Genomic DNA, 71,519 nt, shown 5'->3' with positions numbered 1-71,519 from the left:
TTTCATTGAATGGCCCAGCAAGAAGCACTAGACTGGAGCATAGCACTGCAAACCTGCCTCTGAGAAATCTTCACATTTGACTCCATGTCCCAATTAGCCACATGTGACCCAAGCCTGGATCTAGCCCCAGGATCATTTCAGAGGAGTTGTGATTGCACAGAATAGGAGATTCTGTACCACAGTGATTAATTTCCACTAACTCACAGTAGGATGACAGGTAAGACCCACAGCCATTCTGTGCCAACTACTCTTTAGCAACAGTGGCATGAACCACCTGTTCCACATCCCTCGATGTTCCTCTTGATCTAAAGAAAAGAGAATAAGCTGGCCTCTAAGGAAGAAGGCTTGGGAAAGATAGGGACTATTCAGTTAATGGAAAGTGCTGGAATGTCAAGTCCTGAGACCCAAATTGGGTCCCATCAAAGGAGTAGCCATGTTGGTGGGTGCTGGATAGGAGGAGCTTTGGGGTTGGTGTAGGCACTCACTCTCACTTGAATGCCTCTGGTCTCAGGTAATGGAGAGAAGTGAGCAAAAAGGGAGCCTAGAGGAAACACCCTCTTCCAGCCACATCGTATCCTCTCACTCTCTTGTGGCCTTGGGCTTGCTGGACTCCTTGGGACTCATTATCCTCATGATAAATAGACAGTAATCTAAACCTTACAGAGAGATTGAGGATCATGGGGTGGCAGTGCTCCAAGGCTAAGGAGAGCAAAGCAGTTCTTGGGGGCCTCCCACTCTTTTACCCCCCAGGTTCTAACCACCACCCACCTCATGCTTAATGGGTCCTTCTGACTCCAGGGTGAGAAATATTCTCCTTAGTATTGGGAGATACTACACATGAGCAGTTTCTACCCCTGTGGGTACTGGTTCAGTGACCAAAGCAGCAAGGGCTGAGCCTCCTGAGGGCTGGCAGGGATGCATGGGTAGAGAAGCATAACCAGGGGGAGAAATTGAAGACCAGGACACAAGAAGAGAAGGGCATTTGTGGGGGCTACAGTGGGCTCTCAATGATCACCCGTAGTGGCAGTAAAAGAGGCAGGATCCCTGGGCGTTTGTTCTGGTTTATTTGACAGGGACAAGGAGTTCAAACAGTGGGGAGGGTGGTATTCCTATTGACATTCTTGTGCTGGTGACTTGAGGTCCTTGTGCTTCGGGCGTGGGCACAGTCTTGGATAGAGGAGTTGGTAAGCAGGATGCACATCTTCCTGCCCACTCTCCCACTCACAGGATGTTCATGCAAACATTCCCACAGTAGGTAGAACAGCATATGTTATTTGCTTGACAGTTTCGGTGAGATTCACAGATATGTTGGCATAGATATGGTTCAGGCCGTTGCTGACAGACTTTGATTTCTGGGGATAGCTGTGTTTCTGAAAAGGAGAAAAAGAAGGGTAAATAAATGCAGGTTCCTAGAGGACACTTTTCTCAAGCTAAAGCTTCCTCCAAGACCCTTGAATCCAGGTCTCATTCATGACACTCCTGGACTCCTTCTTCATAGAACTACCTTCCTGTTCATCACTACATCCTAGTGATTGGTTGTATTTTAAATCCTGCCTCTCCATTGTACACCTTACCCCAGTAGACCACAATGCCTGGGCTTCCTAGACCTACATCATACATCAGCAATCAGAACTCCATCTCCCTTACTAGTCATGGCCTTGGTAAAGTCACCCCCATAGAATTTACAGTCTGACCCTGAGAGCTCAAAGAAGCACGAGACATCTTTCAAACTCTCCCCTACTCTCTGAGTAGCAGAATTCAGAGATGATGATGAACTTGCCTCTTGTCTCTCCTTCTCTTCTGTTCACTATCACTGTCTCCTAGCCCTTATTTAGTTCCCTTTCCACCACCACTCTCTCTGTTCCTTTGATGATAACCTTAACTTGGCCCTGTATAGGCCAACTTTTGCTTGTTTTATGTACTATTTCCCTACGTGTATACCCATTCTACACCTACACTTACCTTCATAACCACTTCTAGATGTTTACTCATCACAAAGAATAATTGTCCTGCTTTCCCTTTGGATTCTCAGCCCTGGGTGCACCTTTCACTATGGGATCTACCATTTGTCTCTAAGTATTAGGAATGAACAACAAAAGATGTAGGTTCCCTCTTCATTCCCATTACTATTCCCAGGGCCAGCTAAGGGGCTGTAGGGCCATGGTTTGTGACAGCCCAGAGTCTGCACAGCATTGTGGTCAGAACTGGATATGCAGAGAGATTCCAACTCCTAGGTCCTACTCAGACTGGACACAGCTCCTCCGTTCCCCCTACCCAACTGCCCCTCACCCATCCAGCAGCCCATTACCTACTCTGCATCCTCTTCTTGTCACGGTATCCTCCCTGGGCCTGCAGCAGCAACACACAGAGAACCAGGACAGGCAGCAGTGGCATGACTCTGACCAGAGCATGAGCCCTAAGTCTGACCAGGCGGTCACACGCTTCCCTGAAGAGTTGCCTGTGGAGAGGGAAGGAAATTAAAAAGAAATGATCCTCACCTTCTCACTGCCTCCACTGGCCAAGTCAGCGCAGAGCAAGAGTCCTTGCTTCCTGCCTTTGCCTTCTCCCGGCTCTGTCCTTCTTCATGTGGGATAGGGCTTCTGCAGGAAGGACGCCTCCTCCTCTCACATAACCAGTCCTGTGTTCTTGCTAATAGAATGAAAGATGTCATTTATTTTTGCTTTCTAATTACAAAATGTTTTATGGAATAAAGAAAAGAAAAAATATTTTTTAAAAAAGATGTGCTTAGAATTAACCGATGTTTCATTGCATTATCTTTTAGTTTCTTTCCATATTTAACATAAACAGCCCTTTTAATATAAATATCTTTTATTACCTATTTTTGCCACCCTTATTTAAGCATGTAATTGTTTCTCAAAATGTGGTTTTTCATAATTGCACAGCTCTCACTTAAATACTAATAATAAGTATTTGTATTGTACTAATTACTAATAATCTAGACAATGTCATATTGAGCATTTTTATTTATAAACCTTTGATTTCTTTAGACTAAAAGAGCTGGAATTCCTGGATGAAAGAGTAAGTAGCTGTTTCATATATAAACATATATAAACACATACACACATATACATATACAAATTTAAACACATATACACACAGAAAGAGAGACTACTGTAGGGAATGAGACAGAAGGGCTAATGGGGAAACATAGTAAATATCTTAGAGCTCAGACAGAGGAAGGGACCTATCAGTTAAAGGCTTGGCAAGCTGTCCAGGAGGAGGTGGTCACTGACCTTGAATATCCTGAAGGAAATGAACTCTCAGAAGTGAAGATGTTTCTTCTTCCCTAAGAGGAGAAAGAGGAGACATCCAAGGGTCACTGGACTCCCAATAGGCATGGAAGCTGGGAAGAAGATCACCCTCTTCCTCTGATGATGGTAATCTTCTAAAGATTTGAACCCCATTCTGACACTCTGAACTCTGAATGCAGTCTCCTACAGTCTGCAGTTGTAATTTACATTCAAAAGATCTGATATTCATACCTATAGTTTACAGAGTGGTGTTTGACCTTTCTCAAAGGCTCTCTCTTTTCCAGTTTTTGTTTTTATCCACTCATAAATGAACAATTTAGAGACTGGACACTGTCATAATTATCCTAGCAAAGAGGGGTTATATAGAGAAGAATCATCATCTCAAATAGAAGCTGCATTTTTCTTACCTGACCACCTTGCAGCCTGTGCCACAATGTAAATATTTTGGCTAACAGACTTGTCACTACTAGGTCAAGACCCTAAAAAGATGGGAAGTCTCTTTCATACTCTTTTTGTTTTTCACCAGCTCAGTATAAATGACAACAAGGTTCTAGAACCTAGTGAAGCCAAATGATGGAAGGAGCCTGGGTCCTTGACTCCTTTTATCACATGAAAGAAGGGATACCCATTGTTTTAGAATACTCATCTTGAATTGTTGTTTGAGCAAGAAATAAAAATTATATTGTATTTCAGCCATTATGTGATGGAGGCTTTCTGTTAAAGCAGTCTAGTCAACGTTGTGGTAGGCTCAAGTATTGACAATTTTATAAGGGGAAAGATTTATGAGTATATAGAAGGTCTTTATATTTTAAAATTATTGATAGAGTAGTAAATTTAGTAAAGAGATGAGTAATTTGAACATTATGATTAATAAGCTTTACTTAATTAAAATATACAGAAGCCTACATAGAAAAACTAGAGAAATACACTTTTCTCAAGCACAAAATAAAACATGTACAAAAAGTGACTATATATTATGTTATAAAGAAAATCTGAACAAAATTTTAAAGAATTATATCACAAAGGACATAGTTTCAGACTATAATACAAATAATTAGAAATTATTTGTCTAAAAAAAGAAAGTTACTCAAAACTAAACAGAAATTTCAAATTAAAATTGATAAGTCAGAGCTTCTAGATGGCTACCACTGAACACATAGAGGTTGATGGGGAGCAGCATGCTCATGGAGGACATGGAAGCTCCCTAGCCTTTCCCCCATATCTCACCTTATGAACCTCTTCCTCTGTATCCTTTATAATTCAAAAACCTAGAGGAAATGGATAAATTCTTGGACACATACAACCTACCAACACTGAACCAAAAAGAAATAGAAAAACCTGAACAGACCAATAACAAGTTAGGAGTAATAGAAAGTATCCCCAAAAATAAAAGTCCAGAACCATATGGCTTCACCACGAAATTCTATGAACCTTTAAATATAAATTAATACCAGTTCTTCTCAAACTATTCCAAAAAATTGATGCAGATGGTATTCTTCTTAGCTCACTTTTACGAGGCCAGCAAAGCCTTAATACCAAAACAAGACACCACCACCAAAGCATAAAGAAACCCACAGGCCAATATTCCTGATGAAAATAGGTGCAAAAATCTTCAATAAAATACTAGCAAACCCAATTCGACAACACATCAGAAAGACAGTGTAGCATGATCAAGTGGGATTTATCACAGGAATGCAAGAATGGCTCAATGTACACAAATCAATAAATGTGATACTTCACATCAACAGAATCAGGGACAAAAACAATATGGTCATCTCAGTAGATGCAGAAAAAGCATTTAATAAAATCCAACACCACTTTATGATAAAAAGTTTCCATAAATTATGTATGAAAGGAAAGCACCTCCACATAATAAAGATCATATATGACAAGCCCACAGCTAACAATATACTTAATGGGGAAAAGCTGAAAACTTTTCCTCTAAGAACTGAAACAAGACAAGGTTGCTCACTTTACCCACTCTTATTCAGCATAGTACTAGAAGTCCTAGCTAGATCAATCGTGAAAGAGAAAACAATAAAGGACATCAACATTGGAAAAGAGGAAGTCACATTTTCCCTGTTTTCAGACAAGCTCTTATATAGAGAAAAACTTAAAGACTCTATCAAGAAACTTGTAGAACTAATAAACAAATTCAGTAAAGTTACAGAATACAAAATAAACATACAAGTCGCTGCAAATGAGATGGAAATAGCAACAGAATGAGAATTAGAGTGCAGCCTGAAGATGTCACTGAATTGCTACAATCTCGTGAGAAAACTTGAATGGATGAGGAGTTGCTTCTTATAGATGAAAAAAGAAAGTGGTTTCTTGAATGGAATCTACTCCTGGTGAAGATGCTATGGTATTGTTGGAATGACAACAAAGGTTTCAGAATATTACATAAACTTAGATAAAGCAGCAGCATAGTTTGAGAGGATTGATTGCAATTTTGAAAAAAGTTATAGTGTGGGTAAAATGCTGTCAAACAGCATTGCCTGCTACAGAAAAATCCTTCTTGAAAGGAAGAATCAGTCTATGTGGCAAGCATCATTGTTGCCTTATTTTAATAAATTGCCACAGCCACCCCAACCCTCAGTAGCCACCACCCTGATCAGTCAACAACCATCAACATTGAGGGAAGACCCTCCACCAGCAAAAAGATGATGAATTATTGAAGGCTCAGATAATCATTAGCAATTTTTAATAATAAAGTATTTTAAAATTATGGTATGCACATTATTTTTTATACATAATGCTATTGAACACTTGACAAATGAGCATATTGTAAACATACCTTTTTAATATTTTAATACATGATAATGAAATTAATGATAGGAAAACTATTAGAAACTGTTTAGAATATGAAAGAGGTACAGTAGTATACTAAAACATACAGATATTGTATCAGAAGTTTGCAAATTTTACTAGGTTTTTCAGAGAAACAACTTTCAACTATTAAATATTTCATTTTCTAGTTTAAATAAACATATAAATAAAAGACTTCAGGAAAACATACTTTTCATATGTACTGGGAAACCAAAAAGTGCACGTGACTCACTTTATTGCAATATTATCTTTATTATAGATAAAATTGAACCTGCAATATCTCTGAGGTATGCCTGTATCCTGGGAAGAATTATATATTGACATCTCCTGTCACTGTATATAATATTCCTGCAGACAGGCTTTGAGAGAAGGTTTACTCCTTGGAAGCCTCTGCCTCTTGCCCACTTGACTGTTCTCTTTCCTAATGAGCTAGTGATCTCCAAATCATGTGTATTCTGTGCCCAATATAATGCCCTTCCCTGACATTTGGTGAACAAATCCCTCTGCACCTCAACCGACAAGCTCATGCCAAGAACTTGGTACTGGATTTGGTCACATCACTTCCTTCATTTGCTAGGTGGTCATCTACTTTTTCTGAAATTCTTCCTATTCAGTCTCTTTTTAGCTACATAAAAGTCAGAGGGCATTTGGTGGGAGATCACGTTATGATTTTACTGGTAAAATAGTATCAATACTGAGGAAGATGGAATGTTAAATAGGATAAACAAGAAGTCAAAGGTCAATGTAGACTGTTCTCAACTACCCACGTGTGAATGGGCTGAGATGTATTCAAGAAAGACTTTGGGGACATGTACTTTGGGTCTGCTGGGGGTGGCCTGAGCTGCAATCCAGCTACACAATGTTCTTCCAAGCTTATCAGAAGATCCCGCCTGCATCTATTGAGTACTTCTGGATGGGTGAATTTCAAAGGAAAGAATCTGTGATACCGCCAACATGTAGTTTCTGGGTAGTAATTAAAAATCAGTCACAACCAAAATCACCATTAAGTTCTTGGCCTTTGAACATTATTTTTCTGCTCTTCTGCCCCCAGTTCTAGCCCCGCTTCAAACAACTTCATAATAAGAGGCCAGACAAAAGAGCTGTCAGCCGGTTACGACAGGCACTCAACTCAGACGCCTTCAGAGGTAGGTGGGGATAAAGGTCTTCAGACATGAACTTGTATCTGTGGCTTGTTTGGATTAGTTCCTAGTCCAGATGGTGTCACTATTTCTATGAGGTAGGGATTATTGTCTCTTGTTCAAATAAGAAAATTGAGAGGGGGTGACATGAGCTGTCTGAGGTTCCACAGGTAAAAGGGACAGAAATGAGACAAGATCTCAGCATTCCTGACACTAAATCCACCACACTGTCCTCTTTAACATTATCTGGAAAGCCCAGGATTCCATATTTGGTGGAACGCAGTAGTTCTGTGTCTTTCTGATCCTGGGGTCCCTTTGAATTGTCCTGCAGTTTGTCTCAAAACGACCAAAGAATTCACAAGACTCTGTATGTGAGAAGTACCCAGCCTGGGCATAATGATGTTTCTCTTGTCTAGGATCATTTAGTACACTTGGGGGTGTGCAAAAGTATAAAAAAAAAAAAGAAAAAAATTTTAATTCAAAATAGTTTTCAAATATCTGGAGGAGAAGAGATATTCTGAGCTTAATGCTAACAGTTAACATTTATGAAGTATATACTATATTCCAGGTCATATGTTTAATGTTTCATACATATTAGATTATTTAATCTTCCCAGTGACCCTATGAGATGAGTACTGATATTTTTCCTATAATACGGATGGGGAAAACCAGGCTCTGGGGATTATGTGACTAGCTCAGGCTCCATGGCTAGAAGTTGCTGGGGCTGGGATTCTAGCTCAAGCCTTCTGACTCTGGGGCCCACGTTCTTTCCTTTATAAAATACCCAACAGCAAATAGTGTGGTGATGAAAATTACTTGTATAGCCTCGAGTAGAACGAGGAGTGGAGAAACACACATTTGATGTCCAGTAGGTGGAAATGTAACCTAACCCTTAATGAGGAAAATGTAATTATCGAAAGTCTGGGAAAGACAATGTCTTTTGCCTAGAAATCTTTCTTCATAAACTCATGCTATGAAAATGACAATATATGTACTAAAGCCTTAACTATAAGTAGATTCATCAGGACATTTTTATAACAAGAAGAAATTTACACTATTCAGATATGGGGAAATGATCATAATATTTATAACTGGATTGTTGTCATGACTTGTATGATGTGAACATATTTTTGTCTCCTGCTATCTGTATGTTTTATTCGAATGGTTAGTTTATTTCCTTGCTTCTTCAGGAAAATTTAGGGAAGTCTCCAAATATTTTATGTGATTCTCCAGTCATTAAACATTTTCTCAATATAATAAGTAAAATGTGCAGGCCCAAGAAATTAGTCACAACTCCATACATCGTTCAGAACTATGGATTCCTCCCTCCCTCAGAAGCTCCAGTTATGAACCAGGAAGTGGTGAATCTCTCTCTTCCTCCCTCTTCCCTACACTCTGGCTCTTTGTAATTCTGTTCTTCCACCCACACTGGACTAAAAGCAAGTCTCCGTCTCCTAGGGAGTAGAGGGAGGATGGACCAATAAGAGGAGTTGGAAAGTGCTTATGTAATAGACACTATCATGAGCTAGTTTTGTGCTTCTGGTCTTGACTCTTTCATGGGAGATTTCAAGGGTTCATTGGAGACATGAAATGTCATCTGGCCATTTATAGTTCAGATACTTCCCAAATTAGAGCCCTCTTCTCTGCTACTACAGGCCACTTTGGCCATATTTAAAGTCCCCCTTTAAAGTCTTTGGTAATGATTCAAACACGAATCTACTGTGTCCCCACAGACTTCTGGGATCACACAGCAAGCTCAATGAGTAGTATTCATAAAGCCTTTTCTCTCAGCTTGGAATTCGAAGGCAGCATTCCAGCTTCCATGAGCAAAGTTTTTTACCAATAAAATCTCCTTCAAAATCTACAATTCCTCCAACTCCGGACCATCTTCGTGGATTAAAGTTCTGAGTCCCCTAGCAGTTCTTGGCTATCATCTTTTCCTCAAGTCCTGTTATCTATCTGTAACTCCCTCTTGAATTGCTTTAGTGACTTTTGTCTTAGGATCTTCACTAAAACTGCTTGATATCATCTTGTTACATATGTTTTAAAATAAAATATCAGGACACTTGATGTGTCCAATTTTGCAAAATAATGACTACAACATAAAACTACAGACATATATTGATTATCTCTAGATGGTGGAGTTACTGATGCTTATTCATTTACTCTTTGTATTTTTTATTTTACAAATTGTATAATCTGAGGATTTATTGTTTTTAGTCAGAAAGGAACAATTCATTTTGAAAAGAAATAGTTTTGCAAAGGAAGGGGTATGTAATATGAGATAAGAATGAACCTGGGGAAGTTACTGGCTAGCTTGGGAATTGGTTGGTGTGCTACTGGGTACTAGAAAGGGAAGGAATGATATGATAGTCACAGGCACTTTCCCCCTGTTGCCTACCTTATCCTCTTCAATCCGTTTTCTACCTCTAGCAGCATTGGGAAAAGACTTGTCTTCTGCCAGAACTTAACCCAAACACACACAGAGACCACCATGAAGTCCTGTATTCTTCTACTCACCATGTTCATCTCCGGAGTTCTGATGCTTCTGCCTGTGCTGGGAGGCCTCAGGATTGATGATCCCCGTAGGTGGTGTGAGAAGGGAGGGGGTTCTGTGGTCCTGGGGTGTCTTTCATAGCTGACTCAGGGTCTGCATTTCAAGAATCAGCCTTTAAAGGATCAGAGCTCTCCTTAAGCAGAGATATTCAAGCAATATTAGGTTGGATGTTCCCAATTCCTTTAAGTTCTCTCAGCTCTGAAAGCAACACTAGGTATGTGAAAAGGGAACATATCTTTTGTCTATATTCCGTCAGCTAGCAGGAAATAATATTTTCCAATATCAGATCAATAGAGGAAATACCAACACAGAGCTTCCCTCCGAGCCCATATTTTCAGAACCTTTGTGCCTCAGTTGGGTGAGCCTTTGATGAATGCCAAAAGGGTAATATTTAACACATTAATTTAGTCAGCGGGGAAGAATCTTTCAGAACATGAAAAATGGAAAAGACAAATAAAGGGTCCTTATTGGGTTAAAGTTTGGGTTCATATGATAAGAAAATGTGGACAACACGGGCACTGAGCAGGAGGGTTGTGGGCCAGTGAAAGAAATGAAATTTATGGAGGGACTGACTGCTTAGGTGGTATCATCAGGGAAGCAAATAGAAGGGGAGAAAAATAAGTTTCTATTCTTCCTTGGCTCAGTTTCCCATTCTGTAAATTGGCTATGGAACTTGGAGTGAGAGGATATTGCAGGCCCTGAAATCTAACGTTACATGAGACCAAATTTGATGGTTGGTGTCATATATGGCCAGGGTGTCCCAGGTCCTAACTTTAGAGTCTGAAATGCTGTAGGGACATGTAGACGGAGTAACACAGGCCATGCAAGGATGGTCTTGTGATGAGACACTGGTTAGAATGTGAGAAGCAATTCTCTTGGAAGGCAGATAAATACTTTGTGGCTTGGAGCTCAAGTTTCAGAAGGGATTGTTAAGCTTAAAAAGGGTTTCTTGCTGAGTTGTGAATAGACAGACCCTGCTAACTTCTTCCATCTCAGTTCCAGAAGAAATAAGAGAAACTTATCAGTGCTGGGTACAGCCTTCATTAAAGTACTGTGAGAAAAAGTGTACTAAAATAAACACCTGTGTACGTCCGAATCATACATGCTGCTGGACCTACTGTGGAGACATCTGCTTAGACAATGAGTGAGTTGGTTGGGGTGGGAAGGCTAGGGCCTGGGCTTGCTTCATCAATGGTCCTTACCTACTATTCAGAAGACTGCAGTCACCTAAATCCTGGTTAAAGAAACAGGCAGGAAAAAGAAGAAAAAGAAAAAGATATAGGCAGCAAAAGACAATGGCCTCCTATCTCCAAACCTAGGCTGTTCCTCACTGCAAAATAAACTAAGACACTGACATGAGGTCCTCTGCTTTTTTCTTCACTCTTATTCAGTTCCCTTTGCTTCCCTCAAAACATCACCTATTCCAATTATTGACCCCTTAGTTGGGCCTCTCCATAGGCCCCCTACTCTCAGCCAGGCCCAAGGAGACTTGGTCTTTATCTGTCTGTTCAGTTGGCAGACTTTTTGGGGGAAATTGCTTAAAAGTGGGTAACTTCTGATTTAACAGAAGAATTGCTATCCTTTTTATCTGGGGCCTAGAGTGCTATTAATTTTTTTTTTTTTTCAATTCAGCTGTTGAAACTTGTGCATGGGTGCTATTAATTTTAGAAATGGATTTCTCCCACAATTCCTGACTTTTGACTAACTTTTCTCTTCTAGAGAGCCATTTAAAACAATGCTAAAATCCAAGATTCTATTGGCCCATCACTAATGTGGACTGGAGGACGACCATCTGGTCTAAGAAGAATTACCTACTTCCTTGTTGGGACACCCACCAGCTCTAGCTGGTAACCTTTCTGCAATTTCCTTGACATCTCTACCCTGAAGCTTTTGCCAGATAAACTGCTGCATCAACTTGAGGGTTCCGCATATTTTTTTTTTTTTTTACTTCCTCCCTATAACTTAATTTCTCTCATTGCAATCCTTAGCAGTTCCAACAGTTGTTCCCATTCAAGCATGGGCAGAGGTGGCCAATTCTGCCTTCCCAGTTAGACTCATGTATGAACCAGTGTGGCGTTGATCATGTCAGGGTCATCACCTGAGACGTTGATCACCACCTGTGAGGGTCTGTCCTGCAAACCCTGACTCTGTGACGGATGAATAAAATACACTCACACACTGAGTCCAGTGAATTGAGTGGGCTAGGGAGGTCATCAGCTGCTCTGAGGTTGATTGCCGTTACACGACCCTTACTCCCTGTTCCTCCTCACGTTTATTCAGTATAGATTTAATAACAGAGGTTCTAAGTCAACACACTTGTGGTTAATTAACATGGTTAAAAGAGTGGTTTTATGAATGATAAAAGGTTTAGGTTTCTGGGCCCAGAACAAACACCATTAACAGGTAATGCCCCTTCGACCTCCCCCGAGAGCCATGTAAAGTTTACATGAATAAACAGTTAGAGTAGAGACCAAGGAATGTGGGGTAAGCAGACTTAACTGGGGAAGCTACTATTATTCCTAATCTTCGCCCTATGACCTAAGGCTCTAAGGTAAGGACTGGCTGCCTTCGGCCTGTTGCGTAAGTTAATAAAAACGTTTCGGTTTTCCAAAAGGTTTGAGACTATAATCTTACAACTTTCCCTACTATCTTCCTTAATATTTTGCCAACCACCCTGAGTGAATCTCAACAAACCAGGTTTGCTAATTACTGGAACAAATATTCAAACAGATTTATACAAACCTCATGGGGTTAATACAGTTAACCCATGAGAGGTTATCTTCACTCACAATGCATTTCACTGCGGGTGGTCAGTAGGCAGTCATCCCCACCATAATTCAAGGAATGTAGCTCCTTAAATCTGTAGCTCTGTTATCTCCCAGGGGTTTCTCTACTGGTTCCTCTACATCCAACCGGCAATGGGAGAAGAAAGTAGCATGGGGGCTCATACAGAAGCTTTTAAAGGGCTAGGCCTAGAAGTGAAGTTTGTTATTTTAATCCACATTCCATTGACCATAATAGAGTCGTATGGTCCCACTTATTTGCAAAGGAGATTGGGAAATATAATCTAGAAATATCATCTGGAGTTGGGAAGCCTTTGGCATGGTAAGCACCGCCACTCAACTGTTGTGTTAAGAGTTTGAGAATCACGAGTGGGTGGATCACTTGAGATCAGGAGTTCAAGACCAGCTTGGCCAACATGGTGAAATGCCATCTCTATGAAAAGTACAAAAATTAGCCAGGCCTGGTGGCACACACCTGTAATCCCAGCTATTTGGGAGGCTGAGACAGGAGAATTGCTTGAACCTGGGAGGTGGAGGTTATAGTGAGCCAATATTGAGCCATTGTACTTCAGCCTGGGTGAGAAGAGCAAGACTCTAAAAAAAAAATAGAGTTTAAGAAGCAGTTGTGTGTAGCTTTGATCATTCCAAGGGAAAAAAAAATCTACTTATTTCCTAATGCATTCACTTTGCGTTGAAGAGAAGGGAGAAGAAAGTAGAGTGAAGTCTGGCTACTTACGAGCTTATGACACTAGTAATAGCGGCAAGGTCAAGAGGTTGAAAAGAAGGTTAAAGAAGGACTCTAGAAAGACTACTGAGTGAGTGATAGACGGTGGGGAGAGAACAAGAGTCAGGGAGAGATAAGATGTGGGCGAGAGTCTAGAGGAACTCTCAGGCTCTTTTGGGGTCTCGAGTTCTATGAGTATGGATTTCACTGGATGACTTAGATGACTTCATTAGAGTTTGGGATGATAAAAGGAGATTTCATTTTGGCCAAGGGGAAATAGGGAAGCTCCAGAGGCCAGTACGCTGTGGAACCTGTGGGAGCCTGTGGGAGCCTGCAGGACCAGGTCAGGCAAAGGGAGTAAGTTTAAGCAAACACAAGACTTGGAGAGGACAAAGAGGATGTTTTTTTTTTTTTTTGAGATGGAGTCTCACTGTGTCGCCAGGCTGGAGTACAGCGGCGCAGTCTTGGTTCACTGCAACCTCCACCTCCCAGTTTCAAGCGATTCTCCTGCCTCAGCCACCCGAGTAGCTGGGATTACAGGCGCATGCCACCTCGCCCAGCTAATTTTTGTATTTTTAGTAGAGATGGGGTTTCACTGTGTTGGTCAGGCTGGTCTCAAACACCTGACCTCGTGATCCACCCACCTTGGCCTCCCAAAGTGCTGGGATTACAGGTGTGAGCCACCACACCTGGCTGAGGATGCTTTCTTTCTTTCTTTTTTTTTTTTTTTGAGACGGAGTTTCACTCTCGTTACCCAGGCTGGAGTGCAATGACGTGACCTTGGCTCACCGCAACCTCCGCCTCCTGGGTTCAGGCACTTCTCCTGCCTCAGCCTCCTGAGTAGCTGGGATTACAGGTGCGCACCACCATGCCCAGCTAATTTTTTTGTATTTTTAGTAGAGACGGGGTTTCACCACGTTGACCAGGATGGTCTCGATCTCTTGACCTCGTGATCCACCCACCTTGGCCTCCCAAAGTGCTGGGATTACAGGCGTGAGCCACCGCGCCTGGCCCGAGGATGCTTTCTTAAGAAGCAGTTACAATCAGGAGAAGGGCAAGGAAAAAAAAATTTTTAAAGAAGCAGTTAAATTCATGGAGTCTGGAGTATAGAAGGGTTGTTAAGTTTGAAAAGGGTAGACGCTCGAGGTTCCTCAGCCTGTTGTACATACCTACCTGCCCTGCCACAATCCCACAATCCCAATAGGTAGACTATTATTCAGACACTTCCAAATGGATTCATACATGGATTTCTACATCGACCAGAAAGAGATGTACCTGGACTGAAAAGCAAATGGCTAAGGTTTCCTGGTCTTCTGATCCATCAGTGGGAGATGGGGAAGGAAGAGAGGGAGACAGAGAGTTATCTCCTTGATTCACCTGGACCCACTTCCATGGGAGAAAACATCCCAGCCTTGAATTCCAATCAAGCAGCCCTAGGATATCTGCTTCTACTACTCCAACTCCAGCACCCTGAGCTTTCCTCATTAAAGCTATGTACCTGACTCTTCTTTCTGTCCAGGAGCTCTGACTTCTTCACTGACTTCCCATCCCTGCCACTCCTCACATAGCCACTTTTTCTCAGCCATGTCCCCAAAGACGTCTCCCTTCTAAACGTACCCAATATCTGCAGGAAGCAACTACCCGTCTGTAGGCATATCCGCATAACTCATCCACAGATGCCCTCCGCTTGCTCCTCCATTTATCCTTTCCCTCTTTTTCCCTTTCTTAAGACCCTTAAGACTCTTCCTCTGTTTCCTCTAGTTGTCTTTAATGGAAGGATGGCCTTCGAAAGGTAGCCTTCAAAGGTAGCAGTACTCAAAGGTACCATAGTCTATTCCTCGGGGTTTAAGAAAGATTAGATTTGCCCTTTTTGCCTAGTTGATTTCATTTCCACCAGTGGTCATTTACTCTTTCACGACCCACATAACCTCTAATAGGCTCATTTTAAAATTTAATAACTTCCAGGAGTAAGTAATCAACAGGAGGTTATAAGATTACTACTATGTGCCCGGGTTGATACCTCTCTATAGGAAAAGGGACTAGGTATTCATGCACAGATGGATAAGGTAGCTACATGCCTTTCAGCATTATAAGCTAAGTTTTATAATATAGACAAGACGAGCCTGGAGCAGAGCATGATAACAAAGTATAATGAGGCGCACAGTCAGTACCTCTGAGTTAAAGAGTGAGTTGATGGTGAGAGGTTCAGAGTAGGGTCCCTGGGGCATGCTAGATGTAAACATGGCCTTGAGAAACAGGAAAGGATTGGGGCCAGGTGCGGTGGCTCATGCCTGTAATCCCAGCACTTTGAGAGGCTGAGGTGGACAGATCACCTGAGGCCAAGAGTTCGAGATCAGCCTGATCAACATGGTGAAACCCCATCTCTACCAAAAATACAAAAATTAGCCAGGTGTAGTGGCACATGCCTGTAATCCTAGCTACTTGGGAGGCTGAGGCAGGAGAATCACTTGAACCTGGGAAGCAGGGATTGCAGTAAGCTGAGATCATGACACAACATTCCAGCCTGGGGGACAAAGTGAGACTTCATCTCAAAAAAAAAAAAAAGGAGGAATTGAGACATCTTCGAGTGAGTATATATTTTTATTCAGGAGAAAATAGACACAGCCCAGGCTCTCTCTGGACCCTGACAGAGAAAGGAGAAGAGAAGGAATGAAATCCTGTTTTCCTACTCTGACATTGTGTGCCCTCCCCTGCCCCGAGTTCTGACAACATCAGCACTGGGCTGTGAACTTGGTGGTCAATTCAGAATCCCTGTATTTTCGTATTTTCTTTGTCTCCCTCTTATAATGCATGTAAAAGGTCTGGATTCTTTACTGGAGTCTATAATTTCCCCATAGGTTCTTGGTCTGCCTCAACTCAGAGGGTCTCTTCTATTTTCACATAGTGCCTTCAAGAGTCTTTTTATGTCTAGGAGCCCTCCATCTGCAATCAGTACTGTGGATTTTATTAGGAGCAGTCCCTGGGTGGGGGCAGGGGGAAACATGGGCATTTTTTGTAATGGACAGATGAAGATGGGGTGGGGTGTATCCCACAAGTATAGTAGGGGCAAGTAATACATTTGTTAGTTACAACTGACACTAATAGTTGTTCCAAGTAACAACTATTATTAATAGTTGTTCAGAGAAACGTTCATCTAGGCTGGTGTGTTTCAGTCCGAATAAGCAGCAGCATGGTACCTGTTTCCTGGAACTGTTTTGTGCCTTGTCAGTCAGCTCCAGACACTCCTCCTATGTGTTAAGTGCAGAGGCCGAAAATCCAGGGCATCACTCCATTCTGTATTCCTACCTTCACTCTGATCAACCTCTGCCTAACTTATTGCTTTTGCTGCGTCGGACACTGCACCATTGGAACGTCACTAATGTCCCATCTGCATGGTTTGTGCTCAAACTAAGATGAGAGCAGATCAGCAGTATCTCAGATACGAGACATCCAGTGGTGCTGTTGCACCAACAGAATAGTTAGGGAGCTGAGCTCTGGGCCCAGACCCTGCTGCTGGGGTTCATGCCAAGCAAAGGCAAGCTTGCTTGTGTCAACAGGGACAAAATGAGAAGGACTTTCAGAACTCCTCCCTAACTGAGGGCAATTTTCCGTGATTTGAATGCCCTACAATTAAAGCTTTATTCATTAAGGTTAAACTTTTTTTTTTTGAGATGGAGTCTCGCGCTATCATCCAGGCTAGAGTGCAGTGGTGAGATCTTGACTCACTGCAACCTCCACCTCCCAGGTTCAAGCAATTCTCAAGTTTCAGCTTCTCAAGTAGCTGGGATTACAGCTGCATGCCACTGTGCCTAATTTTTGTATTTCTAGTAGAGATGGGGTTTCACCATGTTGGCCAGGCTGGTCTCCAAGTCCTGACCTCAGGTGATCTGCCTGCTTTGGCCTCCCAAAGTGCTAGGATTCTAGGTGTGAGCCATCGTGCCTGGCCTAATCTACTACTCTTTTAGCAAATTTCTAGGATACAATACAGTATTAACTATAGTTATTATGCTGTACATTATATCTCTAGACTTATTCATTCCAGATATTATAACTCCCACAGGTTGCTGTAGTTCTGTTAAGGTTTTTTCACAGTCTGTTTTCTCTCTGTTGTTCAGATTGAACACTTTCCATTGTTCTATCTTCAAATTCACAGATTATTCCTCTGTATGCTCTGTTTGGCTGTTAAGCTCATCGAGTTTTTATTTCAGTTATACTTTTCTAAAATTTTCTAAAATGTCAATTTGTTTCTTCTTTGTATCTTCTATTTCTTTGCTGAGACATTCTGTTTTAACATCTTTATGTTTGTTTAAAATTGCTCCTTCGAGCTTCTTTCTGACTACCTCTTTACAATCTTTGTCATATTATAACATCTTTGTCATGTCAGTGTTGGCACCTATTAATTACCTTCTGTCATTTTGTTTGAGATCTTTCTGGTTTTTGGCATAACAAATAATTTTTTTAAATTGAAAGTTGGACACTTTGGGTTTTATATTATGAGATTCTATATCTCATTTAAACCTTGATTTCTTCTGTTATCCTTCCAGCAGAAAAGAGTGGAGCACCACCTCATTACTGCTAGGTAGGGGTAGAAATCAGGTTCCCCATTCAGTCTCTGTTGATAATTGAGTTAGGGGAGTGTTTTCTTCTCATTACTTCTGGGCTGGGGTGGGACGTCTAGCTCCCCAATAAACTCCACTGGTACCTCTCTAGCTGAGAGGGATAGAAGTCTCTTTCTGCTCCCTACATGGCCTCCACTGACCACACACACGTTGGGTGAAGGCAGCATCGTTACTGTCTGGTGGTGACCAAAGTCTGGGGCTTTTGCAAAGAGACTAGGGCTCCTCATTTCAGCTTGGTAAAGGCAGAAGTCGAATCTCCTCTATCAGCTCTGATGGGGGTGAGACTGCGTGTTTGGCTATACTAGTAGTTATTGTTCAATGTTTTCTGTCTTATTAGGCTGCCTCTTTCCTGGTCTTTTTGCACAGGTTGAGTAGGCTGTTTTTTGGTTGTTCTTGTTGTGTTGTTTTGAAGGCTTTTATTGTCTCTGCTTCTGTGTTTCTGGGTTTCCAGCTTCTGTAGCATCCAATCTCAAATATGTGAGGCAAAAAGAAAACTCAGTAATCCCACTGCTGTGCTGTTCTTCGGATCCTAGGGTCCCTAGCTTGTCTGCCTTGCCCTTGCCAGCTTTCAGAGTCTTCTTGTGTTTGTTTCACATTTAATGTCCAGGATTTTTAGGTGAATTTCATCAGAGGAATAGGGTTCCATCTTGTTTCATTTTCCCAGAAGTAGAAATCTCTGTTCTATGTGTTAGATTTTTTAAAATAAATAACTTAGGAGAAAAATTAGGAGAATAATTTCATAATCTTAGCATTGGAGAGAACTTCTCAAGCAAGAAACATAAAAGCTGTAAAGAAGAACTAGTAGGCGTTATTGAGTATATTACTTTAATTTTTTATAGAACAGAATACATAATAAATAAAATCAAACCACAGGCTGAGGGAAATATTTGCAATACATATGATAAGCCAAAAGTTATTTTTTCTAATATACAAATTGATGGGAAAATGACAAATATCTCAAGGGAAGAAGATTTGCACAAGCAATTCACAAAAGAGGAAATTCAAATGGCCAATAAAAAAAAGCACATGAAGATTGCTAAAAGTAGGTTTCAAATGTTTTCATCACAAAAAAAGATAAGTATGTGAGGTGATGGATATAACTAGCTTGATTTAATCATTTCACAATATGAATATATATATGAAAATATCATGTTATTTGTCAATTTTACATTTTTTTAACTAAAGAACTTTAAAAAGCAAAGAAGATTAATATCAGTAGTCGTTAGGGATATGCAAATTAAGTAACTCTGTAATTTCCTTAAGACTAGCAGAAATTTAAAAGAGTAGAGATGTTGGACAGAGTGTGGGCATCTATTTGAGACAATTGTTGATCTACATTTTTATATGGATGGACATTCATGAGGTAGAGTTAAGTGAAAAGAAGCAAGTGCAGTAGCAGTGAATGTATACATCGTAATTTCATTTTATGTTTTTCAAGTGTCTGAACCTATATACATACATGATTGTATATGTTTGGATTCAGAGAAAGATGGTAAGGGTAACAAAACAGACTATTAAAATTGGTTATTAACTAATAACCAAGGCAATTAATATTGAGAGGAAATGGAGAGATGTGGCTTAGAAATTATTAACTTTTCTTTGTATATTCTTTGGACTGTTTCACTTACTGGGTATTCAATGTGTGTAATTTCATATATAAAAATTAATGTATAACTAGGACTCTTAGAAACTATTCCCAGTAAAACACCCCCCAAAACTACTGTCTGAAATACTGAAAATGCGTGAATCTTTAAATCAATGAGTCAGTTGGCAAGAAAGAGGAATTCTTAAAAGCCAAAAATGATATGAAGGTATGACTCCAGAGAGATAAGGAAGTGCTTTAGTCAGAGTCTTCCCTGGGCATATCTGCCAATGCCTGGTAATCTGCAGTTTGAATTTTAGTGGGCCTCTGGCAAGGGCAAGAATAAATAGCTAAGCCCCAGGCAATGTGAAAAGTCAGATCAGAAACCTCACTCACAAGGACCCCCAAATGCCGATACCTTATAAAAGGACGAGACAGAAACATACACATCCACAACTATGGTAAAGGAACTTGCCTGTCTTGTCTTTGGCTCTGAGCAAAGTGGGGAAAAAGACTATTCTGAGAATTTGTAGCTGGAATCTAGTTTCCTTTCATGAGAGCAGAGTAGGAAAACTGGCACACGTGCATAGTCTGAGAAATCTAAAGCTATGAATTTAATTCAAAATAACACGAGTTGTCAGGGAAAAATTGAAGACAAATTGACTTTGAAGAATGCTTCTTTTAACACAGGAATCCAAGAAATTCCACAGGTAAAGTACCATTACATACATAAACTTCCATTAAATATATACCCTCACAATAAAAAAAAAATCACACAGAGCTTAAGAAAACAAGATGAAAAAACATCAAGAAAAACAATCAACAGCAGAGGTCCACAAAGACTTCAGATATCAGTTACTGTATTGTAGGGAAAAAAACATGGAAAAAGGATTCCTGATTCTGTCTTTGGAGTAGGAAAGGCACTTGATAAAAACATTCATTTAAAAGGTAAAAGACAAACCAATAAAAGTTTTAGAAGATTGCTCTGGATCCTGGAACATGTTTAAAATACATATAACTGATGAAAGACATGACTCCAGTAGAGATCAGCAAGAAAAAGTCAGACAACAATGAGCAAAACAGTTGAACAGAAAATCAAAGAGAGGATGTCCAAGTGGTTAATAAAGATCTAAAAATGTGCTCAACCTCATTACTAGTCAAGATATGTAAATTTAGTCCACAATGATGTATTTCTATACTCATAGCAGGATGGTAAAAACGAAAAGATTCCGACAATTCTACATACAACATAGATATGGAACAATAGGAACTCTCAACTACCAATGGCAAAGCTGTGAATTGGTACAAACTCTTTGGGAAATAATTGGCATCAGCTTGAGAAGCTGAAGATATGCATGCCCTGCAACCCAGCATTGCCTATCTTGAATATATAACCTACAAGAACACCTGCACATTTGCTCCAGCAAACACACACAGAGTGTTCGTAGCAACTTTATTCTTAACGGCTGCAAACTATAAACAACTCAGTAGAGTAGGGATATGTGTGTAGTCATACAATAGATGGCACAGCAATGAAAATTGATAAAATATACACAGCAATGTGGATGGAATTCATAAATACAATGTTGAACACAAAAAGCCAGGCACAAAAGAATATATTCCAAGTGACTTCATTGTTATAGTACAGAAGCAGATAAAAACAAAAACATATTTAGGGGAATACGTACGATCTTGAAAATATGAAAAACAAAGTCACTACCATTAGCTGCCTTTGAGAGGATAGGAAAAGGTTGAGATTGGAAAAGAATAAGCAAGGAGCAGAAAGTGTTGGAAATCTTTTACTTGATCTCAATGATGGTTTACTTTTACTTGATCTTTTACTTGAGCTCAGCGATAGTTTAATGAATGATCACTTAGTAATAGTTCGTTAGACTGAACGTTAATGTTTCATGCATATTTTTGTGTTGTGTTTTCACTATACATATTTTTACAAAAAGGAAAAGCAGCTCTTCCTTATTTGCTCTCATTTTCTTTACTAACTGAACTAGTCAGTCCTAAACCCATTAGATAGGGCAGAGCAAGGTAGGCGTTTGCCCCAAGGGGAAGGGAGCAACAGCTGGTTCCGTGTGGGCATCAGAGCTGGAACAGGTCAAGGAGGGCATCTCCGTAGGAGGGCTGCTGGCATGGTGTGCTGGAGCGATGGCATGAGAATGCGCAGTGAAGAGGCGAGAAGCAGCGTATCATGGAGATCAGCCTGCCCATATTGAGAAAGGCATCCCCCTAGGGCTAGAGGGGCAGCCTGGCATAGAATGAGAACCTGAGTGGGGTGAGCAGAGTGTCCACGAGGGGGGACAGATGAGGGAGGAGCCTCAGAGCTGCAGCAAAGTGAGGAAGCTGTCCCCATAGGGAGGAGGCCTGATGTGGACTGTCTGAACTGAAGGAGGGTGAGGAGGGTGTCTATGGGGGTGGGCAGCTAGACATGGAGATTCAGAGCCCAAGGAGATGAGGAGGATATCTAGAAGTCAGGGTGGTGTGCTCTGGGGAGGTGGGCCAAGCACAATGAGGAGGGGTTTCACAGAACAGGGCTGTCTCATGTAAGGAATCAGAGCCTAAGCAGGGTGAAGAGGGCATCAATGCATCAAGCGATTCTCGTGCCTTAGCCTCCTGAGTAGCTGGGACTACAGGCATGCACCACCATGCTGGGCTAATTTTTGTATTTTTAGTAGAGATGGGGTTTCAAAATGTTGGCCAGGCTGGTCTCGAATGCAACCTGATATGACTGTTGGAGCCCAAGTAGGGTAAGTTGGGCATCTGTGAGTGGCACAGTGTGGAAGGTCAGAGCTGAGCAGGGTAAAGTTTGATATTTTTAAACAAATAAGCAAACAAACAAACATATAATATGTATCTAAACATTAAAAAAAATTAAAACAGGAGTAATAGTGATAGATTATATTATTATTCACAGTTATTCATTCCATCTTTCCTTTAAGAGGACACTCCTGCCCATTACCTTGCAATTTACAGAATTACCTGTGGAAGGAAGACAAATTTCTGCCTCATTGACTTTGGGTTTGCTGTCAGCTGTGCTTTGCCTATTGGAATATGAGCAGATGTGGCATATGCATTGTGAGTTTTGCACTCTGAGTTCCTGCCAGCTCCTCTGCGCTTCCCCTCTGCCAGGAGAAGGGGTCTGATCCACATAGAGGTTGCTGCTTTATTCTTGGTCCCACAGCCTGGAGTAGAGCCCCTGCCTAGAGCAAAGCAGTGGACAATTTGCTACCTAGGAAATCTTTTGCTGTGACAAGCCATGGAGACCTTAAAGTTATTTCTACCCCAAAGTAATAAAAACACAGTTGATTCTCATTACTTGGGGATAGTTATGTTCTATAAAGTCACTGTGAACACTGGATAAGCAAATAATGAGCCATTGCTCCCAGGGAAAATGCAAGCCTCTGACCACACATTTTCATCATTTGATCATTACATAATCTTGTTTTATGTATGCTTCTGTTTGAAGACACGTGATATAGATAGTAATTAGAAGGTTCGCGCACAGGGCTTCTGGGAGGCTGGCTACTTTCTGTTTTTTAACCTGCGTGGCTAATTATTAAATAAAACTCTATATACTTTTTTTTTTTTTGAGAGGAATTCTCTCTCTGCCCCCCAGACTGGAGCACAGTGGCGAGATCTCGGCTCACTGCAACCTCTGCTTTATGGGTTCCAGCGATTCTCCTGCCTCACCCTCCCAAGTAGCTGGAACTACAGGCGTGCACTGCCATGCTGGGCTAATTTTTGTATTTTTAGTAGAGACGGGATTTCAACATATTGGCCAGGCTGGTCTTGAACTCCTGACATCAGGTGATCTGCTCACCTTGACCTCCCAAAGTGCTGGGATTACAGGCATAAACCACCATGCCCTGCCTATATACATGTTTAAAAAATAGAGACAGGTGGGGCGCAGTGGCTCATGCCTGTAATCCCAGCACTTTGGGAGACTGAGGTGGGTGAATCATGAGGTCAGGAGATTGAGAGCATCCTGGTCAACACTGTGAAAACCTGTCTCTACTAAAAATACAAAAAATTAGACAGGCATGGTGGCACGCACCTGTAGTCCCAGCTACTTGGAAGGCTGAGGCAGGAGAATTGCTTGACCCCGGGAGGTGGAGGTTGCAGTCAGCCAAGATTGTGCCACTGCATTCCAGCCTGGGTGACAGAGCGAGACTCCATCTCAAAAATAAAAGACACTTTACATAATATATATTATTGTTTATTAACACTGAATTGTGGCTGAAAGCCCTGTAACTCATGCCTGAACCTGGCTTATCTAACACAAGTAATTTCTTTGTAAGGCACATCACAGGCCTCTTGCTCTTAGGACACTCGACAGCACTTTAGCAACTCAGTGAACTCACCAACAAAAAGCACAAAAATGTGAAAAATGTGACACTAAATAGACTGCAAAAAGGAAGCTTGTTTATAGTAGCGGAAGAGCTTAAACAAGCAGAGCACTGTCTTGTTTGACTTCAGCTAGGAATGTGTATGTTGAGTGACTCAAATTTTTTGCCACTCTGCACATATCCCTGAATGACCACAAAAACATCATGAATATTGATTCTTGGGTAATTAATAAATTTCAGCAAGAAGGCAAATTTGCAAGTACAGAATCTGAATAATGAGGACTGAGAGTAGATAACTCATAATAAGATTGTAGAAATGAATCCAAATATGTCATTAGTGCCCATAAATGTCAATGAATAGGTAATAATAACTGGACAGAATTTTTACAATGTAGATTTACACTATTTGAAGGATAAACTTAAAACTTAAGTAGAATGTTGAAAGCAAAAGAATGAAAAAAAGGATAGGCAAATGCAGACAAAGAAGAGAAAGTATAGTTTGATTAATATCAGGCAATAGAAAATTCTAAGACAGGCCAGGCATAGTGGCTCACGCCTGTAATCCCAACACTTTGGGAGGCCGAGGCAGGCAGATTGCTTGAGGCCAGGAGTTCAAGACCAGCCTGGGTAACATGGCAAGACCCTGTCTCTACTAAAATTACAAAAATTACTGGTTTGGTGGCACATGCCTATAATCTCAGCTACTTGGGAGGCTGAGGCATGGTAATCATCTGAACCCAGGAGGCAGAGGTTGGAGTGAGCCAAGATTGTGCCACTGTATTCCAGCCTGGGAGACAGACAGAAGGAGACTCTGCCTAAAATAAATAAATAAATAAAACTCTAAGATAAAGTTTTATCTTTAAGGATGAGGAGGGCTTGCTAGATAATGGTAAAAGACTCAATTCACCAGGAATACATTTGTATTTACCTAAACCAATCAAATCAGGATATATTAAAGCAAACATCGATGTAATTATAGGCATAAATTGAGAAATCTATGGCTATATTGAGGGCCCTTGACACACCCTTCTCAATTATTGACAGTTCAAAAGGACAAAACATCTAAAAGATTTAAAATATTTTAACAACACAGTATGGAGATATATACAGAGTATTCTGTACTCAATATTTATAAACTATCCTTCTTCAGTGTCAGAATGTGGATATCTGAGTAGATGGTATTTAGAAGATAACATCCTTAGATGAGGCTTACTAATTTACTTACTGACTCTGCCTGAACTTAGGGCAAGGTGTATTAAAGAGACTCATGGAGCTAGTTGACCTCCTCAAGGTCTGTTTCCTAGTGACTGAGGCTAAAGGCCCATATCTGGTTGAGTAGCCATGCATCAGAACATGCTATGCTATGGGGATGAGGAGGGGTGTGAGCTAGGAGCTCTCAGCCATGGAAACGCCCATGGGGCTGGGCAAGTGCCTAATGGTGGAGAACAAGAGGGTAGTGAGATGTAGTAGAGTCATAGTGGGCCGTTACCTGTAGTTTCTAAATATTGTAACCTGGAAATTCACACTGTTCCCCCAGCTCCTGGTCATCTATAGACCTTTCAATTGCAAAATGCTACTAAGTTTTCTGCAAAGTGCAACCTCTACTATTTGGGGAAGCTGGGCAAAAAGGTAGGTTCTGGGTAATATGGGTATTTTAACAATATTAATTCTTCTAATCCGTGAACATGCAATATCTTTTCATTTATTTATGTCTTCTCCAATTTCTTTCATTAATGTTTCATAGTTTTCAGTGTATAGATCTTTCATATCCTTTGTTAAATTTAAAAATGGGCAAAGGACTTGAACAGACATACAAAGGCTGGGCACAGTGGCTCATGCTTGTAATCCCAGCACTCTGGGAGGCCAAAGGAGGATCACTTGAGGTCAGGAGTTTAAGACCAGCCTGGCCAACATGGAGAAACCCTGTCGCTACTAAAAATACAAAAATTAGCCTGGCATGATGACACAGTCAGTATTGAAAGCTATTGAAATAAGCACCTCTATGACAGCCTTCGGCTATGAAACATCACTATTCCAAACCACGAGGATACCCTTGGCCCATCCATGATTGCAGTCTGGTGTTTTTGGCTTCATGTGAGAGAACAACTCCAAGTTTTCTTTGGCCAGTATACCAGCTGGAAACTGGGGCAGTGGAGATGGAGATTTTCAGTTCAGACCATTTTTCCTGGGTTCTCCCACAGCATCTGAGCACAGCAACAGCTTTTTTAGTTTTGCCTCTCCAAGATGTGAATTAGAGCAGTAGCAAGTCTCTAGCAGGGCTGTCAAAGTAAAAAGAATTTGAGCCATGCATAGTGGTGCATGGTGGTAATCCCAGCTACTCAGGAGGCTGAGGCAGGAGGATCACTTGAGTCCAGAAGTTTGCAGCTACAGTGGGCTAGGATGGCGCTGCTACATTCCAGCCTGAGTGACAGAGTGAGATTCTGTCTCTTAAAAAAAAAAAAGTAAAAATAATTTAGCTAATTTTACAGAATGTTTCTCTATTCACTTTCAGTCATTTCATTTAGCAAATATTTATTCCAGATGGGAGTCACCAATCTCCCTTTGCTTTTAAGTTTTTGAAGTGGTCTTCACATTATCAACTTATAAGAAAATCAGTGGCAGTGGGAAGTGGCTTTAGAAGTCTGGTTTCTTTGTCTCTATTATTTAAAGCATGAGCATTTTTAAAGTCAATTTTATTGTGAACTGTTGAATTTTCATCACTAGTGAGAAGGTCACAGCAGTATTGTGTGCTCCAATAGACCACTGTTTCTGTATGGGCTGTTTCTGACTGAGCTGTGTGTTTATGCATAAACACCTGTGTTACGTGTCTGCATGTCACTTTGAATTCTGGTATTTCATATATCTGTATATGTAAGTGTTTATTTGCACTGATATTTGGCTGTATTTGCCACTATATTTATGTGAACATTTTGGTCTTGGAAAATGGTGGGTGATCTGTGGCTTATGATTTGGGTTGTGTATTTATTTGAATATATTTATGTATTTACCCTCATAGAAACTTGTTTGGAGGTACACCTACACTTATATCAGCGAATGAGAACATGATTCGACGCATATATGTTCAGTCCCTACTTGTATTTGAAAATAGTTAATTGATAATGCTATTTTGTAGTTGATTTTGTTTATTGGCATTTACAGTTGGCCCTCCATATGCACAGGATCCGCATCTGCAGGTCCAATCAACTGTAGATAGAAAACGTTTAGAAAAAAAATGATTAAAAAATCACAATAATAAAAACAATACAAATATAGTATAACGACTATTTGCATAGCATCTATAATGGTAGTAGACACGATTTTCAAGTATTCGGAAGAATATGTGTAGGTTATATGCAAATATTGTGCCATTTTATAAAATGGACGTGAGCATCGAAGGATTTTAGTATCCACGAGAGTTCCTGGAACTAATCCCCCAAAGATACCAAAGGGTGACTGTATTTTAAACTAAAGCTATTTATTTCTTTGCCTTTTTGTTAACTATTGACTTGAGTTTATTTAGGAATGCACTTCTACTACATACAATTTAGCAATATGTTATTTATTTTATTTTGAGACTGAGTCTTGCTTTGTTGCCCAGGTTGGAGGGCAGTGGCAGGATCCTGGCGCACTGCAACCTCCACCTTCCAGGTTCAAGCAATTCTCCTGCCTCAGCCTTCCGAGTAGCTGGGATTACAGGCAGGCACCACCATGCTCCACTAATTTTTGTATTTTTTAGTAGAGATGGGGTTTCACTATGTTGGGCAGGCTGGTCTCCAGCTCCTGACCTCAAGTGATCCACCCGCCTTGGCCTCCCAAAATGCTGGGATTACAGGCATGAGCCACCGCGCCCAACCAGCAATATGTTATTGATCTCCAGAGATTGTATTAAAATAATTTTAAACATTTAAAAATTATTTTAATGATTTAATTTATTAATCAATAGCTTGATTAGACTCTTCTTCAATTTTTATAAAGGCATAGAATTGAACACCTGGTATCTTGCAAAATGATTTGTTTTATAGCAGGTAGAATACTAATCACAAATCACAAGTGATTTTCTTAATTTCTGGAAAGTTTACCAAAAGGGCTTTACCAGCATCTACCAAATGATTAATAATGTGATTAATCATACATGTCACTCTTTCATTTAGTCACCTTTTCTAATCTGATATACTTTGTGAGTGCTGGAAAGTTTAAATATTATGGTTTCAAAATATAGGAAAGTTTGAAAGCATTTTATAAAACATACAGTTTTAAAAAATTTTATATGATTACTTTTATAAAATGCTTTTATCTTACTGCATACTTTAAATATTTTTTTTAAAAAACTTGATGGCACAGGTTTGACTAATTGGCAAAGTCAGTCCTCCATCAGCCAAATTAGTCAAACTTATTTTCTCCCACGAAAGAATGACTTCATTTTTCAACTCAAATAATGTCTTAATATACATCCCAGTGGCAACCATCACACTTCTGAATCCTGTTTCTAGGGTAGAGAGCAAAAGGCACAGTGGCTTAGTGTGTTTCCACCTGAATGAAACCGGTGCTGACTCCTTGGTATTTCTTACCCATACTTTCTTTGGTTTGCTTCCATGGAAAGCATCCTCAGGAAAATGCATTCTTGAATTGTTTCTTCGCTTGGAATTCAGAAGTTTTTACACTTTGAATACATGTGAGAGATAGGTAAGAAGTATGCCTTTTTAAAAAAAAATTTAAAGACGAAGGACTTCATGAAAAAGAGGATGAAAATGAGAACTTCAGGAAGGCTCATTCTCGAGTAGATCAGCTTCAGGAAAAAGTAGATATGTAGTTTAAGAATCAATAATGTCCTTAGATTCCTCTGTACCTGTGCACTTCTTAGAAAATCTTCCTGTATCCTGAGGGATATAGGTACCCCAGCCTGAACAAGCCTGATCCAGTCAAATTCACTCATTTTTCAAATGGGTAGATGAAGGTAAAATTTCAAATGGCCCTCCCTCTTCCCTCCCTCCCTCTCTCCCTCTCTCCCTCCCTCCCTCTCTCTCTCTTTCTCTCTTTCTCTTTTTCTTTCTTTCTCTTTCTTTCTTTCTTCTTTCTTTCTTCTTTCTTTCCTTTCTCTCTTTCCTTTCTCTCTTTCTCCCTCCCTCCCTGCCTCCCTACTTTTCTCCTCTCCTCTCCATTTTTCTTTCTTCCACAAGGACTAACTCTGTCACCCAGGCTAATAGTGGCATGATCATGGCTTATTGCAACATTGACCTCCCAGACTCAAGTTATTCTCCCACCTCAGTCTCCTGAGTAGCTGGAATCACAGGTGTGTGCTACCATGTCAGGCTAAGCTTTTCAATTTTTTTTTTTTTTTTTGTAGAGACAGGGTCTTGCTATGTTGCTCAAGCGGGTCTTGAACTCCGGTGCTCAAGTGATCCTCCTGCTTGGCCTCCCAAAGTGCTGAGATTACAAACATGAGCCACTGTGCCGACACCTGGTGTGCTACTTCTGCAGCACATTTGTGTCCATATATTCCAGGTCTGCCCTAGTTCTTCAGAGCCCCTACTGTGCAACTCTCACAGTCATGCTCATTTGTTACCTACAAGACCTGTGTTTTGTAGTCTCTTGCCCAAACAAACCACAGTCCAACCAAAATTGATTCATTCTGTGTCAAAGTTGCCAGATTTAGAAAATAAAAATATAGGATGACCAGTTAAATTTGAATGTCAGATAAACATCAAATAATTTTTTCATAGAACTATATTCCTTATATTGCATGGGATATACTTATACTAAAATTATAACTGGGCATCCTCTATTATGTTTGGCAATCCTGTTAATCTGTGTTTCTCCCCCACCCCCATCCCACAAGATCTGCTTTCTTATAACTGACTGCAGGCTAATCTGATCAACTGATTCTCAAGACTGGGTTAATAGATGTTTTCAGGTTAAAGGGTAAAAAAATTCAAACCCGAAGGGTGACTTGATTATAAAAATTAAAGCACCAGAGGGCCTTTTGGCTAATCTTTTAGGGAACTAAAGGAATGATTTACATAGTCTCTGACTAAGGAAATCAAAAGCTAACATGGTAATGGGTACATTTATTGGCATTCACTATTGCCATTCATTTGTTAACTGGTTAAATTATAACAAACACTGATTTGCAAGCCAGTTGTCATGCTTTACAAAAATAGTTCAATGAATTGTCATGTCTGTGAGTTAGGTGTTATTGTTTCCTTTATGACAAACTGAGGCTCAGAGAGGTGACGTGACTGAGCCCAGATCACACAGCCAGTAAGTGGTGGACTGAGGATGTGAACTCAGGTCTAGCTCTGAACACTACGTTTCCTACCACTCCGTACCGCTTCAGCAAATCTTCACACTCTCTCATCTTAATCCTCACGATGATAACAAAGCTTCCAGGGTAGCTGAATAATTCCCATTTTCCAGATGAGGAAACTGGGGATCCAAGATATGGTGTTACAAGGGATCGAGCCAGGCCCAAAATCAAGATCACTATGTTTGGGGGTCACAATTTCTATGACCAAAGAGTACAGTCACTATTGTAAAATTTGAAGAGGATACATAATTAGAATTCCCCCCACAAAAAAGATGGGGGATATAAATTGTCACAAGTTTTTACTTTTAGGCAGCCACATAGTATGGCTTCAGATGCTCTGGAAGAGACTCTCTTCCGAGATACCTTCATATCTTTCGCGGTATCTGAAGTTCCACCAATACAGATGTATATTTTTGCCTGAAGATGTTCTCTCTCTTTCTCTCTCTCTTGCTTCCTCTTTCTCCTCATACCTGCCTCTTGGATTTTTGGAATGTATGTGCTCTATGACTCTAACAGTCAGTAAGAGATTATTAGTTCTTCACACCTTAAAACAAAAAATACATAAGGATCACGAAGACACATATGGAAAATGGGGGCTTGAGTAGGTGGGGAAAGCTCATCTATTCGTCTGGTTGTTCTGGGAGTATCGTAAGATTCTAGGCTTGAATATCAACAGAAGGAATAAAAGGAATTTCTTTATTAACCCAAGGTCATCTGAGATCGTTATTGCTTCGGGCACACCAAGATCCAGTAGAGTGTGCCCAGGCCCTCTGGAAAATCTCGTACTATCCATTTCTGATTTCAGTGGAGCGAAGAAAAGATGCTCACTAGTGTCTGGGATTGCCCCCGGAGTGACTGTGGGCAAACCAGCTCTGCAGCTGTTCCAAACAAATCCTTGAAATCATTTGAGCATGGCCTCTTACCCAGGAACATGACAGTAGGCAAGTGTCTGGGTAGGACAAAGTACAGCACCATGGCAGAGTATGGGGACTGGCCAGGGCCCTGAAATGGAATGTCTTACACCCACCCTCACTCACCATCTGATCTCAGACAGATCCCTTCCCCATGCCGGTGCCAGTCTTACCCGTGAACTCAGGGAACCCGGTGGCTCATCTCTAAGTTTTTTCCGCACACCTTGTGTCTCTCTCTAGATTGTGCTTAACTCCCACCTCTCTTCTCATCCACATAGGCACCTTCCTCTCCACAGCCCCACCTTCTCCTGGAGGAATGTAGCTTTCCTGCTGCTTCTCTCCCTTGCTTTGGAGTGGACTTCTGCATGGCTGGAGAAGAAGATCAAAGGTGGGTTCAAAAAAAACCTGCATCTATTCTTCCTTAAAAATCATTCTTCCTTAGAAAGCATCCTCGTACTTGAGGACGAGGGTTAGATATGAGGCCAGTGCCAGTGTCAGATGAGGTCCCTTTGCTATGGATTTGGGGCCACAGAAAGCTACCCCTGCTCACCACCCTGGCCCTCCACATCCTTTCTTCACTCGTTTCCCCCCAAATTATTTCCCTAACTTTTCCATATGTACATATAGAAGGAGACGATGTATGTGGTCTCCTTCCTGACATGCACACCCCAAGGGTTTCTCTGCATCTACTGGGGATGCTTTCCAGAGATCGGTCTCCTCTGTCTTATGACATCACTTGACACATACTTCTTGGGTGATCACATTCATTCTCACTACACACACACACACACACACACACACACACACACTTAATATTTTTTAAATTAATGAGCCATTAGGCATGAGCCTGAGGGGACAGGACCAGTGAGGAGGCTGCTGAAGTAGTTGAGGAGAGACAAGGGATGAGGTCAGGTGCTGATCTGAGGGAGTGGTAGTAAAGAGAACGAGGAACAGGGTTTGGAGAGAGATTTATGAGATAGAATTGATCCAAGTCCATGACTGATGGGATGCTGGGATGGCGGAGAGGAAGGAATGAATCTCCAGATTCTAGTAACAGATTGGACCTGTTGATGCCAAATGCCAAGATGCAGAATAGAAATAAGGTGGTGCTTGGGCATAAGGAGATAATAGTTCTGTTTTAAATATGTTGTAACAGAGGTGCTTCTGAGATGCCCAGATGGTGTTTTTCCTAGGGAGGTCGAAATAAGAGTCTTTAGCTTGGAATAGAGGATGAGTCTGGAGGAAGATATGAGAATCATAGCTGGGATCATGGGAATGAGTGGGATCACCCAGGAAGTATGTGTCAAGTAACATCAGAAGACAACTGAGACCAGATATCTGGGGAGCATCCTCAGTAGATGCAGAGAAACCCGTGGGGTATGCATATACTCACAGGTAATTGGTTGAGAAGAGCTGACCAGAAATGGAGGAAGTTTTTTTAATTAATAAGTGAGAGTTCAAGCTGACAATGGGGAAAGGAGCTACAATGACTGAAACCCAGTAAAGGTTTAAATGGCTCCAGGAAGCAAGATGGAGACTGGAGTCAACACTAGTGAGAGAGGTTTGTCTTGACAATCCCAAGGTTTCCCTTTCTATGCCTTTTTACCCCTTTGGAGGTGTCCCTGTTTGATTTGCTGAACTCTGTCTCTCTGCCTAAACCTAGAACAATGGTTCCCAAGTCCACCTACTTCCTGGTGCCTGCTGCCTGCTTTAGGATCACCTGGGGTTCTTTTTAAAAAGTAGAGTCCCTAGGATGCACTTTCTAGAGATTCTGATTCAGTCTAGAGTCTCTATTTTCTGAAAGATGTGTAGATGATTTTTATTTACTCTCCAAATTAGGAACCACATACTCTTCTTAGCTATAGTCCATTCTTGGAGGGGTCATTAATGACAAGAAGTATTGTTGGAAAGTACTCAAAGTCTCAGTGGCCAGTCCTCAGGGAAGATGTGGGGATTCTGAAGTGAGTCCTGGATTGCAAGCCCCAGACCTACCCCTAATGTGCTGCATTATCCTATCTGACCTCACTTCTTTTAATCCATGAAATCAGAAGTTTAGTGACCATGATAAATATGGTTCTTTCCACTCTAAAGTTCTACAATCCCAAGACTCAGTAGTATCTGAAAGGATCATGCCTCTCTGTCCAGATTCCATTGGAGGGATGTTCAGTTTAGAATCATGGAGACACATTATGCACTGTATGAGCTATTCTTTGCTATGTAACAAATTATCTGTGGTTAGAAGTCTGGCATGGTGCATCTGGGTTCTCTGCTCTGATTCTTACCAGGCTGAGATTGTAATGTCAGCCAGGGTTGTAGTTCTCATTTGGGATGCAGGGTCCTCTCCCAAGCTCCCTGGTTGTAGCAGAATCATTTCCTTGGAGTTATAGGACTGAGTCTTACTGGCTGTCACTTCTAGATGTCACCCTCATGCCTTGGCACTTGGCTTCAACCATCTTCAAAGCTACAAATGGCATGTTGGATCCTTCTCATCATTTGAATCTCTCTGATCAATTCTTCTCCACCAACCAGAAGAAAACTCTGCTTTTCAGTGACCTCATTGACTGGGTCTGGGCCAGAGATTAGACCTTAAAATGAGAGATAATCTCTAATCTTAAGGTCAACTAACTTGAGTCTTTAATTTTTCCCTTGCCTCTTCTAGTTTTTAGTAAAAAAAATAGTTTTTAGTAAAAAATCTAGTTTTTAGTAAAAAAAAAAAAATCACCTGAGATCAGGTGTTTGAGACTAGCCTGACCAGCATGGTGAAACCCTGTCTCTACTAAAAATACAAAAGTTATCCAGGCATGGTGGCAGGCAACTGTAATCCCAGGTCCTCAGGAGGCTGAGGCAGGAGAACTGTTTGAACCCAGGAGACGGAGGTTGCAGTGAGCTGAGATTGCGCCATTGCACTCCAGCTTGGGTGACACAGCGAGACTCCTTCTCAAAAAAATAAAAGGTAGAAAGCAGCTCCATATCTACCAAGGTCTTACCATGTGCCAGGCATTATAGATATCACCCTATTCAACACTTACAATCAACCTGTAAGGCAGGAATTGTCATTATCATTTTAAAGATGGAAAAATGTAACTCAGATGAAGGGAAGTACGTTCCCAAGACTATTTAGCTGTTTAATATTGGAGCCAGGCTCCTGAGCCAAATCTGCCTGACTACAATGCTTCTTCCACTCCACCATTTCTTACTCCTTAGAGGTTGCTTAAAAATCACACAACTGAGTTCAGATTGGTCTTGAGTTTACCAGGAGTCAAGGGTCAAATCAGACCTCCTGACCCCTACTTCCATGATGTTCCCATCAGTCTTTACTAATTTCTTTTATCAACAGGAGGCAAAGGAATTAAGCATTAAATATTAGGTTTCAAGAAGAGAGAGGATCTTTTGAATTTAGAGAAAGGGCATTGGTCCCTTCCTAACCCTTTGCCCTGGAATCCAAGATGCTTCTCCTTCAGTTCTGCTTGGGCACAAATTCCTGATTCAGATCTATTTAAATGGATCTGAGTGCTAAGAAACAGCATAGTGAAACTAGCCCCTAAATATAAGCAGAACAAGAACTATGAATTGAAGGTAGAGGATAGGTTTGGGAGAATTTCACTACACACCCTTGCCATAGGAGAAAAAAAGCTGAAATTCTCAAGGAATGTGAGTTTGAACATTTCTTTCTTGCAGGGAAACCAGGGGTGTGTCCCAAAGAGAGGCTCAGCTGTACCACTGAACTTCCAAACTCATGCAACACAGATTTTGACTGCAAGGACTACCTGAAGTGCTGCTTTTTTGCCTGTCAGAAGAAGTGCCTGGATCCCTTTCGAGGTAGCAATGTCCAGGCTGAGGACAGAGGTTCTCACTCCTTGCTCTATCCAAAACTTGCTGAGAGACTCCCTTGGATGGAAGGACAAGGACCCAGGGCTTGTGGTTTTCTCGTTCTCTTATCCAATGCCTAACCCTCAAGTACAAATCATAAGTCTAGGCATGGTGACTGTCAACCACCATAATATTGATGCTGGTCTTCTTTGGTCCAACATTCAACCATTCACAAGTAACTAATACTTGTTGCATGCTCACTCTATCTAAGAGGCTATTACTGGCACTGTGACAAAATGAAACCTCAGTCAGCTTAGATGCTGGCATTATTTTTCAGACTTTTCGATCTTCAAGGAGGTTTTCTGGTAACCCAATGTATTGGGCATCTAATATGTGTAGGGAACTGTGTGTTTTTATAAAAACTAATTTATTCATTCACTCACACATTCATTCAACAAATATCTGTTGTTAATGCTCTTTGAACAAAGACCACCAGAATACACCTGTAGTTGAACAAGTTGGATTTAGTACTCATTGCAGTGAGGGAAAATGCTCACGCTAGACAAGTCTGAGGCATTTCAGTAGGAAGCTGTTAGAAAGAACCTATTATAGGATTTGGGATTTGACTGGGTAATTCAGGGGAGGGTCTAAAGAAGTGAGAGTTTGCTCCAGATTGGGTGCTGTCAGAAAGTGGGGGCAATTCTATGACTAGCTATCCCAGTGAATCTTAACTATATAGAGTGCAGACTCGACTGAGGATAAAGCTGTGATTGGTTGGTAGAGAAGCATAAGCCACTCGTGTTAGCTGGGAGGTGGGGGGTGTTTAGTATTTTGCAGGTTTCACAGTGATCTTGTTTTTGTTTCACTTCTTCATGATGTCAGAGTGACTTTGTTTGATATAGATGTTCTGGGAGATGCTTTAAATCCAACAGAGGATCCATGTGGCTTAGCTGGGAGTGTCAGATCAGTGTTCAGACATCAGGGACTGTCTCTTCCTTGGTATTTCATTCCTTCTAGGTAGTAGGTACTTTGTTAGGCACTTTGGATTCAAAAGTAATTGTGGTTTTGGACTGTGAATTTTAAATCATTATGACTAGCCTCAAACACATCTTTATTGGCTGGGCACAGTGGCTCATGCCTGTAATCCCAGCACTTCGGGAGGCTGAGGCAGGTGGATCACCTAAGATCAAGTGTTTGAGACCAGTCTGACCAGCATGGTGAAACCCTGTCTCTACTAAAAATACAAAAGTTATCCAGGCATGGTGGCAGGCAACTGTAATCCCAGGTCCTCAGGAGGCTGAGGCAGGAGAACTGCTTGAACCCAGGAGGTGGAGGTTGCAGTGAGCTGAGATTGCACCATTGCACTCCAGCCTGGGTGACACAGCGAGACTCCTTCTCAAAAAAACAAACCAAAGCAAACCAAAACAAAACACATCTGTATTAATCAAAAGAGGAACTATTACAATCAACACATTTTTTCCAAAGAGAAATAAATTGTTTATTCCTGTAGTGTAAAAATCTGTGCTTCAGTATTCGATGAACTCTTGGAAAGCATTTTCTGCATCCTGCTTTTTGTGGATGTGTTTTCCCTGCAAAAACACATCCACAAACAGCAGGATGCAGAAAACGCTTTCCAAGAGTTCATCATTGTTGAGATGCTTGAAGAAGTGGTAGTCCATTGGCGAGAGGTCAGATCAACATGGTGGACGAAGCAAAACTTCGTAGCCAATTTGTTCTTTTGCATTGGTTGTGTGATGTGTAGTTGGGCGTTGTTGCGGAGAAGAATTGGACCTTTCCGTTGACCAAATGGCCCTTTCTGCTGACTAATGCCAGCTGCAGGCACTGCAGGTTTCAGTGCATCTCATCGATTTGCTGGGCACACTTCTCAGATGTAATGGTTTTGCCAGGATTCATAGTCTAAAATAAATATCAAATAAACAGCAAGTAATGTCATTAGCAAAAATACATGAAGCAGAAAATGTGCATTAAAATGATGTATAACATAATCACATTTATTTAGGAATATATTCTAATGTCAAATGGCAATTTTCAACAATGCAAAATCCACAATTACTTTTATACCAACCTAATAGTTGCTGAACAAGTCTTGCCCTTGCCCTCGCAATGCTCCGAACAATGGAGAAAAAGGATCAGCTCCAAAGTATAAGGTTCTTTTTTTTTGAAACGGAGTTTTGCTCTTGTCCAGGCTGGAGTACAATGGCACGATCTTGGCTCACTGCAACCTCTGCCTCCAGGTTCAAGTAATTCACCTACTTCAGCCTCCCGAGTAGCTGAGATTACAGGCACATGCCACCACCCAATTTTGTATTTTTAGTAGAGATGGGTTTCTCCATGTTGGTCAGACTGGTCTCGAACTCCCGACCTCAGGTGATCCGACCACCTTGGCCTCCCAGAGTGCTGGGATTACAGGGGTGAGCCACAACGTCCGGCCACAAGATTCTTATATGCTCTTTATAATATTCTTTACAAGGAAAGAGTGATGCTCAGAGGTGCCATACAACACAGACTATTAGTAGTAGAACCAGGACCAGAACCTATGCCTTTTTTTTCCCCTGCATTGACTCCGTTTATGACTTAGGTGATAACACCAGGAGCTATGACAAATGCTAGAGAACTGACCCTCTCCTTTTATCTCTACTCTTCATGTCCTTCCCTCCTTGCTGCCTGACCTCAGAACCCTGCACGCTACCTGTGAGCCAAGGAGACTGCAATGATGGTGCACGGCGCTGGCATTTTGACTTTGAAAATTACCGCTGCAGATCCTTCACCTACAGGGGCTGCAAAGGGAATGCCAACAACTTCTTAAGTGAGGATGACTGCAGAACGGCCTGCATGTCAACTGGTGAGACCCATTTCCTGGAAATCTGAGGGCCTAGTTTAACTAGAAATAGTATACCGGTGAGGTTATAGGCTCAGGATTTGAGGTTAAACTTCCTCGGTTCAAGACTGAGCTCTGTCATTCACCAGCTGGGAGGTCTTGGGTCAGTTGCCTGCCTTTATAAGTTTCAGTTTCCTTGTCTATAGAATGAGGTTAATAATAGTATTTACCTAATGGAGCGGCTCTACCAAAAAATGAGAACGTGTATGGAAAGTGTTAATAGATCTTGGCCAATGGACCCGAAAGCCAGGCGTGGCCCCTTGGAAGAAGGTGTTTCCTCATTATAGTAAAATGTTGAGCATAATACTGAGGATTCATGTTAGAATGAAGTCTAGAAAGGCCAGCTCTGGAATCCCATGGAGTAAGTGTCCACACTGGAGGTGGAGGGTAGGGTGGGGTGAAGGTGAAGGCTGTGGATTTATTCCTTAGTATAATGGTCATCACCAGTAACGCTGGGAGACAGTGTCCTACCAAACTTAGGAGTCAAATGACCTGAATTAAAAGCTGACTTTTCCCACTTGCTGCAGATTTCTTCACTTCTTTGAGTTTCAGTTCCCTCTTCTGTAATTCTGGAGTAACAGCAAATAACTCAATGAGTTGTTGGCAGGATTATATGTTATTAAAAACACAAAGACTTGATATAGTGGCTGTCTCGTGGTGTGGGTTCACTAAATGGTAACAATTGAGACGATGACCAGTGATCTTTACAATGCAGCACTGTGTGATTTACGGGGCAGCGTTGCAATTTCGACCTCAGATTCTGTGAGGCACGCTGAAAAATGTACCATTGCTACCACTTAACAGATGAGAGAACAGAGTCAGAGAGGTAAAGTTAGTCGCCCAAGGACCCACAGTTGGTCAGGAGTAGGGGTGGACTTTTAATTCCATGGATCCATGGGCCTGAATGGCCAAGGCAATCCTGGGGCCTGACTTGAAACTAGGACCACAAGCTTCCCTTCATGGGAAGCTCTAAGGAATCATGAGGCTGCGGACGAGACTCTTGTCTCCTTTCCTAGGAGCCATCAGGAAGAGGAGGCCAGGGAAGTGGGCTTGGGCTGATTTGTGGGAAATTTAGGTTAACACTCAGAGGCAACCTCATAATACCTCTGAGAGTTCAACACATCATAACTGAGCCTGACCTGTGGAAGCCCTTGTAGAATTTGCAGTCAGATGAGGACAAGAGCATACATGCTCAAAACCCCAAAGAATTGATTTAAATGCTACATATGTCCTAATGACCCTCAGAGTCACATCTCCAGCCCAAATCTGACTCCCAGACTCCATGATCTGCTCTATATCTCCACCTGGACCTCACAAACACCTCACGTTGAACTTGTTTAAACAGAACCTCAGGCCAGGCATAGTAGCTTACACCTGTAATCCTAGCACTTTGGGAGGCTGAGGTGAGAGGATCACTTGAGACCAGCATAGACAGCATAGTGAGACCCAATTTCTACAAAATAAAAAAGCAAACAAAAAACCAGGCATGGTGTCCCGTGCCTGTGGCCAACTACTCAGGAGGCTGGGAAGATCACTTGAGGAGGTGGGAAGATCACTTGAGCTGGGGAAGTTGAGGCTCAGCTGGATGACAGTGGGAGACTGTGTCTCAAAAAAAGAAAAATAAGCTAAACATAAATGTACACACAAACCAGTATCTCTTACCATTGCTCCCCTAACCCAAACCTGTTCTATCCATACTTCTCATCTTGGTAGAAAAACTTCAAAATCACACTTGATGCCTCTCTTTCTCAATTAACATCCATTAAGTTGGAAAAAAATTCTTGTTCTACCTTGAAAGTGGATCCCAAATCTGGTAAAACCTGACCACCTTCATAGCTGCTACCCTGATCTAAGGAGCCATCTTCTCCTTGGATTACCCCAATAGCCTCCTAAAAGGTCTCCCTGCTTCTACCCTCCTTACAAATCAACACAGTAGCCACAATGACCCTTTCAAAACATGAGTCAGGCTGTGTCGCTTCTCTACTGAGAACACTGCAATGGCTCCCCATTTCATTCTAAGTAAAACCAAATACCATAAAAATGGCTTACACTGATTTGTGTAGATTTCACATAATTATCCCATTTTATAGAAAAGGAAACTCACTAAGTAGCAGGACTGGGATTTACCATGGGGTTTGAGGCACCAAGCCCAGCATGCTGTCTACCATATCCCATGATATGGTGAGACATTTCATTCTTCCACAGCCTACTGGAGATGGATAGGGTAGGGTGAACCAAGTTGCAGAAAGAGATACTAGCTTTGAAGAGAAGGAAAAGCTCTTTGAAGGGTGGTGGGATGGAGATGGGGTTTTAAGAAGCTCACATCTGCTCTTGTTTTAGTTAAGAATGGACAGTGCCCACTCTTCCCTTTCACTGACCGTATGGAGTGTCCGCCTTCATGTCACAGTGACGTCGATTGTCCCCTGACAGACAAATGTTGTGAATCCAGGTGTGGCTTTGTTTGTGCCAATGCCTGGACAGGTAAGAATTGGGGATATACCTCCTAAATCTACTGGACATGTGCCAAGGATGCCATTCTGTGCCATGGAGTGGGGGGAGTCTTGAACCTCAGATGCCCCTTGGGCTTACCTTTGGGGATCCTTGGGAACCCCTTTAATGCCCAACAAGTTATATTGACCTCTTGACCTCCGAAGACTATTGTGCTGTTCTTCAAAGCCAGTTATTCATAGTATTGCTCTCTATTCTTCCCCAAGAAAACTTTGGCTTGCAAGGTGACAATATCCACTGATTCATAAAAAATTCATAACCATGAGGTGTATTCCTAATAAGCCCTCATGTCTGCACAGAACTTCAGAGCATGCACAGCATATTCATATCCTGTAAGATGAGCTAGGGAAAACATTGGTAGCAAATGCTGCTGGGTAGAAACCAACTTTCCAGCCTCCTCTAAGGCAGGTGTTTACTCCCCCATGTAGTACCGGGCATTGTTCAGGTGTGGCTTTGAGGTTCTAAGGTTCAGTATAGTGTGGTGGCAGGAGTCAAAGGCTTTTCAATTGGCTTCAGCTTTTGTACTGGGTTTCTATGTGGCATTGGGCAACTCACTTCCCTCTAAATGGTCTTCAACGCCTACAATTTATAAAACAAGAAAATTCTGTGTGCTATCTAATACTCCTGCCACCTGTGGTACTCTGGGGTCATATAATAGCCCAGATCCATGAATTCTATAGGAGCAGACAGGAACCCTAACAGATGGTACAAATCAGAGATTGCAAGACTTTTCTTGATGCTTCTCAAGTTATCAGCTGTAGAAAGTTGATACTCTGCCTCCCCCAGTCTATTGCCGCTATAGGGGGAAAGGTAAGAAGCTCAACCACACTCCAGCCTGGGTAACAAGAGCAAAACTCCGTCTCAAAAAAAAAAAAAAAAAAAAGAAGCTCAACCAGAATAAAACCCTGTTTGAGATTCCCAAGATTCCCCAAATTTGTCTCAAATTATGACCAAGTATTTCAAGGTCAAGTGTCTTCTTTTACCCCATAAAGTCAAAACAGGTTTCTGCCCGCACAAGCCCTCGGTATGTGCCAAGATTGATAAACCCAAGTGCCTGCAGGATGGTGAGTGCCCATGGGAGGAAAAGTGCTGCTCGCATTGTGGACTGAAATGTGTAGACCCCAAATATTGAATAGCAAATAGAAAATATTACCATCAAAATCATTAATTATGAGTAGCATAAAAAGCTGTCCGTTTTGTCTTATATCCAACTACCTTGCCAAATTATCTTATTAAGTATCACAATATTGAATGATGTTACTTTAATTTTATATATAAACCCATCATCTTAAAATGAGGATATATTTGACTCTTTTTTCAACATCATGACTTTATTTTCTTGTCTTCTTGTATTGTATAGAACCTTCAAAATAATAATGAAAATAAAGGCAATGGCATCCATCTCTGTCTAGTTCCTTATTTTATTTTATTTATTTTTTTGAGACGGAGTTTCACTCTTGTTACCCAGGCTGGAGTGCAATGGCGCGATCTCGGCTCACCGCAACCTCCGCCTCCTGGGTTCAGGCAATTCTCCTGCCTCAGCCTCCCGAGTAGCTGGGATTACAGGCACACGCCACCATGCCCAGCTAATTTTTTGTATTTTTAGTAGAGACGGGGTTTCACCATGTTGACCAGGATGGTCTCGATCTCTTGACCTCGTGATCCACCCGCCTTGGCCTCCCAAAGTGCTGGGATTACAGGCGTGAGCCACCGCGCCCGGCCCTAGTTCCTTATTTTAAAGTCAATGGCGCCTGCAATGTAAAAAGACATTTGTTGTTGAATTTGGAATGAATACGTTTTATTGCACTTAAATTTCCTTCCCTCCCTCCCTCCCTCCCTCCCTCCCTCCCTCCCTCCCTCCCTTCCTTCCTTCTTTTGACAGAGTTTTGCTCTTGGTGCCCAGGCTGGAGTGCAATGGCACAATCTTGGCTCACTGCAACCTCTGCCTCCTGGGTTCAAGCGATTCTTCTGCCTCGGCCTCCTGAGTAGCTGGGATTACAGGTGCCCACCACCATGCCCAGCTAATTTTTTGCATTTTTAGTAGAGATGGGGTTTCCCCATGTTGGCCAGGCTGGTTGTGAACTCCTGACCTCAGGTAGTCCACCTGCTTTGGCCTCCCAAAGTGCTGGGATTACAGGCGAGAGCCACCATGCCCGGCCAATTTTTTTAAAATTACTTTTTAGATAGGAAATAAACCAATAACTTTTTAAGCTTATTTCCTATCAATTTATAGCTGCTACTAAAAATGACTGCTGAATTTTATCAAATTTGAGCATACAGTCACATGATAATTTTTCTCTTCTAATTTGTTGGCATAATAACTTATTAAATTTTCTTGAGCCATCCTTGTGTTCTTAATAAACTTAATTGCAATGTGTTATATCAATATGCTTAGAATAACCTTAATTGCAGTGTATTGTATCAATATATTATTGGTTCTTTTTAGCTAATAGTATATTTTGAATTTTTACATCTATAGTCAAAAGAAAAATAGGTCTATGTTTTTTATTTGTTTTTCTATTTGGGTCATATTACTTAAAAAACATGAGTATGGGAACTAATTGGGAAATATATCTACCTTTTCTATGATCTGGAATATTTTACATAATATATCAATTCTGTGTTTTTTGAAGGCTACCAAAATTCAGCTCCAAAACCATCTAGGTCAGGTTCTTTCTAGTGGTATATTTTAGTAATTTTAAAATATTTCATCTTATTTTTCATCTGCTGGTTTTCTACCTCTTCTGCAAATTTTTGTCTTTTGTATTTTGGTAAAATTAATCCATTTTTTCCTATATTTTCACATGTATTACTTTAGAGTAGTATAAATTGTTCTCCATATAATTCTTTTTATATCTTTAACTTTGGTTAGTGTTTTTACTTGTACATTCATGTTTCTACCCACCTATTTACTTACTAACCATTCAATCCCGTTACTCACCTATCCATTCACTCAACACATATGCAGATACCCAATCCCCACTCACCTATCCCTCCCATCCCTTCACTGACACATCTTTCAACTTAGTATTTGCCCACTCCGTATGTCTATCCACTTACCCTTCTTACTCGTCTTTCTTCTACAGACTCACTTCTCCAAAAAGTTATTGGAGAGAAGGGGCCAAAACCATGATTCATCCCAAGTCCCAAAGTCATAAATTTTATTTCACCTGGTTGGAAAGTGAGATGCTTGGATTGGGCCTGAAAATTAGGCAAGACAGAATGGAATGCAACAACCACAAAGGTAGTTAATTTATTTTCAATAAAATTTAGGAAAAAAACACAGCTTTAATTAGGGACGCTGGGTACCATTTGGAAATTTACTGACTCTGTGGGTGTTCAGCCTCTGTCTCCACTAAAGACATCACTTCATTCTCTTGAACTCACCCTTCCTCTCTATCTTCAACTCTACAAGAAAATATATCCACGGCAACATCAGAACATGCCCTGGTGTCCTCTGGCAAGAATTTGTATGCTCGGCTCCCTCTTAACCTTATTTCTGACACTCACTTGCTGGGTGACATTTAATCAGCACCCGCACTTCTCTGGGCCTTATGATTCTCATCTATAAAATGAGAAATGGGGCTTGATGATTCCTCAGAGCCCTTCCACCTAGATATTCCAGTTTTCACTCCGGCCTGGGCCGAGTTTGTGAGAATATGGGAAATAAAATAAGTGAAACAGCACTGCTTAGGACATCTTACTTGTCCATTAGAAATTCTAGCCAGGCACGGTGGCTCACGCCTGTAATCCCAACATGTTGGGAGGCTTAGGTGGGCGAGTTACTTGAGGGCAGGAGGTGGAGACCAGCCTGGCCAACCGGGCGATACCCAATCTCTACTAAAAATATAAAAATTAGCCGTGCATGATGGTGCATGCCTGTAATCCCAGCTACTCGGGAGGCTGAGGCACGAATTGCTTGAACTAGGGAGGGGGAGGTTTCAGTGAGCCAAGATTGTGCCACTGCATTCCAGCCTGGGTGACAGAGCAAAACCATTTTTTAAAAAATAGAAAAGATGAAAAGAAAAGAAAAATAGAAATTTGATTCACTAGTCTCTTTAAGTGAGATTGTGAAGTTGGTAGAATGGGATTCTTATGGGGGCTCTGTCTCTGATACTAAATTTTGTGACCATATAGTCACTCTCTGATGTTAAGGCTGTCTTTGGCCTCTGTCCGTCTTGTAGGAAAACTTGGAGAACAAACTTGGCCCAAAAGGGCAACACCTAGTTAGAGAAGAAAACGGGAGCCCTAGGGATAACATTTGCTCTATAAAGAGTGTCTTTCTCCTTCCCAGGACTGGCTGAGTGGCCGGTGTAGATTCTGTGGCTATAGGAAGGAGAGCTGCCCACGTTCTCCAGCACCTCTTTCCCACGGCTCCTCTACTAGCCCAGTTAGAATCCCGAAACTTGCTGTGTTACTGAACTTTATTCCACTGTAGTCTCTCAGGCAAGTCCCTTTACTTCATAGTTCCTTAGACAACAAGGAGCTTGGGTTGATGGTTGAGGCTCCCGCTAAGCTTTGATATCCTCTCTTGCTGTCAAAGCAACACAACGTTGAGAAACACTCTCTGAAGACTGCTGTCAGCCTGATTCCTCCTCTACACCCTGCTCTGTGGCAACATCTTTATTCTTTGGTTTTAGTCAAAGAATATGAGTGAACCAAAGATAAGATGAAAGAGAGAAGGATGGGAGGAAACTACGGGAGAGGGAGAAAGGAACACAGAGAACATGAGGAGAGAGAAACAGACACAGGCACAGAGAGGCACCGATAAACGATGAGATGCCAAGAGACCAACAGAAGGGGTGTGCTAGTAAGTGTGCACGTACGCTGGAAAATGAATGAAGAAGGAGGACACTCCACTGCTCTCCAGGTTATCACGATGAAGACCCATGATGGTGGCATTCCCTCTGAAGGTAGCCTGGAAAGTGGGAGACACGCTTTGCCCACTCCCCAGGGTTGACTAGAGCCCCCAGTCCAGTGCAGTCTAGGGGTGTAAGGATCAGGATCCATTCAATAAAGAGACCCTTCCTCCCAAGCTGTGAGCTGGGTGGGGGGGGCACACAGTTAGTTCCATTTGTGACCTTGGGAACTTAGTGTTCCCAGCAAGAAAAGGAGTGGCTGGCTTGTCTCCAGTTCTTATATCCAAGGTGCTGGCTACTGAAGGAATAGGCTGGGCCACAGCAGCTGAGCATTCCAAATTCTGGAACCATAAGAAAGGCCAGTCTCTCTTCATCATGGGATCTTCTGGACTTTTGAGCCTCTTGGTGCTATTCATCCTCTTAGTGAATGTCCAGGGACCTGGTCTGACTGATTGGTTATTTGCCAGTAAGTATTGGGCCTCGGCCCTTGCCCTAGAGAGAGGGGAGTTTGCTGGGAGGAAGGATCAGGGAACAAGTCTTCAGATCTGGGTTGCTTTCCACCATCTTAGCCAGGTCCCAGGTTGGGAGAGGAGAGAGATGTTTGTAAGCTCCCTCCTGTGGAAGATCCCTTCTGAGAATGCAGAAACCCCTACTTAGGCAATCCCCACTTTCAGCCCCTTTGAAGTGGAGAGTCTTTATCAAGGAGGTGGAAGAGAGTCACAGAATCTAGCATTTAGGGTAGGCGCTAAAGGAATCCAGGAAACCAAGAGACCTTCTCCTTACCCCACAAGCAAAACAGGCCCCTTTCTTGAGCAGTCATCTCTATCAACTCCTGTTTCTTTCACATGTAGTCCCACAAAGCATCCCTGTATCCCTAGGGGTTCCCTAACTTTGAAATAAAAGACAGCATCCAGAAGTCCCTTTAAACTTAAGACGCTAATGTTCCATGACTATAATGTAACAATGATCATTGTTATCATTTGCTGAACACTCAGGAAGTAAGGATTCCTGAAAAGGGATTTCTGAAAAACAGAGGGATCTGGAGTCAGACTTAGTGGGTTCAAATCCTGGTAGTCACGTAGTCTTGGGCAAGTTACTTAAATTTTGTGGGCCTCAGTTTCCACATCTGTAAAATGAGGATATTAAAAGAACTTCCTTCATAGAGTGATTATCAAGATTGAATGAGATCATACATTTAAAATGCTTAGAGGAGTGCTCGGCTTATGGTAAGTACTTAGCAAATGTTAGTTAATATGACTGTGCATCTGTTACTATGATTAGAGCTTTATATGCTTTGTCTCATTGCTTTCTCACAACTTCTTAAGGGCCAAATGATTTTACAGATGATGAAAGCAAGGTTGAGAGAGGGTCAGAATTCAGACCAAGAGTCAGAATTCAAAATCTAAACTGTCTCCTGGGTAAGTGATACTAATCGCTGTATAATATCACCACCTAGAGGAATTTCCAAACATTGATTCAACAAGGCCAAAAACGTCACATCAGCTTAATCCAGTGGCCCACAATGGGGCGATTTTGCCTTCCAGGGGAACTTTGCAGTGCCTGGAGACATTTCTGGTTGTTACAACCAGTGGGTGCTACTGAAGTCTGATGGAAAGAGGCCTGGGATGCTGCTAAACATCCTGCAATGCCCAGTTCAGCCCCCCAAACAAAGAATTATCCAGCCCAAATACCACTGGTGTTTGAGATGGGATGGAGCTGGCAGGATGGGAAGAGAGGGAGGAGTGGTCAGGAGGGAGCGGGGGTGTAGGCGGTAGGGAAGTGAGTGAGGCTGCCTTGAGGAAAAGAACTCCTGGGGGGAGCAAAGTGGAAACAGACTTCCCTGACTCTCCAGAATTGCCTTGTGTCTGGCAAAGCGGTGAGACACTGTGCTCTCCAAGGCTCACAGGTGTAAAACTTGCTCCTTCCCTAGAGAGATGTCCCAGAATCAAAGAAGAATGTGCATTCAAAGAAAGGGATGTGTGTACAAAGGACAGACAATGCCAGGACGACAAGAAGTGTTGTGTCTTCAGCTGCGGAAAAAAATGTTTTGATGTCAAACAAGGTAATATTCAGAGCCTCAGAATAACCAACCCCTCCTCCCCATATCCTCACCTTCTGCCTTCCTGGGCTGGATTTGCACCCTTGTTGCTGAGGGCTGGTCTCTGGCAAAATTGCTGGACTTGGAAGACCTGCGATTTAGATTCATTACTGTGCCAAATATGGTGTGTGACAATAGTAATGACCTTATCCTATCAAGTAATGTTTGAGACTCAGTTTCAAACATTACTTGATAGGATAAGGTCATTCTTATCTTCACCAAAACAAATGATTGGTGAAGGAGTGGGATTGAAACAGATTTTTTTTTGGTTACCTGTTACTCTTACAATTTTTTGAGCCTCCAGGTGGCCATCGTTGCCCTAACATATAGCAACATTGTTGCTGCAAGTGATAAATTAAGCAATTTATATTTCCTAGCTCTTTTGTATGGAGTGACCACCTCTCTGACTACACAAATCCAACTTTGCACTGAAATACCTTTCCTGACCGCTCCAGAACAGAGGGTTTTTCCCTTCTTCTGCATCTTAATTTCATGCCCATCTCCCTGGGATGCGAAAAGACTATCAAAGATGCTTTTTTCATTCATTTAACAAATATTTGTTGAGTGCCTCTGAGACCCAGTTTAGGATTTGATCTGCTCAGTGTGGTCAGGGAGGTTGGGATTGCCTTCTCTGAGAAAGCGAATCTGGAGTTGAGTTGAGAAAATGGGTAATGTTTTAGGCAAAAAGTGGTGGAAGGGTTTTCCAAGCACAGGGAGTAGCGTCCACAAGGCTCAATGGTGGGGCCTGGGGGGCCAGAATGCAGAGTGAACATGAGCATGGTACAAGGAAAACAGACCCTGGATGGGCAGAGATCAAACAATTCAGGTATGGTGGGCCAGATGAAAGAGCCTTGCCTTGATCCTAAGGGCCATGGCAATCCACCAAGGTGGGCCAGTCACACGACTAGGTTCATACTACATCTATAGAGTTTAAAATAGGAGGAACAGAGTGTCTTAAAGGACTTCAGGATGATAGAAATGGTGGCCAGAACTAGAGGTAGCTGAGGGGATGAAGAAGAGTAGGATGTGCTTGAAAGGTATATGGGAGGTAAAATAAACAGGACTTGACAGAAGTAGAGTGGGCAGGCCTGGGGCTAAGTCACTCATATGCCAGCAGGTAAGGATTCTGAATGCAGACATCCTGAGTTCAACTCTTACCTCCAGTTTGTACCAGTCGTTTTGTCTTGGATAAATTAACAACTTTCCCTCACTGTACCTCAGTTTCCCCAGATGATAAAGGGATCAGTGTAAAAGGTTAATTTGAGGATCAGATAAATTGATCTGCATGATGTGCTTAGAGCAATGACTGGCACATAATAGCCACCTGATAACCTATTCTCTTGTTTGTAATTCTTGGCTGGGGGCTCCTAAATAGCAGAGATCATGCCTTTTCTCTGTTCCTACAAGCATTGAGCACATATGGTGCTCAATGAATGATTTATTCATTTCAGAGCAGGATACATTTTCTTTTACCCTCAACATTCCATAAAGTTCTGTGCTGTGCCAGGCTACCTGTTAAGAATTGGGATGCCAAGATGAAAGCAGACACACTAGAAACCCACTAGAAACTCACTGCTCACTAGAAACTTACAGCCTCAGCGATGAGACCAAAGATATAAATAAATAAATAATGAATGCACAAGATTCTGAAGCAAGGTGTGGTGGTGAGGAACGTAGAATGGAGTCAAGGGAGACATCACAGCAGTTGATGTCTGAGAAAGGTTTTGAAGGAAGAAGAGGAGTGTCACTGTGAGCAGTGCAAAGGGTTGGAGGTATGGGGTAGTGTGTTGAATATTGCTGGAGCATGTGCCTCGGAGGGTTCTGCAGCGGGAGAGGAGGCCAGCATCACAGTAGGAGCCAGGCAATGAAGGGTCTTGTGGGTCATGTGAGGACATGGTCATAAAGTCGAGGTAGGTCCTATCTGTGGAATGACATGATGAGTCTGGCATTCAGATCCATCAGATCCTTCTCTCTGGTGGGACGCATGAAGGATTGATTGGAGGGGCCAGGACTGGAGGCAGGGGGATCAATCTGAGCTTATCTCAACAGCCCAGGCATGAGACGCTGAGGCTTATATTAAAGAGACTGGCAGAGAGGTGAACTATTAGGAGATAAAAATCAACAGGACCTAATTGCTTAGCAGTGGAGATTTACTCATATGGAACTGTGTAAGCATAATTTAGTTGGGACCTGAATTTGCTTGCTAAAGTTGCTGTAACAAAGTACCATTGACTGGGCGGCTTAAACAACAGAAATGTATGGTCTCATAGTTCCTCAGAAGTCCGAGATCAAGGTGTCAGCACGGTTGGTTCCTTGTCAGGGTTATGGGGAAGAAGCATGTTCCATTCCTGTCCCCTAGCTTCTGGTGGTTTGAAGGCAATCTTTGGTGCTCCTTGGCTTGTAGACACATCACCCCAATCTCTGCCTTCACATTCATGTGGTGTTCTTCCAGTGTGTATGCCTCTGTCCAAATTTATCTGTTTTTATAAGGACATCAGCCATATTGGTACAGGGGCCCACCCTAATTTAGTCTGACCTCATTTTAACTAATTATAGCTGCAACAACACTATCTCCAGGGATACAGATGCCCACTCTGGGGTCTCCTTGCAAATTCGTGCAATGTGTCAGTGGAGCTGTACTCCTGCTGTGGGACAAGGGAAAAGGAGCCTATTCCAGTTTCATCTATAGTGGTTTTCAGGGAGAATAATAACACCTGTTCATTTCTGGAGGAGGCACTCTGAGTTTTCAACTCTGGAGTCTCTCTGCAGATGTATGTGAAATGCCAAAAGAAACTGGCCCCTGCATGGCTTTTTTTTCGTCGTTGGTGGTATGACAAGAAAAATGATACTTGCTCCATCTTTATCTATGGTGGCTGCCAGGGAAACAATAACAACTTCCAATCCCAAACCAACTGCCTGAACACCTGCAAGAAAAAGCATGAGTCCTAGGGGCCCCGCTCCTTCATCTTCTCCAGTGCCAGGCTGGGAGGTCTGGGTGTTGGCTGGTCCATTCCAGGACAGCTACATCTTTGGCAGGCCTGGTGCTGACAGAACCGGCTCCAATCAGGAGGTCAGAATGCGCCTGGCAAAGGGGTAGACAAAGTTACTTTCTGGGAACTGAGGATGAGAGGGATGTAGAAGTAATCAATGTTGGCAAGTATGAGGGGAGTTAAGAGGGGTAGAGGAAGGGTACAGAAGTGGAGAAATCTCAGAGATGAACTGCAGAAGAGGCACAGGACGTTAAACCTAGAAACGTTGACCAACCAACCCTTCCGAGCCATCAATGTCCTCAATACAACTCTTTGCCAGCAATTCCTATTCATTTTTCCTTGAAGGAGATGGAGAACTCCTCAAAGCAAACCCACTTCTTTTTAGTATCTTTCTGTGAAAAGATGTATAAACGTAACTTCAACCTCCAAAGATAAACTGAACCCAAGATGCTCAACTGTTTCTGCCCTATGTTCTTTACAGGCGTTCCCTGAATGGATAAGGATGCACTGGAAGAACCTCCAGAATGTGGCTCACGCTCTGAGGACTGTCCGTTACCTGACTGATGCTCTAGATTAACTTCCAGTTTCACTCTCAGCATTTCGAGATCTCAGCCTTTCGCAAAACAGAACCCTGCATCTACCTCCTCTTCCCTAGTCTTTGCCTCCTTTGATGCACAATATCCTTCTGTTTTGATTTCATCTTTATGTCCCCTTTATCTCCAACTTCTAGAGCTCCCAGTTTATACTGTGTCACTCTCAATTTTTTCCAGTAAAGTACTTGATGAAGTCCTGTGCCTCTGAGGCTGAGTAATTGACATCTTCTTGGCACCTTGCACTTGTAGTGTAAGGGACCATTGAGGCTTCTGGTGACATCACTTAAGGGAGTAAAGACAATCAGAACTTTGAAGAGTTGTGAGCTCCAGGGATAGTGTTATTGTTATATACCTCTGTTTCTACAAAAGATTGTAAAATCCTTTTTAGGCAAGGGCCCAAGGACACTGACTTAGTTTGGACCCTCTAGAAACGAACCCTTGGAAAAGGGCATGGGTGCAGGTAGCTTGTTTGGGAGACCTCCCAAGACATACAGGATGGGGGAGTGGGATGAGTAATTCAGGGAAGAGAAAAGAGTCTATTATGAGCTGGTCATCACTGTGGCTCAATCCTACTGGGGACCTTTTAAAGAATCATGTAAAACAGGCTTCCACATTTTCTTTTTAAAAATTATTTTATTTTATTTTATTTTAAGTTCTGGGTTACATGTGCAGGACCTGCAGGTTTGTTACACAGGTAAGTGTGTGGCATGGTGGTTTGCTACACCTATCAAACCATCACCTGGGCATTAAGCCCACATGCCCCTGATGCTTTCCCTCCCCCGCCCCCTCAACAGGCCACAGTATGTGATGTTCCCCTCCCAATGTCCATGTGTTCTCATTGTTCAGCTCCCACTTACAAGTGAGAACTGGCAGTGTTTAGTTTTCTGTTCCTGTGTTAGTTTGCTGAGGATAATGGCTTCCAGCTTTATCCATGTCCCTGCAAAGGATGTGAACTCATTCCTTTTTATGGCTGCATAGTATTCCATGGTATATATGTACTACATTTTCTTTATCCAGTCTATCATTGATGGACATTTGGGTTGATTCCATATCTTTGCTATTGTAAATAGTGCTACAATGAACATATGCGTACATGTATCTTTATAGCAGAAGGATTTATATTCTTTTGGGTATATACCCAGGAATGAGATTGCTGGGTCAAATGGTATTTCCGGTTCTAAATCTTTAAGGAATCATCACACTGTCTTCCACAATGGTTGAACTAATTTACATTCTTGCCAACAGTGTAAAAGCATTCGTATTTCTCCACAGCTTTGCCAGCATCTGTTGTTTCTTGACTTTTTAATAATCACCATTCTGACTGCCATGAGATGGTACCTCATTGTGGTTTTGATTTGCATTTCTCTGATGATCAGTGATGCTGAGCTTTTTTTCATATGTTTGTTGGCTGCATAAATGTCATCTTTTGAGAAGTGTCTGTTCATGTTCTTTGCCCACTTTTTGATTTTTTTTTCTTGTAAATTTGTTTAAGTTCCTTATAGATTCTGGATATCAGATCACAAATTTTCTTAATCTGTCTCCTGTGATGGGAAGCTAAGCTATTTGTCCACTGACTCTCAATGCCCACTGGATGTCAGAGATGCTAAATCCCTCGCTCTTTCAGACTTTTATGCATGCAAGCTATACAAACTCCCAAGGGGCCAGAGAAAACCCACAGCAGAAAAGTAGGGACTAATTTTGGAGGTAGGAGGCTGTCAATGTGCATTGGCTATTATTCAGCCATAAACAGGAATGAATTTCTCACTCACCACTGATGACATGCCTTGCTGCACACAGACACCCTGCTGCCATCCTGCAGAAACGCTTTCATTACCCACAGTCCTTTGCCAGATGGGATTGATGCCCAGGTAACTGGCTCCTCACCTCACTCGGGCCTATACCAAGGATATAAAATTTGGTGCAGGTGCTCAAGCCTTAATGCTTCAAGGTGTGACTTTTTATCCAATGCTATAGCTGTGACGACAGGGACAAAGGGAGAACAGTGTTAGAGAAGTCCCAAAGTAACAAAAGATGTTATTGATTGTTGCAAAATCAACTGACTTAAAGGATAAATATAACTGATCGTTACATACAAAAGAAGAGAGCAGCAAGCGAAAGGCAGGGAGAAAGATTCAAACAGACAGAGACTCACTGAAAAAGAGAAAAAGGCACAGAGTAAAAAACATAAAGAGTTACAAAAAAGAGAAGAAACTGAGTGAGAAAAATAAAACACAAGAACAGACGTGTCAGGAGAAGAGTGAAATTCGAAAGAAGTAAGAGAACTAGCATACTCTTAACCTTCAAACGCCCCCTGGGAAATGGAAGACTCTCGAATTAAACAGTCCCTTCTGCTAAGGGAGCCTAGAAAGCCCAAGACAAGATGTGCCCTCTTTCCCTGGTAGGCCAGAGAGCCTCCAACTGCTGAGGATTGGAAATCGCCTATCAAGCCCCACCTTCCCCCAGGGTAGGTACCAGCTAGTCGCACTGATGGCCTCAGGGATCTGGTGTTCCTGATGAAGGGAGTCTGCCTGGCTTGTCTCCAGGGCTGTCTTTTGGAGTGCTGGGCCACACCAGTGCAGGCAAAGTGCAGAGGTAGGAGCAGCTGAGCAGCCGTTCTTAGTTTTGGTGCCATCAGCCAGGCCAGTACTTCTTAACATGGGACTCTTAGGATTTCTGCCAATCCTGGTACCATTCATCCTTCCAGGGGACATCCAGGGACCTGGGCATGCCGAAGGGTCCTTTAGGGGTAAGTTTTGGGAACTCAGTCCTTGCAGTGGAGAAAGGAAACTCAGCGAGAGGAAGGAACAAAGAATAATTTTGCAGATGAGGAATTATTTTCTCCATCTCTGCCTGGAGTTCCAGGTGGGAAATAGGGGAGCTATCTGGAGTCTCTTGGTAAGAGACTCACTTGGTGAATATAGGCACCTGAATCTGGGGCAACTGACTCCTTGCTGCCATTCCAAAGAGTTCTTCCTGCAGGTGCCTGGACTTAGAGCTCATGAAATGGAATCAGAAGGAGTGGTAAGCCCAAGGAAGTTTCCTGTAAGGAAAACAGGCCGCTCCCTACAATACCACCTGTGTCAGCTTCCAAATGCTCTCACTGCAGCCCCCACACCCATACTCACAGAGGACCCTAGCCTTTGGGATAAAGAATGGTCTCCAGAAGTCCTTTGGAATGCTGAAATGTGGAGACCCACAATTAGCAGCTAAATATACTGAGCACTGAAAATTAGTGGTTGAAAGTGAGCACTCAGGAGCACACATTGCAGGTTCAAATCCTGGCTCTGCCCATGAGTAGCTGTGTGACCTTGGCAAATTCATATAATCCCCTTATGCTTCCAATTTCTTTGTTTATAAAATGTGAATATTAACAGTACTTACCCTTAAATTTGTAATGAGGATTAAGGAGAAAAGGCCAGCACACAGTAGGGGCTTCATCCATATTACTCACTGTTGTCTTATGTTATATTGCTCCAGGCAGTTTGACAATGGCTTTTCAAACTGTGTTGCATCAGTCTTCAAAGCAACCCTATGGACAAATGAGAAAATCAGGGCTCAGAGAGAGTGCCTGGCACATCAAGGTTTGCACAGAATTCAAAAGGCCAGCTCTCTCCAGAAATGTTCATCTCAATCATTGAAGGTCATAGCGCCTCCTGGGGGAGCAACCAAGCATAGCAAGGCTGAGTGACCAGAATAGTCTCAGAGGAATGCGTCTTTCTCTCAGGAACCTCATAGATGGTGTGGGTAGAGGGTAGGGGTTGGTTTAGGGATCCGATGGTGAGTTGTTATGGGGTTGGGGATGTGGGCAGTCTTGTGAAATTCCTGAGCCCCCTGAGGGCCACTACCTTCTGGGGACAGGTGAAGTGGAAACAAGGTTTTCTAACTCTGCAGTGGTGCCCTGGGCCTGGGGAGGCAGAGCACTGGCTCCTTTAAGGCCTTGAAGGAATATATTTTGCCCTCTTTTAGATCCATGTCCCAAAAATCCCAGTGAGATGCCCAATGGATGAAATAGACCACTGTACCAAACACAGAGATTGCCCAGAAAATATGAAGTGTTGCATGTACAGCTGTGGAAAGAAATGTGTAGGTCTCACAAAAGGTAACTCAGATACTTTCTGAATTACCCAATGTCCTCATCTCCTACCCCCACCGGCACTGCGCTAACTCCTGGTTCACTGATGGCTGGTCTATGACCAAGAGTCTAGGTATGTCTTCTACTTGACACAAATCTGTCAGTCCTGGACTTGGGAGACATGGATTCTATTTCATTTCTTCCTCTATTTTGGTACGTGATGTGAACAATGTAGTTTTCCTTTCTGGGCCTCAGTTTCTCTATCCATAAGACAGGTGTTGATATTGGACCACATGGTCTCCTGGCTACTCTTCAGTGATTCTCGAGATGCCAAGTAGTCACTGAAGTCTCATCAAATGCCAACATTGTGTTAGGCTATATGTTAGCTATAAGAGACAGGCATATAATATGTATTTCCTGACTTTTTTCTCCAGGCTTCTCTGTCTACATAAATCCAGGATGCCTTCCTTGACCACCTTAGACTGCCTACACTCTTTCTTCTCTGCCCATATTATTGGGCTTTAAAGAAGACCATCAAGGACTATTTATCCATTCTATTCATTCAACAAATATTGATTGGTTCCCTGACACCCAGGATGAGTTCCACTTGCTCATTGTGGCCAGGAAGATCAGAAAAGGTTTTTCTGGGAAAGGGATCCATGATTTAAGATCTGAAAGATGAGTACTTAGACAAAAAAAGAGGGACGAAATAGCCTTTCAGGCACAGGTAATAGCATGTGCAAAGGCTCTGTGGCAGGAGGCAGCATGTTCAGGCCTAGAAAGACTGGAAAGCAGAGAGTGAAGAAGAGATGAGAAAGAGGAAGCTGGTAGTGTATATTCAGGGCAACTTGAATCTGCACTCCCAGGCGACCATCCTCAAATTTTGGGCTCAAATAAACTCTCTACTTAATCATATGTTCTGAATCTTGTTACTTAAGGGTGACATGCCTATCAAGACAATAACTAGGTTTTCAGTGCTTTGACAAAACGTCGGATGTGTGGCCTTCTGGCCAAGCACCTGTGGTTTCATATTGTTCAAGCATTTGTTGCATCCCTAGGGATTGCAGCTCTATATCAGTTCGCTGTTGCTGAACCAAGAAATGAGGCATACACATATTTCGACAGAAATTGTAATTCTAGAACATATTTTGAAGAGATGAGGAAGGCTGGTATCTTTCAGAGTGCGAAGTGACTTTGGAATTGAAAGAATTTCTCTGGGTTGAAGTTTCTCACTGACTTGTGTTCCTGAACCATGAAGCATGAATATGTGGGCTGAGAAATAGTTTCTCTTGATAAATAAACAATTAACAAATTTTAAAAAGACAGAAAGATGAAGCTGGGCTAATGGGAGAAGGAGAACAGGTAAGGGGGTCTGGTCTTGATCCCAACAGCAATGGATTAAACTGTGTTCAAATCCTTTACCATCTGTGTGGCTTCAGGAAAGTTATTTGGCCTCTTCAAACCCTACTTTCCTCATCTGCATAATTAGAACGATAAGAGGACCTACTTTACAAGATTAAATGTTAATAGATGTCAACTACTAAGAATACTGCCTGACACTAATCGATGCTATAATTATTGTTTTGTCGTGTTTCAGACTATGAGGTTCTAAAGAACTCTATTTGTATTTCATAGCACTATGGGCAAAATAGTTGCTCAATAAATGCTTCTTTAAGACCACAGTAGATTTGGATTTTGGGTTCTTTTTTCTGTGAATACTCATGAAGCATCCTTTCTATGCCAAATTACCCGTGAGAAACTGCTGTATCAAGATGGCATAAGATGCGATCCCCTCTCAAAAACCTCACATTCTCGTGGAGGAGTCAGAAAAAGTGAACAAGAAAGTAAATGGAAATGATAAATGTGTGTGTAAGATTGAGAAGCAATAAAGAAAAGCAAGGAGTAAAGAATGAATCCAGGAAACACTTCAGAAAAGAGTCAATGTCTGGCAAGGGTTTTAAAGAATGAACAAGAGAGCACTTACCAAGAGGGGGCTGGATGTGTCAGGCATGTGCAAAGGCATGGGCTATGTAAGAACCTGCTATTTTTAGAGCATACAGTTGGGAAGCTTGGGTGTTGGGCAGCATAAGAAATAAAGCTGGAGAGGAGGAGGAGGAAATGGATTCCCAAGTCCCTCTGGGTTTGGTAGAACTTTATCCTGTGCCCAGCAGATCAGCCATTCTGGAAACCAGTGTGGAGCAGACTGGAGAAGTCTTGGAGATTAGCTGGTGGCCTTTCGTGGAAGTCCTTGCAAAAGATAATGATGCTTGAATTAAGAAAGTGGCAGAAAGGAAATAAAGAAGAGCTATTTAGGAGGCAAAATCAGCCAGATTTAGTGTTCAGATGTTGGGGAGGCAAAGAAAAAGAAGCCATGTGATGCCACAGCTGCTCCTTCGAGCAGCTCTGTTAGGCGAGCAGGGTAGGATTTTTGTATTCTCATCTTACAGATGAGGACGTCAAGGACCAGAGAGGTAAAATGAGTGGTCAAGATTCGCACTGAATTGGGAGCAGAGCCCTGAGCCAAATTTGTTCCTTAGTGGAGACAAAGAGATCAGTGGCCCGAGAAAGGGAGAGATGGACATTCTCCAGGGAGACAGGCACCCAAACAGCTCTGTTCTGTGATCCCCCTGCAGATATATGCGGTATGCCGCCAGACCCTGGCTACTGCTTGGCCTTCATCCCACGCTGGTGGTACAATAAAAAAACTAAGACCTGCTCTGGATTCATTTATGGAGGTTGCCTGGGGAACAACAACAACTTCCAAACTGAAGATATCTGCATGGTCACCTGCCAAACACTCCGTAAGTCCCAGAGGTCCCAGTCTCCTGTGCTCACCAAGGCCACACTGGGAGGTCTGGGTGTTGGCTGGTCTATTTAAAGACCTGGGTGGGCCTGGGGATGACAGAACCAGCTCCAATGCAGAAGTAGAAGGATGTTTTGGGAAAGAAAGGGTGGGAAGGGAGGGATTAGTTAAAGGGATATTGGCACCTATGAGGTGAGTAGGGGGTGTAGAGAGCAAGCAAAAGTGGTGGAGTATCCCAGACCAGGTCAGATGGAGGCCCGGTAAATCCAGCCCAGCTCTGAGCACCATTCACCAGCCAATCATTATGGGCCTTTACTTTGCACTAAACCTTGTTGCTAATTCTCTCCCTTTTAAAGGTTATTTCTAACCAAGGCAACCACGTACTTTATTGGCCAAACCAAGTCACTTCTGAGAATGTCTTAAACTGAGGTGCCATTAATTATTACGCTGGGACAGCAGGCATAAACTGGGACTCTACTGGACGAACCAGAACCCGTGATCATTCTAGGAGCCCCCAAACTCACCTTCATTCCATTCCTGCCCAAAGATGTAAAATTGATCCCACCTCCTTTTCCTCATTAGCTGCAAGATTTGGTTCCTAATGTGGCCAGGGTCCAACTATCTCACCCTTTATTCTTCTACTTCACAGGTTGGCCTAAATAGCATAAGGAGGAGCTTGAACAACTTCCAGGATTTGGTTCACAACCTAGGCCTCTCTCCATGTGTGCCTGATTGGTGCTCCATATTGGCTTCCATGGGCCAAACCTTGGCTGTTCCGGAAACTGAATCCCAGGAATTACTTACACCCTTTCTTTTAGCATAGCTCCTCTTCAAACACAACACCCTTCCCTTTGACCACTTCTCAGTATGAAACTCTATGTCTTCAACTTTCAGAACCCCTATGTATTCCTATGAAGCCTTCAGTTCCCTTAATAAAGTGCACCGTAGGGTCTGATCTCTCTGAGGCTGAAAAATTCGTATCTGCAGTATGCTGATATTCACATATACTCACATCTGTCTGTATGCAATTTTCAGAGAACAAGAAATCGTTGCATTTTCTGGTAACACCGAAAAAGAGAGAGAGGAGTACAAAAATCCTGCAAATTGAGAATGCTGGTGACATTGTTACTTTAGTAAAATTGTCGTAAGATGCTTAAGAATGGAGCCAGTGCAGATCCAGATTTTGTGTGGTCTAAACCTGATAAATCAGGAGCTCCTTTAGAAACCAAGCACAGGCCAGGCGCCACCGGTGGCTTATGCCTGTAATCCCAGCACTTTGGGAAGCCGAGGCCGGTGGATCACCTGAGGTTGGGAGTTTGAAACTAGCCTGATCAACATGGAGAAACCCTGGCTCTACTGAAAATATAAAAAATTAGCCAGGCATGGTAGTGCATGCCTGTAATCCCAGCTACTCAGGAGACTGAGGCAGGAGAATTGCTTGAACCTGGGAGGCAGAGGTTTCAGTGAGCCCAGATTGTGCCATTGCACCCCCAACCTGGGCAACAAGAGTGAAACTCTGTCTCAAAAAGAGAGAAAGAAAGAAAGAAAAAGACAAAGAAAGAAATAAACCAAACACAAATGAGTACAAAAGAGAATATTATTTCAAATGAGAGGAAAATTGCAATCAACTGCTAATTTTTAAAGGCTGACAAACACTAAAAATTGCACAAAACCCACAAAAATTAATAAATCATTGTTTACATTTATGACATCAATTCTGTAAAGCACAATTTCTGTGGAGAGAATGGAAAGATAACTAAGTCTTTTATTTAACGTGGTGATCAAAATATGATTATATTTTATTTTTTATTATAGGTGAGTTGCATAATACATACCTGAATGCTTGAAGCCATGCTTGAGGTCTGTAGTTCTGTTACAGGTTTATGTCCAGAAACACAGGAATTTTAATAAATTATCTTTCGTACAATTCCATCAAAAAAAGAAAAAAATGCATGGTACATTTAAAATTGTACATATTGAAGTATCAAGTATATGCTTACTAGAAAAGAACTTCTGAACAGGCTTCCGTAAGAACTGATTTTTTTTTTTCTATTTAAAATTTGATGTATCTGGCTGGGCATGGTGGCTCGTGCCTATAAGAGAAAAGTAAAGGCAGAATGATCATTTATAATATTACTAAATTGGGCCAGGCACAGTGGCTCACACCTGTAATCCCAGCACTTTGGGAGGCCAAGGTGGGTGGATCACCTGAGGTAGGAGTTCAAGACCAGCCGGGCCAGCATGGTGAAACCCTATCTCTACTAAAAATACAAGAAATTAACCAGCGTGGTGGTGTGCACCTGTAGTCCAAGCTACTTGGGAAGCTGAGACACGAGAATCACTTGAACCTGGGAGGTGGAGATTGCAGTGAGCCAAGATCATTCCATTGCATTCCAGCCTGGACAGTGGAGTGAGACTCCATCTCAAGAAAAAAAAATTGATGTATCTGATATTTGAAAGAATGCTCCACAGGCTTGTTTTCCTGGCTCCATACATTTCAAAACTTGCTTCTCCTCTACCACCCGTATCCACCTTGGGCTAAGAACATTCATTTAACAACGCATCCTCTAGTCACATAACTTAGTGTTAAATGTCAAGGGGATTGGCCCAGTAGACAACGGGAGTATTATTTGCTGCTGCTCCTACACCAGGACAGCTTGCAGCCACTTCCTATACATAGAAATGACAGCAGACAACCTAAATATATTCTACTAACTCCAAAATAAATATATCCCCAAATCAACTTCCTTTTAATCTGCATGCCTAAAATGCTGGCAGTCGCCCCAACACCACCTGACCCAGGAGAAGTGTGACAGAGGGAAAGGTCAGAGTGGAAAGGGAAGGTGGATTGGTTGATTGTGGTTAGAATATCTTACTTTTGCAGATATTACAAGTCATCTGACCACGTAAACATATAGCTAGAAGCACTCCCAAAATCTTAAAAGGGGCTTGCTCAAGCGAGGGACCCTGAGGCCTGGCTCCATCAACCCCATGGTAAGTCCATCTGTGAAAGGACTCATTGCCTTGTTTTCTGGAGCTGTAGTAAAGGAAACTCTTCCATAGTATGGTGCAGAAACTCCAAAATTGGAAATAGCTGGAGAGAGGCATGAAAGGAGGAGACAGGGGAAAGCAAAGAAGAGTTAAAGAGGAAGGGAGAGAAAGGAGGGGTGTGAAGGAGGAAAAGACACTGGATGGTGTGACTGTTTTAAAGCAAGCTCCTAAAATTCTTTCACTCACCTTCCACCTAGAAGGGGGATCTATGTCCCATCCTTTTGAATCTGAGAAAACTCTGTGACTGCTTTGACCAAGAGAATAAAGCAAAAATGATGCTCTGTGACCTCCAAGGCTAGGCTAGAATGAGTACAACTCCCACTTGATCCTCTTAGGTAGCTTGTCTGGGGGCAGTGGGAAACTGCCATGTAAAACATGACAGAGGCCCATGCTTGAGAGACCGATGTGGGTGCTATGATCAACAGGCCCAGATAAGCTCTGACTGATAGCCAGCATCAATTCCAGCCATGTGAATGACCTGCCCAACCCAAGAGAGCCTTCAGATGGCTGCAGCTCCAGCAGACACCTGACTGCAACCATGGGAAAGATCCTATAAAAGAACCACCAAGCAGATTCCTTTCAGATTCCTGACCCACAATATAAAATGGCTGCTCTAAAGTGCTAAGTTTTAAGAAAATTTATTCATAGAATAGGTGATCAAAGATGGAAAGGGGCGAGGTGCATTGGCTCATGGCTGTAAACCCAAGCACTTTGGGAGGCCAAGGCAGGCAGATCACTTGAGGTCAGAAGTTCAAGACCAGTCCGGCCAACATGGCAAAACCCTATCTCTACTAAAAATACAAAAAATACAAAAATCAGCCAGGCATGCTGGTAGGCACCTGTAACACCACCTACTCAGGAGGCTGAGGCAGGAGAATTGCTTCAGCTCAGGAGGCAGAGGTTGTGGTGAGCCGAGATTGCGCCACTGCACTCCAGCCTATGTGACAGAGGGAGACTCAGTCTCAGAAAATTAAAAAAAAAAAAGGATGGAAAGGGAGTAGATAGGGAGAGAAGAAGAAAGAGATGCCCAGAGGACTGGGAAAGATACACGGGTGCCAGGCTTGAGAAGGGAGCCTCACAGGAGGCAGGTTATTGTCATAGCACACCAAGACTTGCTATCCTTTGTCAAATAAGTTTATTGTTTAATATAACTTGGATCAAGGGGCTCCAAAGAGTCTGGCATTCACTTCTCATTGATGCTGTTGTCATCCCTGTTTCCTTCTCTTTGGAAAGGGCTGGTTAAACTGATTGTAGAAAACTCTAAAGGTACTGCCAAAAGAAAAAAAAAAGGTTAGAATTAATAAATAAACTTATTAAAGTTACAGGATACAAAATCAACATACAAATATCAATGGCAATTTTCTACACCAAGAACAGTCTCATTTACATTAGCAGCTACAACAGCAAAAACACTTAGTAAAACTTGTGCATTGAAAATTATAAAACATTGATGAAGGAAATTTAAAAGACACAAATAAATGGAGACATCTCATGCTCATAGAAGAATTAATGTTGTTAAAATGTCCATGCTACCCAAAGCAATCTACAGAGCACACACAATTTCTGTCAAAATGTCAATGGCATTTTTTACAGAAACAGAAAAAGCAATGCTAAAATTCATATGGAACCACAAAAGATCTCAAATTGCCAAAGAAATTTTGGAAAAGAACAGAGCTGTAAGCATCACATTTCCTGATGTCAAATTACATTGCAAAGCTAGAGTAATCAAAACAGTGTGGTACTGGCATAAAAACAGAAAAGCAGGCATATAGGCCAATGGAACAGAACAGAGAATCCAGAGCTAAGCCCACCTATTATGGTCAATGGATCTTTGACAAGGGTGCCAAAAACACACAATAGGCAATGGAAGATCTCTTCCAACAAATGGCACCGGGAAAACTAGATATCCACAGGCAAAAGAATGAAATTGGACCCCTATCCAATTCCATACACAAAAGTCAACTTAAAACAGATTAAAGTCTTAAATATAAGACCTAAAACTATAAAATTCTTTAAAAAATCTTGAAGAGATATTGGCACTTCCAAGTTCATGGAAGCATTATTCACAACAGCAAATATATGAAAACAACCTAAGTGTACATCAACAGATAAATGAATTAAAAACCGTGGTATGTGTATGCATACACACACATGTGTATACACATACATACGAGATATATATATATATATATATATATATATATATATATACACATTATACAATATATGTATACATTGTATGTGGACACACACACATACATACACACACAATGGAACAATATTCATCATTTAAAAAGTAGGAAATCCTATCATTTGCCACAACACAGATGAATCCAAAGGACATTATGTTAAGTGAATTAAGCTGGACACAAAAAGACAAATATTGCCTGATCTCACTTATATGTGGAATCTAAGATAGCCAAACTTGGGCTGGGAGTGATGGCTTATGCCTGTAATCCCAGCACTTTAGGAGGCTGAGGCAGGAGGATTGCTTGATGCCAGGAGTTTGAGGTTGCAGCCTGGGTGACAGAGTGACATCCTGTCTAATAAGTAAATAAATAAATAAATAAAAATAGTCAAACTCATAGAAGCAGTGAGTAGAATGGTAACTACAAGGGGGATGGGGTAATGGGGTGGGGGAAGGAAAAAAATGAGAAAATATTGGTCAAAGGGTACAAAGTTTCCATTTCAGTTATGTAAGATGAATTAGTTCTGGAACCTAATGTACAGTATGGTGACTACAGTTAACAATACTGTATTGCATACTTGAAATTTGCTAAGAGGGCGGATCTTAAGTGTTCTCATCACACAAGAAAAGGTTAACTATGTAAGGAGGTATGTATGTTAATTTGCTTGAGTGTGGTGATCATTTTACACATTATCAATATAGCAAGTTGCACACCTTAAATATATACCATTCCTATTTGTCAATTATGCATCAATAAATCTGGGAGGAGAAAAATTTAAACTCTTAGGAAAAAATTTAAGAAAAAATCATCTTGACTTTTATCTTGGCAATTACTTTTTGGACATGACATCAAAATTACAGGCAACGAAAATAGACAAATGGGATTATATCAAACTAAAAACCTTATGCACAGCAAAGGAAACAATCAACAAAATGAAAAGCCGACCTACTGAATAGGAAAACTATTTCCAAGCCATTGTTATGCTGTAAAGGATGAATATCCAAAATATATGAAGAACTCAGACAGCTACATATTAAATATACAAGTAATCTGATTGACAAATAGGCATCCCACAATTCTTGAGAAGCTGAAAAAAACATGGGCAAGGAATCTAAATAGCCGTTTCTCAAAGGAAAAAATTTAAATGGCCAACAGGTATAAAAAATGTGCTCACGGCTGGGCGTGGTGGCTCACGCCTATAATCTCAGCACTTTGGGAGGCCGAGGCGGGTGGATCACGAGGTCAAGAAATCGAGACCATCCTGGTCAACATGGTGAAACCCCGTCTCTACTAAAAATACAAAAAATTAGCTGGGCATGGTGGTGCACGCCTGTAGTCCCAGCTACTCGGGAGGCTGAGGCAGGAGAATTGCTTGAACCCAGGAGGTGGAGTGTGTGGTGAGCCGAGATCGCACCATTGCACTCCAGCCTGGGTAACAAGAGTGAAACGCTGTCTCAAAAAAAAAAAAAAAGAAAAAAAAATCATCAGGAAAATGCAAATCAAAACCACAATGAGATGTCACCACACCCCTGTTAAGATGGCTACTATAAAAAAGACAAAAGATAAGTATTGGCAAGAATGTATAGAAAAGGGCACCCTTAGACACCGTTGGTGGTGAGAATGTAAACTGGTACCCCTATTTATGGAAAACAATGTGGAAGATCCTTTAAAAACGAAAACTAAAACTACCATATGATCCAGCAATCCCCTTCTGGGTATACATATCCAAAGGAATTGAAGTTAGGGTTGACAAGAGAAAGCTGTGCCCCCATCATTGTGGCATTATTCACAGCAAGTACAGAAACAACCTGAATGTCTGTTGACAGATGAATAGATAGAGAAAAAGGCTAGGCATGGTGGCTCTCGCCTGTAATCCTAGCAATTTGGGAGGCCATGGTGGGAGGATTGCTTGAGCCCTGGAGCTTGAGACCAGCCTGGGCAACATGAAAAGACTCCACCTCTACAAAAAATTTTAAAAAATAGCCAGGCGTGGTGGCACGTGTCTGTAGTCCCAGTTACTTGAGGCTGAAGCAGGATGACTGTTAGAACCCAGGAGCTCCGAGGCCACAGGGAGCTATGATTGTGCCACTGCACTCCAGCCTGGGTGACAGAACAAAATTCTGTCATAAAATAAAACAAAACACAACACAACACACACATACATGTACAATGGGATATTATCAGCCTTAAAAAATAAAAAGAAAATGTTGCCATTTGGGACAGCATGAATGGAGCTGGAGGACATTATGATATGTGAAATAAGCAAGACAAAGAAAGAAATACTACATAATCTCACTTATATGTAGAATTTAAAAATTTTTACATTAAATTGACAGTTAAAATTGTATGTATTTATTGTGTACAACATGATATTTTCCCTACATACTTTTTGAAATAACACGTTTTGATACACACACACACACACACACACACACACACATTGTAGAATGGCTAAATCTAGCTAATTAACATATGCATTACTTCACAAAGTTATTTCTGTGGGGAGAATGTTTAAAATCTACTCTCTTGGCATTTTTCAATAATACAGCTCCTAGATACAGAGAGTAGGGTGATGGTTGCCAGGGGCTGGGGTAGGAGGGGGAAATGGGGTAATGTTGGTCAAAGAGTATAAAGTTTCAGCCATAAGGCATGAATAAATTCCAGAGATATAATGTGCAGCATGATGAGGATTGCTAACAATACTGTATTGTATACCTGAAATTTACTAAGAGACTAGATCTTAAATATTCTCAACACACACATACATACATACATGATTTACTATGTAGAGATTATAGATATGCTAATTAGCTGAAATGTAGTGATCATTTCACAACATATATGTCTATCAAAAAGCCAAGTAGTACACCTTAAGTGTATACAATTTTTATATGTCAATATTTTAATCTGTTAAAATTTTTGCAGCTAAGTCCATATACTTACTGAGAAAATAAGGTTTAATGCAATTGTTATGAAGTAACTCCTCAAATAGACAAGACATAATGTTTTTAAAGTGTTTGACATAGTATGAAAGAGGATCAACAGTATTCTGGAATTAAAATTCTGAATGATTACAATAAAATTGTGCCAAATATCTTGCCAAAAGAAGTCTTATGGTGCCTGCTTCTGGTGTAGAAGGAGAGTAGGTGAAGATATTAGAATCCTTGAAAGTGGAAGTCAGGGTTGTGATGAAGACCCTGAAAACGCTGCTAATTTGGCAGTTTTGCAAAGTGTCTGTCCAGCCACATTGTCCCTACATGATGCATCTCCCTATGTTGACATTTGCTGTTGCCTCCATACCTCTGTGAGAATTGGTCTCTTCTCCTGGGAAGCCTATCCTAGCCCCGTGCATCCTTAAGATCCAGACCAAATTACTAACCAGTCATCACTGGTCTGCATCCTGTGATGCACATGTCTGGGAATAAAGAGATCCAAATCTGAATCCCAACTTTACCCCCGATCGGATGTATGCTGTGGTTGGAACAAAATAGGATGGGGGAATGCTCCTCCTGGGGCCTTGGGTTTACATTTCTAAGATGAAGATGATGGACTAATGATGTCAAAATATACTTCTAAATTTGAGAAAATATGGCAGCTCAAGAACTTTGCCAAATCTGATAAGCACCTGGTGCTTGTCCATCTCACTGGCACTCTTCAATCCTTGATTGAGTTGACATACATGAATGAATGGAGCAGAATCATTCTTTCCCTGACACCCATGGACCAAAGAGGTCCTTGGAAATGTTCAGAATGTGCTGTGTGGTGGACAGTGTTTGCTTGCTGCTCTGCTCAGGAAATGAACTCAGAGCCCTCAGGGCTGAGCACAGGGAACCCATGCCTTGGCAAGACCTCAGTGGGGCTGGAATGTTGGGTCTCTTTATCACTGACTGTTTGCTCATGACTCTGTCCATTAGGTCCCAGAAGACATCTCAGGTGGAATCTTCAGGTATTTCCCACAGTACCATGCATATCGAGGACCTCATCTTCCTCTCCTTCTTATTCTCTCTTTGGAGCTGCCTCCAGAGCCAGAAATGCCCAGAGGAAGCTTACATGGTTTGGAAACTCAGGGACTGTCTAAGCCAAGGGGACTAGAAAACTCCAGGAGCCCCAATCCCTCTCTTTTTAAAAACACATGTACAAATGGAAGCTTCTAGTAGGGGAAATGGACTTGCCTAAAATCATACAGCAAGTGAGTAACGAAGTGGGCTAACCAGGTCTCAAGGGCGGCAAAGTGTTGCCAGATCCCACAGACTAGTTGGAAATCAGGATGGATATAGCGACTATTTGTGATTTTGATTTTTAATATTCAGTATCTAAATCTAATTCCTGTTAGGACTTCCTACTAATGAAGTCTTGGTGGGAGTTGAAACCAGTATTCCCACTATAAGAGCTGAAAGAGCCAAGCTCTCACTCAGGGAGGATTTGATACATGAGTTAATTGGTTACATGAGTATTAGGAGAAAAGGCAAAAAGGAGGAGAAGCTGAGACATCCCTCACTCCTAGGTTTGGGAGAATAAAAGATTTGGGGTCACCAGAACCCAGGAGTTAAGACAAGAGACCCAGGCACATATAGTGCTCACACCTCTGTTGGGACAGAGAGGTGAGAGCTGTGTGGCTGGCACTCTCTCTTCTAAAATTTCTGCAGCCAGTGTTCAGACCTCTGAGGAATCAAATGGTGCTTGGTCCACTGGGTGGGGAGGCGTGGCCAGCTGGTATCTCTGGGGAGGTACTGTGCAGCTGGCTTGAAGAGCCAGAAGCATCCAGAGCCACGAGGGGTAACTGCTTCCCCCACCACAGACTGGCCCATGGTACCTCCTTGGCTCTCGTTCCCCCAACCCCAGGAACTTTCATAAAGATATCAGTGGTGGTGGCAATGAGGGCTGGGGGAACTTGTCTTACTCAGAACAACAAGATATCCAGCAAAACACTGTAGACCACACACCTTTCAGGAAGACCTGTGGATCCAAGCCGTTGCCAGCACCTGCCTCTTTTTAAAATTTTATGTAGTTTTTTTATTTTTATTATACTTTAAGTTCTGGGGTACATGTGCAGAACATGCAAGTTTGTTACATAGGTATACATGTGCCATGGTGGTCTGCTGCATCCACCCCCACGGCATCTACATTAGGTATTTCTCCTAATGCTATCCCTCCCCTAGCCCCCCACCCCCGCTATCGCTCCCCTAACCCCCGCCCACCCCCTGACAGGCATTACTGTGTCTATACCCAAAGGATTATAAATCATTCTTTTTATAAAGACACATGCACACATATGTTTATTGCGGCACTGTTTACAGTAGCCAGCACCTGTCTCTTGTCAGACCAGCTGCACTCCACAGCTGAAACACGGGGAAGGTAGAACTGAGCCCACGTAACTGTCATTGAGAACTGGGTTTTGTGTACGGAGAGAAATTTCAGTGACCTTTACATTACAAAATCAACAAGCACTGCTATCTGGGCTGTCCTAAGATCTCTCGGATGCCGTATAACAACAGACTCTGAAGAAAATGGGCATGCCTTTCAGTACTTGTTTAATACGTTGTCTACCGTCGATAAGCCAAAGATTTCTCTTTTTTAGCCAAATCACCTAAAGCTGTAGCTCACTAGTACCAGTACACCAAGCATTCAGATTCTAGAGCCTTCCCAAAAAACTAGATTTTATAAATAAATAAAGCTCCCAAGGTAATTCTTTTTGTAAATTCCATATAACGTTCTTTAAATTTTTTTTTACTGTGTATATTGAAAGTGTACAACATGATTTTATTAGATCCAAGGTAATTCTGATGCCCTGTAAGTTTAGGAACTGCTGGTCTAATACTCCTGATTTAATATCACATTCCTGAAAAGTATTATTAAATGTAGGTCACATCACTTCTGATTCATCATACCTTTGCATATTCTTGCTTCCTTCTGCTATTAATTTTTGTTCTAAAGACCCATCCTTCTTAATTTGCCATTTCTGCTAAGTATTGTCCAGTAGAGAGTGCATCATTCATGATTCATTTTGTCCTTTTGCACAATTTTCTCTCCCTGCTATTGATTTCCTCCATACTGCCTACTTTAGCATATTAATTCATCAAGCAAAATGAGCACATCCTCCATGTTCTTTCAATTCAGCAGTAAAGTTAAAAAAGGACATGGAGATGTATGTTTAGCTCTAATGTACTTTATTTTTCATGTCTAAGGAGTCTCCTATTTTTCCCACAACTCTCCCCTAATTCACTGAGAAACCTCGTCAAGTCATGCTTCTCTCCCCTCATCTACTGTGTCAGCCTTGCTGCTCTTATTTCAGTTTCTTAAATGCACTGATATCCTGACTGCTTCAAAGCACTCACATGTGCTGGTCCACATGTGTGGATTCCCTTCACCTCAAATCTTCATCACAGATCTTGTACTTCTCTGTCATAGCCTTTATTATAATCTGTGGATATATATTTAATTGTGACATTATTCAATGTTTCTCTCCCCTCTAGATGTTAGACTCTATAAGGAGAAAGGGTTGTGCCTTTTTCTTACTAGTGCCTGACACAGGAGAGGTTCTCAATGGATATTTGCTGAATGAATGAAAATGCATCATATAATAAAACACCCCTTAATGTGAAGGAGCAAGGGGAAAGACTGGTTACTGGAACAGAGATCTATATGGACGGGGTCTCCTGAAAGGAGCAAGTTAAGGGGTCCATGCAGACTGTGGAGACACACCAGAGGGAGCTGGGGAATAAATGCCCAAACCTTCATCCCATTATTTCATCTAATCTCCTTCTGTGCCCCATGGGCTGGTTCCAAGCAGAAGCCAAAGAGCAGGACAACCATTGATCCAACCCATACATTTGGTTTTCTGAGGTATAAAACAGGGCACAGAAGAGGGGGTGAGTAGGTCCAAAAGGGGAAAGAAAGAAATCCAAATCCATCCCTCAACATTCACTCTTGAGTTCCATCTACATGAAAAGTTCATTTCCCATCATGGGGTTGCACGAGTCTCCCTGGTCACTAAATGGGAGTGTCATTTGGTCACATACCCAAAAGCTAAAATGCTAGCCATCACCAATGTTCCTCATCATCAATTGTGGAAGAAGGGAGGAAAGAAACACCTAACATAAAACAGCAACTACAGACCCCACCTGTGTGGCTGGTTGTGAAGCTCAAGTTGATAATCATAGCTGCCTTCTCCTGGTATCCTTTCTATGTTTCCTTTACCTTCTGCCAGTTATATGGAGTACTTCACTTGATGAGGTGATCCAAACTTTCATTCCTGTGCAGTCTGAGCACTTCACGATCTTTCCTTTATGAGATTCCCACAGTTTTTCATTGATCAAGACGATTGGACAGAGGAGTTCTAAGAAATGCCAATGAATCCCTTGGGTTCTAGGTTGTGATGGTTAATCTTACACATCAACTTGACTGGGCAACAAAATGCCCAGATTAAACATCATGTCTGGGTTTGTCTGTGAGGGTGTTTCTGGATGAGATGAGCATTTGAATCAGTGGACTTAGTAAAGTGGACAACCTTCCTGAATGTGGGTGGGCATCATCCAATCCATTGATCCCTGAAGAAACAGAAGATGGAGAAAAGAAAAATTTGTCCCCTGTCTTTCTGCCTCATTTCTTGAACTGGGACATCTCATGTCATCTTCTCCTGCCCTTGAACAAGGATTTACACTATCAACTCCCCTGGTCTCAGGTCTTCAGACTTGGTCTAAATTACACCACCAACTTCCAACTTTCTTGGGTCTCCAGTTTGGAGGCGACAGATCATGGGATTTTTCAGCCTCCAGCCTTCATAATTGCATGAGCCAATTACACACACACACACACACACACTCTCTCTCTCTCTCTCTTTCTCTCTCTCTCTCATATATTGGCTCTGTTTCTCAGGAGAACTAGTACACAGACAAGCTTCCTTACCTCCAGTGTACAGAAGCAACCCAATTTCCCCTTGGTTATCAGGATTAACCGGCCATCTGGTGCAGTGACACCCTCCGTTTTCTCTCTTTTGATTAAGCGGTATGAAGAGCCAAAAATATCCAAGGGGCAGCGTTTGCTCTTAATGTAGCAAAATCCTGACAGTGTTTTCCTGTGGAAGCATTCCTCCCTTGAGTACTAAGACCACCAATCCCACTAAGCCCAGGATTGGGAGGATGAGAGGCAAAACTTCCTGTAGCGGGTTATTATTATATGTGAAAGTCAGAGGAGAATCCTTGTTAATCCTGGGCTAAATTTGGAATCATCTGAGAAGCTTTTAAAAAATATTGATGGGCAGGGCATGGGCATGGGAAAGCAGGTGGGGAGAGAGGGAAAGAGGAAGGTAAGACAACAGATAAGGACCACTTCCATCAGGGAAGGGTCAGTGTTTTATTCTTACTAGAATAGACACTTACTCTGGACACTAATCTACCCTCCCTGTGTGGAACGCTTCTGCCAGAAATACCGTCTGTGGACTAATGGAATGCCTTATCCACTGTCATAGTATTTCACACAGTGTTGTTTCTTTTCAAGGAACTGACATCACAGTAAAAAAAATTACAGCAATAGGTCTGTGTTCATGGAATTCACTGATATTATTATATTT

The 71,519-nt window shown here is 41.9% G+C and overlaps 5 protein-coding genes and 1 long non-coding RNA gene across 6 annotated transcripts; 4 read left to right on the top strand and 2 right to left on the bottom strand.

Moving 5' to 3' along the window:
* Positions 1–1,041: 1,041 nt before the first annotated feature.
* On the bottom strand, positions 1,042–2,536 carry WFDC10A (WAP four-disulfide core domain 10A). Its single transcript, XM_012467199.2, has 2 exons — positions 2,313–2,536; positions 1,042–1,370 (listed from the first exon to the last, which is right to left on the bottom strand). Exons 1-2 carry the CDS (start codon positions 2,392–2,394, stop codon positions 1,222–1,224), a joined length of 231 nt encoding a protein of 76 aa, XP_012322622.1. The 5' UTR covers positions 2,395–2,536; the 3' UTR covers positions 1,042–1,221.
* Positions 2,537–9,734: 7,198 nt separating this feature from the next.
* WFDC9 (WAP four-disulfide core domain 9) lies at positions 9,735–11,568 on the top strand. Its single transcript, XM_012467198.2, has 3 exons — positions 9,735–9,825; positions 10,794–10,941; positions 11,517–11,568. Exons 1-3 carry the CDS (start codon positions 9,735–9,737, stop codon positions 11,566–11,568), a joined length of 291 nt encoding a protein of 96 aa, XP_012322621.1.
* A 10,316-nt stretch (positions 11,569–21,884) lies between these two features.
* On the top strand, positions 21,885–41,427 carry WFDC8 (WAP four-disulfide core domain 8). Its single transcript, XM_064382901.1, is given in 6 exon segments — positions 21,885–21,910; positions 31,357–31,466; positions 34,757–34,897; positions 37,584–37,751; positions 40,128–40,268; positions 41,288–41,427. Coding segments are annotated over 6 exon segments (726 nt in total).
* A 4,102-nt stretch (positions 41,428–45,529) lies between these two features.
* Positions 45,530–50,172, top strand: LOC105727398 (eppin). Its single transcript, XM_064382184.1, is given in 4 exon segments — positions 45,530–45,620; positions 47,085–47,216; positions 50,011–50,063; positions 50,065–50,172. Coding segments are annotated over 4 exon segments (384 nt in total).
* A 3,318-nt stretch (positions 50,173–53,490) lies between these two features.
* WFDC6 (WAP four-disulfide core domain 6) lies at positions 53,491–57,785 on the top strand. Its single transcript, XM_064382900.1, is given in 5 exon segments — positions 53,491–53,570; positions 54,528–54,546; positions 54,802–54,918; positions 57,541–57,601; positions 57,604–57,785. Coding segments are annotated over 5 exon segments (459 nt in total).
* A 4,094-nt stretch (positions 57,786–61,879) lies between these two features.
* Positions 61,880–71,062, bottom strand: LOC105727397 (uncharacterized). The gene is made up of 3 exons (XR_010344481.1): positions 70,856–71,062; positions 70,072–70,497; positions 61,880–62,030 (listed from the first exon to the last, which is right to left on the bottom strand). It is a non-coding gene; the product is annotated as an uncharacterized LOC105727397 (long non-coding RNA).
* Between the last annotated feature and the right edge of the window lie 457 nt (positions 71,063–71,519).

This window comes from Aotus nancymaae, unplaced genomic scaffold, assembly GCF_030222135.1.
Source record: "Aotus nancymaae isolate 86718 unplaced genomic scaffold, 86718_ANA_hifiasm-v0.15.2.pri h1tg000029l, whole genome shotgun sequence".
NCBI lineage: Eukaryota > Metazoa > Chordata > Mammalia > Primates > Aotidae > Aotus > Aotus nancymaae.
The sequence above is the reverse complement of the archived record's forward strand: the minus strand, read 5'-3'. Positions and strand labels throughout refer to the sequence as shown.

What these genes read in the sequence shown, in the direction of transcription:
- WFDC10A (XM_012467199.2), bottom strand. Translation starts at nt 2,394, where the DNA reads ATGCCACTGCTGCCTGTCCTGGTTCTCTGTGTGTTGCTGCTGCAGGCC. An exon ending in TGACAAGAAGAGGATGCAGA is followed by an intron (nt 1,371 to 2,312) that starts GTAGGTAATGGG and finishes TCTCCTTTTCAG; the next exon opens with AAACACAGCTATCCCCAGAA.
- WFDC9 (XM_012467198.2), top strand. Translation starts at nt 9,735, where the DNA reads ATGAAGTCCTGTATTCTTCTACTCACCATGTTCATCTCCGGAGTTCTG. An exon ending in CCTCAGGATTGATGATCCCC is followed by an intron (nt 9,826 to 10,793) that starts GTAGGTGGTGTG and finishes CTTCCATCTCAG; the next exon opens with TTCCAGAAGAAATAAGAGAA. An exon ending in GACATCTGCTTAGACAATGA is followed by an intron (nt 10,942 to 11,516) that starts GTGAGTTGGTTG and finishes TTTCTCTTCTAG; the next exon opens with AGAGCCATTTAAAACAATGC.